Raw genomic sequence first — 67812 nt, forward strand, 5'->3', positions numbered from 1 at the left:
TTCACTAGTATATTGCACTAAGAAATATCTCCACTCATATGCGGGTATGACTTCAAGAATTTGACCCGACATAACCAGTCCGAAGATAAGACGAAACGAAGCAGTCTCCACTTTTGAGCTATGATAGGAATTTTCTCCTTCAACACAATGACATGAATTATTTCTTTGATGCGAGTGCGTTTGTTATGGAAATGTGCGGCCGTGCAATGCGTGCGGGATGAAAACACCTTCACCATGGCAAACGTCAACAGCAACCGCCGCCGCACCTTTCATTTCAAGCGCTTTCAATTTTTGCTCTTTGTTTTCATCTCCTCAAATATAAATAATTGCTGTAGAAACTCACAACCTTATCTGCAATTAAATAATTAAAAATGCAGATTTAGGTGGGAATAATGGATCCCAGGAGAGAAGAAGGGGGGAGTGTGTGAGAACGGTCCCGTGCTTAATTAAAGTTTACAAACGGCTGTGACGGGACGAGAGCGACTGTTTGGTGAAAATGTTTGCAGAGCGTCTTTCAAGCCCTTTGTAAACATTCAAGCATCTTAATCGACTCATTAATCAAGCAAATTGCAATCATAACGTCCAATTTGTTTGTGATGCGTACATAACACATAAACAGTTGCTTTTTAATTGAAGCAGTCTGCCGCCTGGCGGGGACCATCTTGAAACTTCCGCATCAGCCCTTCTGACTGAGTTGTTGCGTCAAACATCTTGGAGGTCTTGGATCTTGGAGGATGTAGCGTGATCTTTTGGAATTCAAAATTGAGTGGTATCATTGCATTGGCATCAGCAGTTTGACAGGTTTTTGAAATCTCACAACTACTACGTACGCCATCTTGAATTCATTTCAATTCATCATCATAAACAATATTTCTCAAAGTTGTCTCCAAGAATGGCAACGCAAGATGGCTGCCTTCTGCCAGTTGTTCGTGTCTCGTGGCCGACAACAATGAACCTCAGAAAATCACAATCCAATTGTATTTCATCGACAAAAAACAATATAAATAAATAAAATAAATCGCCCATGCATTTAACAAGCATCGTCACACTGTCAGAAAGCCGAGACCCATTGACCCAGAACGATTTAAATTCAAGTTACGTAACGTTCGCCGCCAGCTGACTGTATTTTTGGCACTGATATTTGAACCAATTAAACAGCAGCAATTGGACTTGAAGTGTGTCTGCTTTTCTTCAGCCTTATTGCTTCAAGTGAAAAACTGCAATCGTCATTAAAAATGAAATCCTTTTAGAAATTAACAGCATGAAATGACAAAGAAAAGAGCAAATTGAAATAAAATACACGACTGATGGTTCCTGCCATCACTGTAGCACCTTGCTGTTGTTCCCGCTTCAATTGCCCCCACCCCCCCTCACATTTTGGGCGTTCTACCGAGTGAAGTGCATCTCACCATCTTGTTTCATTGATGTGCGGGCTTCACCAGATGACGACAAGTCCGAGTTCTTGGAGAGCGCCACTCAAGTGATTGGCTGCTAAAATGCACACGGCCACGTTACGTCTCAGTCTGCACTCGTTCACACCCGACATAATTTCTAAACTGATTTCGGGCTCACCTCAAGTGCCGACACTTGTTGCGGTGCCGTTAATGCTAAACCGCGGCTGACAAAAAAAAAAAAAAAACGTACAAACCACAATTTCTGAGCCTTCATTTTCTTCTGACGAAAAAATAATGCCTCATCTTGGAGGTGTAAACATGACAATTCACACACTGAATGGCGAAGGTTAATTTTGCATAATATTTGACAAGATGCCATCAGGGCGGCGGCAGCCCCTTGATTGACAGTCTCTCGGGTGTATGCCATTTAACCACCGCGACCTTCCACACAGGTCGTCCCCGGGGTAGGAGACCCCGGGGACGACCCAGGACGCGCTGGAGAGACTATGTCTCTCAGCTGGCCTGGGAACGCCTTGGGATCCCCCGGGATGAGCTGGATGAAGTGGCTGGGGAGAGGGAAGTCTGGGAGTCCCTCCTGAAGCTGTTGCCCCCGCGACCCGACCCCGGATAAGCGGAAGAAGATGGATGGATGGATGGATGGACCTTCCACACATCGCTACCCTTGTGAAAAGGTCACCCTTGTTTTGCTAATGACTCATCTGATCTCAGGACTTGCGTCGTGTCGGACCACAAAGTATTTTTCATACCGGTGTTTGAAACCGGTACTGCTTCTGGACACATTTTAGGCCCGCCAACTGTGCTTTTGATGTCACCAAAAGAAAATGTGAATTGTGACCTTGAATAGCTGACAAATAAACGGGATAGCAGAACCTGGCCGCATCCTCCTAGAGGAGCAACTCCAGGAAATTGGCCTTATTCCCTACACACTAGGAGGGAGGCAAGTGGCAATTAGGACGCTGATTAAGGCAAGGCGCTCTCAAACACAAATTCATAGAAGAGGAGATGATTTTGAAATGTCCTGACCTTGTGCTTATTATCTGCGGCTAATCACTGCTGGCCTCCTGATAAATCTGCAACCTGGTCAACCTGTTTGATGAATTTTCTTTCCTTCTTGTTTGCATGCTTGTGTGGGGCTGGGGGCTATTAAAGGACTCCTTTGGGCTTTTAACCTCATTTGTTTGCTTCATTTTATTTTTTTATTTTTTTTTCCTAAATAGACTCACTTTTTCCCGCCGGCACCATTGAAAAAATGGCTATGACACATTCTGTTAGATTTTTTTTTTTGACATGGTTAGTCAGAGGGATGTCAAAAAAAAAGAAAATGTTGACCTGTGAAAATAGATGGCGGTGGCAAATCCAATCTTTCAAATAACGTCTTACAATGACATTCTCTTTCGATAATAAAAGTATTCCGCGACGCATCGTTCAGCTCGGTTAACTATCGCTATTGATCCATGATCGGATTGGATCTATTCCGGCTCTGTGCAGCTGTGGGCCTGTCACATTAAGCTCGCCATGACCCCGAGGTGAAATCCAGCCGGGTGCAGGAACTAGCGGCGGCCTCCGTGCCTCTGTTTCATCCCGAGCTGATTAATACGGCAAATAGGAGGCGACACACGTCACTAAAGATGCCAATGGTAATTAATTAGCATCTCATTTTGAACATGGCACAACAGGACGCAGAGCTTGCTTCTCCATGCCATCTCGCCCAAGGCTTTGTATTATCAGGGTCAAAATCACAACCACCGCTTAATAAATTGAGGAGCGCACGATGACAGTCGAATTTTCATGGCGTGTCCCCGTCTCGTCGTTTCCCAGCGCCCCTGGCTACACAAAACGGTCCCAGCGTCGTAGTGTAAGAGATCAAAAGGGAGGGGGAGATGGGGTGGGGGGGTTCTCGGATTGTGTTTCATTGGGGTCTTTAGATGGAAATGGCTTCACTGAAAGTTAGAAATGTGAAGTTTGAATGTTCATGTACCACACGAAAATACATTTCCAGATTGTTCATTTGGTTTGTAGCCGAAATCATGAAATCAACTAATAATAAATCCTCTCACCGTTCTTGAGTTTCAAACTGAAGGTAAAAAGTCAATGACAAGTAGTGAGGAACATCTCGAAAAATGAAAAGTATCCACAGCAAAAGTTGCAAAACTGACGTTTTTGAAGATTTTGTTCCACAAAATTTATCGAGTAAAGTTGGAAGCGATTTTGAAGCCGGTCAAAGTAGTGGCGCTTCATTCTACTCACTGTTTGAGATTTCCTCCGTGAAAAGCCTTAGTAGATCATGAGGACCTCGGAACGTGGTGGAATCTATGGTAAACCAAACCTGGTTCAAGTCAATGAGGAAACTCATCAGGACTTAAAAATCCGAACCCCACGGCAACCATCGTTTAGGGCAAACGGGGTGTAAACGTAGCCTAAAGTTAGCACGTCATTATCAAGAGGAGCAGACCTTGCATTTGAACTCTAATAGTCTTCGGTCGTAATTACTACCAGTGCTTCGGGGCTTCTGTTACTGGGATGTGTTTGAAGCAAGCAGAAGATGTGAAGAATCACAAAAAGGTCCTGTTACAGAATGTGAGGTCTTTTGTTCCCAGCCCTTAATGCATCCTTAAAATGACTTTAGACCAAATAAACGGAATCTGCAAGGAAGGTTTGACGTCAGGTATGCAGACAAAAACAGCCAAATTGCCCTTGTAGACATTTTCCATGACAGCAGAGAGCTAATATTATTTTTTTTTCTCCTTCTGTTGTTCGGACAGAAAGCCTCTGGAAACCGCAGTGATCCTGCTTCTCAGGCAAACTGTTTACCTGCCAGCTACGGACTAGCCTCGCCGCAACGACTGTGATATGTGTTGTGAATTAGCCACAAGCACCTGGGCTGCAGCTTAAAGAGCGATGAGGGAGCAATAGGTGGATGGAAGCGACCCGCCTCTGCCAACCGCATGGCCGCATTGAGATACTGAAGCTTGGATTATTGGTTCCAGCCTCGGTGGGGGTGTGGGGGGGGAGGCCGGCACGGCTGGCCCGCCCAGTCAAACCACAACAGAAGGCATGAAAAACAAACTTCTCAGAATAGCAGTTTGGCTGCTTGTTCAAAGATTTGCGGGGAGATGTTTGATCTGGGTTCAACAATCTGCAGCGACCGTACATTCCGGCGGTACGACATGGTGGCGAGCAAAATCCGCTTCTACTCAGAGGTGCGACGTATGTATCTTCTCAATTCTACGGCCAGGTAGCTACGCTATGCTAACTGACTTTGATCACTCTGACGGACTGTCAGCAAGCGCTTGTGACTTTGCATTTCTACGGCATTCCGTGTCGCTAGCCAAAAGTTCACCGAGGGTTTCCCCTCTGTTACCAGTTAAACCGTTTTTTTTTTTTCCATCCAAATACCAATGTTCTTTTCAAGAGCAATCAGGAAATAGACTGAGCCATTGTTTTTCATTTAAAGTTCAGTTCGGAAGGTTTATGTAGGCCCTTGGCGTTAGATGGCGAGGTATCAAGCAGCGTGAGACAACAATGCTAGCAGACAATGGAGGGGGGGGGGTTAAAAAAAAATGAGACAGAACGCTGATGCCCATGATGACAATGTGACTGCATAATAAGCACCGGCAATTAGCTCGGCCCAGCCATTGGCAGATTGTAATTAATGCGCTGCCGGTCCACGGAATCAGTCAAGCTAATTTGGTTGTGGGTGGGGCAGCGGTGCAGATCAGATCCGAGGATAATTGCGGGTGACTTGGGTCGCTTGCAAGTCCGCAACTCGGGTCTCCTGAGGACGTTACGCAATTGTAAATTCCCCCTTCATCATCTAAACATGTGCCCCGCAGAGCTTGCTGGAGCTACAGAGGATAGTACAACAACCAACATTGGGCTCACTGGCTGGGTTTGGGCGGGGCGGGAAGGGGAGGGGCTAAAACCGCAGATGATCCTAATTTGGTGTGGTATGGAGTGCAGTTTAGATCAAACACAGCCATGTAAATGAGTCGAGGTTTTCAGAATTAGGTATCAGGGTGGGGCCGTATTTGTCCTTCTGTCTGTCCACACCCAGACTCCTCCTACTTTTACCTGACCTACTGCCCAAAAACTGCTAGGATCGGTTGTCCCTGAGAACTTAATGCCGAAACACATTTGCTCTTCAAGCATTCAAACTATTTCAATCGAGGAGACTAAAATCATATGCTTTGGTTTTCTCAAATTGCTACGCCGAAGGTTAGGTGGTGCCACCCGCAAGTACGTTTGACATTGTGGTGAGAAGGTCTTAAGTCGATGGAGAGTCTTGCCATTGATGGCACCTTGCTTCTAATTAGCAAAGTTGACCGTTGACGGTAACGAGACGAGCTGAAGGATCTCCTCTGTGCAACGTAATGACGCGTCATCACCACAAGACCGACGCCCTCCCTCGGCATCTCTGCGTGAACCAGGTAGCCTTTTGAAATCTAATTAAAAAAAGTCCTCCTCCATCCTTCGAGTAAATTATTCATCTCGTCTCTCATTTCCAACAGCGGTTTCAATCATATGACACCTTTTCGAGTTAAATTCACTTGAGACTTTAAAAGACATTATTGGATAACTGAAGACGTCTGCTGCTAAATTAGTGAAGTTTTTGAGGACACGTTGGTTCGTTGAAAAAAAAAAAAAAGTTCAACTCTTCCCCCATTGCCCAGAATGGATGCATGACATTTTTTAATGAAACCCTTCAAGTGATTTTCTGAAAAGGAGCTGTCATTTCAACAAATGAGTTCTAAATGAAGCTAGCTGAGACCAGCCTGCTGTGCGCGCTTTCTAATTAAACGGGACTTCTCGGAGCCATTTCTTCACACTGTAAATTACGAGAAACTAAAAGTAGACCCTTTTTTTTGCCGTTTTATGACTGGACATTTAAAAGGTCACGGTGGACTACATGCAACCTGTGCAGGTGCGGTTTAAAATTAAATTAAATTTTAAAAGGTGCGGTCAATTTAAAATAAAATATAAAAATAATTTTAAAAAAATGTTGTATTGTGCTATCATGCATGGCATTTTTTTAATGACGTTTAAGTGGTATTTATTATTTTTAAAAAGTGGAGCAAAACTATTTTGTGTGAGAGCCAGAAAGAAATTCAATGTTGCCTCCATAGAGAAGAGCGAAAGCTCAAGAACGTCAACTCAACCAATTGTCACCAAATACCTTGGTTAATTTGAGTTCTCTTTATGCATTTATCCCTAAACATATTTTTACCGCAGGTGTAAAAAAAAAAACTCTTTTCTAGCACATCAGGTTGCTGAGATCTTTCCATGTCTTGTTTTTAGGCTGGTCCTCTAAAATCTTGCCTTTACCATACTTTGTAACTTTTAGCTATGGCGGCTCCGAAAAAAGTTCCACCTGTTGCCGAGCCTAACCCTTAATTCAAAAATATGACTAAATACATTACTAGATGACCTCTTATTGTTATTAGATCACTAGAATAAAAACCTGATGAGCTGGAGAAAACACAAGGGTAGATTTGGAATCAGTGCAAAAAATGACAAGTGTAATTGCACCTGTGATTCAAAAAAAGATGTAGTCAAGTGTTATTTAATCCTGTCATTTTATTGTATTTTTTGAAACCAAACAAGCATATTACAAATGGTAGCCGCGGACTAACCAATGTCACTGAACCTTTCCGAGCCAAAATGTACCGTGTCCACGACCTCCCCCTCCCTCGCAGAGAAACCTGAGGCTGGCACGAAATGGACGGGCTGCCAAGCTCAGCACATGGCTCCTGAGTTGGGGACAACACAAGTGAGGTCCCTGCAGGGCCCTTCCGCTCTTACAAATCCGCACCACCGCCACACACACACACACACACGCACACACACGCTCTCCTCCTCAGGCAGAGGGGGGAGCACACAGTAGCCACCCCGGGAGAAATGAGACAACGGGGACTATGATTCCTCGGAGCGACTCTCCTCTTTCCACCTCGTCCTCCTCTTTGCCGCTGCGGGCCACGTCCTGCACATGTGATCGGGCGCAGGGTCTCATGCTGCATTAGCCATACACCTCGATGTCCTTGTGCACGTCGCTCAAAGCTATGTGCACTCATGTGACATCAAAAGTGGGACACAAGCGTCACACTCGCAGGCCGGCAGGATGGCGAGCAGTGCAGAATGGTACTTTTTTTTTTTGTAAACACAATCACACATCAGTGGTATCATCAGATATTATGTTCTGGAGATCAGTTGAAGTCCGAGCCAAGTGGTTGAATGCGGGTGTAGTGTCATGTGGTGTGTAGGGTTCTGTAACTGCAACCCAAAAAGTTGGGACATGGTGTAAGGTGGAAATGGAAAAAGATTTTTTTTTTTTTTTCAAATCCTTTTCAACTTGTATTCAGTTGAATGCAGAGACAAGATGGTGACGTGTTTTTATTTTTGATTATTTTATTTTTTAATTTTTTGTTGATTTATGTATTGATTTACCTATTTATTTGTTTATTATATAAAATATTATAAATATTCATAATATGAATATTTGTATAAATAATAATAATGTATATAATAATATATAAATATGCAACAAAAGATAATTGAGGATTAATCTTTTTATATTGTACATCGACATCCAGAAATGCCCCGAGCTTCTCCAAGCTCCATCTTATCTGGTATCAAAGTGAAAACGTTTGCTGTGGTCTGACGAAGCCACTTTTCAAATCATTTGGTTATACATGCCCTCCCTTTAGATGGAAACCAATCCGACCTTAAATATGATCTTTGTTTATCAACACAGACCACGGTCTATAAACAATGAGACTGCCATCACTACTTGATAATCAGCAGCCTGTTTGAGAGCAATGTGGCCATCTTTCTTGGTGACATCACCACCATTTGTCTTCTTTCATCTAAAACTTTCTCTCCCAACTCTTCCATCAGCGCAGTTTATAATGGAGGAGCTACCTGCCGTTTATTTCCGCCGCCTCCCCCCCTTACTGACACCCCCACAAAGATCTGCTGCTATCAGGAGGCCACATCATTATGAATTATCGTTTGTGGTCCAAGTAGAAAATTGTACTTTGTGGCCGGCTTTCTACCGTGATAAATCAACCCGTCGCTTCTCACATCTCGGAACCTCAAAGCTGCTGAGCTAGGGACATTAGCTCCAGCGACATCAACAAACCATTTACCTCACCCGCCTCCTCCAAAACTTCCTGCAGGTTGTTTGTTGTTGCTTTTCTGCCATTTATCAGCTACGGTTCTTTGCTCTTCTCTGATTAGTAGCGGGAGTCAAGAAAGGAAGAAGGCATCAGTTGCTATCTGATCACTGCTTGACTAGAAGGTGAAGAGACTCCATCCAACAGCTAAAGCAATCCTGCATGGCGGCCGCAACAAGATAAGAACCTTCACCAAGCTGAGAAGTTGCTGACTATTGCTCACAAAGAGAAGTCCAGCATGCGGTGAGATCATCGGGCGAAGTTTGGATGAGGAAAAAACAAATGGATGTTGTGGCACAATCTGGCCAGATGGAGAGAAAATGAGAAAAGGGAAGTGATGAACAGAAGATGAGGAGGAGCTAAGCACGGGATAGAAAGATGGTGATCACGGAGGGAGGGGCAGGCCAGGCATCTTTGTCGACGGTAATTAATTGGAACAAAAAAGCCGCTTCCTCCTCACCTGCTTCAAAAAAGATGGCCGCGGGTTATTGCCAGGCATTACCTTGATACGCTCGCTCGCCCGGCGAGTCACTTAGCTCTCGCGTCAAGTGCGTTCTGATCACCGGGCCGCCCTCCAACTTGCTCCGACTGATGAATATTAATCAGTTGGCAGACGGGTGCGCTGATCTGAGCTGTCTGCTGACTGCTTCCCAGCGTGGAGCCGCACCTAGCTCTAGGTGACTGTCTGCTTTGATTAGTGGCATATTAAGAGCTCTTTTTCTTGCTGCTGTGGCTCACACGGCCGGCCTCGTTCAAATTTTACATGTGGAAAGACCACGGGAAACAAATGTTTCCGTTATATAAATCTCAGCTAGGTTTGATCATTAGTTTCAAAGGTGAAACTGATGGAAGGAAAATTACTGCAAAAAAAAAATCCCATTGATACTCAGGCTGCTGTGGATAGGAAGGGAGAAGATTTCCTATTTATCGTCATTTTTTTATACCTTTATTTATCCAGGTAAGGCTGCTAACAGATTATCATTTGCAATGCCGGTGTGACATAAAAAAAAAAAAATCTCCATCAACCACTTTATTATATTATATTATATTATATTATATTATATTATATTATATTATATTATATTATATTTTTTTAAACGTACACACTCAAACCGAAGATATGTGACTCAACTGTTTGAACTCAAGTGAGCATCAATATTGGGTTCTGGAGAAGCTTTTCACAAAATACTTTCAACCCAACAATTACAACACGGGCCTCTGTTACTCAGCTAAGATCCAATCAGGTGTCAGATTACTTTCTGGGATAAGGCTGAGCTAGCATGGCTAGCGGCCACTACCTCATTTGTCTTGCTCCGAGGCAGTGTGGCGGGTTGACTGACCCTTGACCCCGCAGAACGGCACGGCATCCATCACACGCCGTTAGGTAATGTGGTTAACTGTCTGCTTCCTGACACAATCGGCGCTGCTTCGGGGAGTTGTGAGTCAATTTGTCTCCAGGTGGATGGGCCAAAGGGAATGATCTTTCATCCGGTTGCTTCTGATGAAGTCCTTACGAGGTGGTTTCAGGTGACAAAGGAACACGGTCCATCATTCAGCACTTGCTGACTGTCTGAGATGTTTCTTGTCTGCTGAGGGTTGTCGCCGCTGTTGCCTAATGTTAAATGATCTCTTTGAGGAGAGAAACAAAGGATTCAAGTGTTGAAGCATTCGAGCGACGTAGTGGTTAGCGCACCCGTCGTGATTTCCTTGGCTGGTCCAATCCTGAAATCCTGAAGACTCAAAATCGCCCTTAGCTGTGATTGAAAGCACCATTGCTTGTTTGTCCATGTGTAACTTGTGATTGGCTGATGACCAGTTTATGGTGCACTTGGCCTTCCTTCTTAAGTCACTTGGGATACGCTTGAGTTTAGCCGTAAAGCTAATCAGGATAAGCTAGATTGAATGATGTGAGCAGTCAGATGGCCCAGAGTCATTTATCCTTCCTTTTGAGGAAGGAAGTGATCTTTCCCAGGCTAATAAAAAAACAAAGAAAAAACTGAAAGTTTTTTTATTTTTTTTATTATTTTTTTTTAATTAATGTTTGATGGTAATTATTCACATCCACTAATTTTATTGAATTATTCTTCACTCACTCTTCAGCACCATGACTAAGTATTACTGGCGAGAAGACATTGTTGACAACATCGGGCAGCAGTCCTGAAAATTTAATCCACATGAAGCTGTCATTATTCCATATTGTAAAATTAATCAGTCATCATTCGGGCCAGGTACACTGATGGCCACCAAACTCTCCACTTGTAAATGTCGACACACCCTAATGGTCCTCCACAGAGTTGGGCAGATGGAAGGCGGCTTTCCGTTCACCGACTCGGCCAACTCATGCGTGGATTCGACACGGCACCCAGAGACCCTCTTTGTGTTCCGGGTTGACGCAACGACACCCCATTATCTGAGTTCCCCGACCACGGCAGATGTCAACAGCCGTCTTTTATGTCGTGATCGCTCGGCCGCATGGCGCCAAGGTGGCCGCGTGGCGCCAAGGTGGTGGCATACCTCTCATTGAGAGTAAACAGCTGATTTACGTCTCTTCCCAAAACCCAAATAATGTGTCGTGAGCAGATGTTGGAGTGGCTCTTAGGGGTCCTTATTGTCCATGGAGGGATGGGGTGGGGGGGGGGCTTTCATCATTAGACGTGGCTGTGTTTTTAAAAGGTGTTATTTTAGCGCTGTTAATAGCCGCAGGCTGGACCAAGAGTGCTGTCAGCAACACACAAGGGGAGAGAGCCAGCACCGTGGACCGAAGCTAATGGAGTCAAAACAACCTGGAGCTCCAAATTACCAAAAAAAAAAAAAACAGATCAAGGTTTAGAGCAAAAAACAAGGACTGGCATTCAACACTTGCGCAACACATCAACGAGAGGCGCTTTAATCCGCTCATTTGAATATTTAGCCTCCGACAACCTGAGCAGATTTTACGACCGCAGGGGGAAGAAATTGTGGCACATTTTCCCGACAAACCGAGTTAAGCGGACCTCAAGGAGGGCTTTTAGAAAACAAATGACAGTCTTTAACACAGGTGGATGTGAAAATCACTGCCTGCAAGTTGATGGTTCAGAGGCTAACGGCATGACAGGATGCATTAAGGTGCTTGCAGGAACCCAGATATAGCCCTGTCCAATTTTGCATGTCCCTTAAATAACCCTCTCTGCAAACATACCCCCCCCCCCACACACACACACACACACACACACACATGCACTTGTGTGTACATGTGAGTGTGAGGAAGCAGATGTTTGTACGAGCACGGCAGCCTGGCAGAGGGAGGCCAGCAGCAGATGCCTGTACTGGTGCCAAGGTTCAAGATTGTACAGACGTTAAATGTTCCAAGTGTAAAAATTGCCCTCAGTGTGCCATAGGTGCATCCCCCCATCCCCCCCCCCCCCACACACACACACACATCAGCCCCGTCCACTTAACCCTACCCTTCTGTTTCACCATCGTTCTTACCATTTTTTACCCCCATCAATTTGTTGAATTATTTACTCATTCCTTTACTTGCTTGACTACTTAATGACCTTCCCGCAGGCTTGGTGCCGTTGTGTTGATATCGCATGATTGCAATTTATGTCTTGATACTAATTGGCGCCATGGCAACCATGGACCTTGTCAGTCGCTTTTATCACGTGATCCCCCAAATTGTGTGAGCCATCATTGTTTCGTCATCGTCATCGCATGTGGCCCAAATGATGAATAAATAAATAGATAAATAAATAAATAAATAAATAGGAAAAAATAGACTAATAAATAAAAATAAATAAATAAAATAAATAAATAGAATAATGCATAAAAATAAATAGATAAAAATAAAATAAATAAATAAATAAGAAGCATACACTTGACCAAATGACGAATGAATAAATAAATAAATACAATAATAAATCAAAATAAATAAAATAAATAAATAAAATAAATAAATAGAATAATGCATAAAAATAAATAGATAAAATAAAATAAATAAATAAATAAGAAGCATACACTTGACCAAATGATGAATGAATAAATAAATAAATAGAATAATAAATCAAAATAAATAAAATAAATAAATAGGAAAAAATAGAATAATGCATAAAAATAAATAGATAAAAATAAATTAAATAAATAAATAAATAAATAAATAAATAAATAAATAAATAAATAAATAAGTAAGAAGCATACACTTGCTATTGCTTTCTTTGTCATGTGTGGACTCTCTCACATTACAAAAATCAGTCGGTAGACTAGACAAAACGGAAGTCTGACAAACCTCAAATGAAATTATAATCCTAACTGGCATCATTTCCCAACGTGGAAGTACTAACTCTTCACATTCTCACACTCAGCATGTGACTTATTATTTCCTCCTCCCGTGGGTCTCCTGTTCAAGGTCACTGAAAGCTTCGTCTGTGTAAATCTTTTGTTATGAACATACAGTCAGTAAATCCACGGAGTATTAACGGCGCGCACCTTCATTAGGAGGCGTGAGGTGGAGGAGGTAGCCCCACGCTTGTGTGACAATGAAGATCCTTCACTTCCTGCTCTGCGCGTCTCCTGACGGCTACCCGCGTTCGCTACTTTGGCTCGGCTTTGGTACGGCTTACATTATGAACATCGTCATCATCATCACCCTCGGGAAATGGCAGTGATCAAATTCCACTCTAATTAAAATGAACCTGTGCTGTTTAATATGTGCAGAACGATGCTGATTGCACAAGCGGGCCCCTCCTTTTGTCGGCCACGGAACATTCAACATTTGTGTTTCGGAAGCCCTTCCGCTATTCTTCCTGAGCAGCTCAACATTCTGACACATAATTTAAGCAAGTTACGAGCCAGACCGCCTCATCTCTGTCAAACATAATAAAGCAGGAGGTTGACGAACGCCATCGGTGACTTACATCACAATTTGTCTGTTCCTCAAATGACTCTAATTAGGCTGCTTGTGTTTCAGAACCAGGTTTAAAAAACAGCCCAAAGTCAAATTCATCTCACCGTGAGATGTCGAGGCAGGTCGCGTGTGTTCTTCGTGTGTTTATGGTATCAACATTGTCGAGGTTCTCCAGAGCTGTCACCCTTCACGTTCACCTATAGATGCTCGAAGGAGCAGGTAGCTTGCACACCACTGCACAAACACGGCGCTCCGGCCCCGCCCCCCACCTTCCTCACTTTTATTTGACATTTTATTTGGCTGTGACAAATGAGCAGCAGTTGGATTATAACATAATTTGTCTCTTCTTTATTACCGGCACAAAGGAGGCCATTCATTAATTATTCTGCCGTTGCCGCTCACCGCTAACTGGAAAGGTCCCTCTTTGGACAGATGGCGAGGACAATGTTATTTGTATCAATCAGTCCCAAATTTTCAACGAGGATTACCATTCCTTGGACCTTGATTTATTTCTCTGCAACTCATCCCATTCACAGCCTCACTGGGGCACTTAGACTGAAGGATTGAAAGCTGAATTACACGAAAGAGAGAAGAGCGCAAACAGTTGCCTAAGGAGGCCTAAAGCTGAATTTACTCTGCAGCTCCAAGTGCCCCGTTGTGATTTAATGCCAATATTCAGTATTTTCAGATATTTTCAGATATTCAGTACGAGGCAGTAGCACACAAATAACACAAGCGTCATAACCAGACAGCGACAAAATATAGGTAATCAATAATGAATGCAAAATAGAAATGTTTCATAGTGTTTACATTGGAAGCAATTCGATTTGTATCTGATTTTGTATCTGATCCCAATCAAAGGTTAATTAATGGCTTTCAAGTGTTTTTTTTTTTTACTTTCGCATATTTCAACTGTGACACCTATGAGCAAAAAGTATAATTGTGTAAAGCCAGCCTAAATTGCCTATTAGATAACCTACCACTAAATAAATAAATAAAATAAAAATAAATAAAAAAGCATTTTGGGCAGATGTGTACTTTGGTTTTAGTTCTCTTCAGCAAACTTTTTGTTTTTTATGTTCTCAAGTGGTGTTGTCCAAATTCAAAAACTCAGATATCCGAGGCCATATGTCAACTTACTGCGCTCACCCCAGATCGCCCTTTTGAATGACCCTTGAGCCAGAGAATCGAGTTTAAGTTGCAGCTTCTTCCCCAAGAGAAGCATTTGTTGACGCTATTCGTGCGCCCGCCTTGTCTCGGCTGCACTTTGTAGCAGTTTGTAGGTTCACAAGCTGCTCAACAAGCTTCTTGCTTGTTGTCAGAAACAGTCAGCTCTGCCTCTGACTCCGCCTCTAACAAGCCATCATTACCCCCCCCCACACACACACACACACACACACAAACCAGTCCCAGAGCGCCACTCGGCAGCCCAGGCATCATAATTTAAGCGCCTACATTGAAAGAGAATATATTGTGATGAACGGCATTTATGGAGGAATTAGTTTTATGCAAAGGAGCGGAGATGAAAGCAGGTATCTTTATAAATTATGAATCATGTTCTTGCAACTTCCCAGATCTGATGAAGGGGAGTGCACCTCCCCTCTTCATTAAAAGAGGAGGAAGATGGCTCATCAGGTAGCAGTCAAGAGAGCCAAGCAGTGAGAGGTGTAAAGCGCCGGCGCAGACGCAAGGACAGGAGACATGAAAAAAAATCACCATTTCTCCTCCAAATGTTTGCCCGTCGACTAAAACAATCTCCCCGACGGCCCTGGGCTGGGCGCGAGAACGGCCAGGCGCTACAGAAGCGCGCATAAAAAGTCAATTCATCAAGACGAGCATAATTTGCTCAGAACAGAAAGCGCCACAAAAGGGGGCGAGCTTGTCAGCAAGACAGGTGGCGGGAGATCTCGCTCTGATACTGAGCGATATGAATAATAGATTCCGCTAAATGTACGCCAGGACCCAGGCTGTAAACACAGCTGCCTCCTTTCCCTTCCAACAGAACAGCTTGGCTGGATGAGAAGCCCGAGCTCTCTGCCTCCACCTGAGGACCAAGAGGGGGGAGGCTGTGAGGGGAGGGGGGGGTGCTGGCGAGGAGAGGCGGAGGGGGTGATTAACTAATCAAATGCACAGGCTAAACAGGAGACAGACAAAGGAGGAAGGTGCAAAGCGGCGACAGCATGTGTCGTTACTGCGGCAGGTAACAAGGAAGACACAAGCTCATATTTGCAGAGAAGGGCTTGTTGCTTCAAAACTCTTCTGCTGTTCAGGGGATTGTAATTAAGTATTTTTCCCCCGTCGTCTTTGTTGTTGTTGTTACTCAGTCAAACGCTCTAAATAATGCAAAAGCCACCAATGGCATTTGTTTTGGACGTGGCGGCGAGGGCGGTTACTTATGAATTCTCACATGATTCTCGCCGGTTACTCACGGAGGGCCGCGCTGCTGATGTCATCTTCCTCGCCAAACCGACGCCCACTTTACACCTCTATGAGTCCCCGGATGAAATTTGTCCTGCCCGAGGTAATTAATTCTTCAATTAAAATGTTGTTAAATATTTTTAATGAGTAATTGTCACTGGGGACTGGAGTAAAAAAAAATACAAATCTGGAACTTCTGCCGATGTCTTCTCTGACCCACTTTTTTTAATTTTTATGAATTAAGAAAAATCGAACGCAAAGCGTCCTGTGCTCCTCCTCTCGGGTGACTCCTCCCTAATTAGGACACAAGACGGCGCGTGGCATCCTGTGACATCACACAACCCAATCCACTTAACCTTATTTTTTGCAAAAATAAATCTTTCTCAACAAACGTACTGAAACATTCATTCTTTGGAATGATATGTCCAAAGATTTTGGTCCATTATAAATTTATTTTTAAATAAATGAATACAAATAAATACATTAATTTTTCCTATATTTATTTTCCCACACATCCACATATACAGTACGATAAAACTATTTTTACTGGTATAGAACTCGGGAGTTGGTATAGTGAAGTCGTTCTTAGTTCTCAGTCCGGTGATGTTTTTTTTGTGCATCCACTAAAGGCAATGGCTAATCATGACACTAGTTCAGGGAGCCTCAGTTCATTACAGCTCTGCACTCTTGTTCTCTCAATTAGTCTGTTGAACACACTGTTTGCTTAATTGCCCCAAAACCACCCCCCAGGTCCTCCCTCAACGGTGGCCCATTAAAGAAGGGCCATCAGAACAATGATACCTCACTGGTGTACGTTAAGTGAGCGATGATGGATGAGAATGGGCCTCGGTGTCAAAGAGCTCTTTTACTGCAGATTGATGCAGTGGGCACGCACGGCAATCGCCAAAGCCGAGTGTCCTACTTCTACCTCTATATCCGGGGAGGAGGGCTATCCAAATAAGCTCATTAGCACAATTAGCGCTCGATTCCTGCCGATGGACCTCTGAAGCTCAAGTATGACTGACAAAAAAGACAAGATGCAGTGGTTAAACAAAATGGGGGTGAAAAAATGATGTGACCTTTGACTTATTGTGCTGCCAACCACATACGAAATATTTTTTAAATGTAAATTGCTGCGCTTTTCTAAACAAAGAGCTTGCTTTCCCCCGCACGGCACACCGCCGCCACTGCAGCCATTAAGGTACAGCGCAAAGACACACAAAGCCTCTAACGTCGTCTTCTTAATTATATATAGACGCCATTATATTCCCCAGATGAGCTGGTATATTTAAAGAAAGCAAGGTCCTTCCAACACTTTGCCTCTTAGGAATCTCATACTTAACAGGAGATGTGCTCTTAAGGGAGCCTCCTCTGGGCACGGGCGAGCCAATCAGCCGGCGCGACGGCGTGGTGAACAAGCTCCAACTCATTACGTACGTTTGAGTTCTGCAGGCATGTGTCTCTGCAGAGAAGAATTTTAAAATTGGGGATTTTTATTTGAAATACAAAGTGGATTATCTTTGCGTAATTTCACATAGCATCATGGCTAGCCTGCTAAGCTAACAACCCCGGTAAAATTGGGGATTTTTATTTGACATACAAAGTGGATTATATTTCCGTGATTTCACATAGCATCATGGCTACCCTGCTAAGCTAACAACTCTGGTAAAATTGGGGATTTTTATTTGAAATACAAAGTGTTATCACATAGCATCATGGCTAGCCTGCCAAGCTAACAACTCTGCGAGGTTAATCTGTCGCAAATTCGAGCTTCTCTTGTCGGCTTTTGAGAGGTTCCAAAGTTCCGTCTACAAGCTCATTGACTGAAGTAAAAAACTAAATCAACAATTTGTCCTTAGCAATCCAGAAGGGCTCTCTCGGCTCCGACTGTAATTAGCCTCACTGTGCATCTTGGTGCTGCGTTAGCGGCCTCTTCCAGTGACAGGTAATAATGCACACGGCTTAATTGCAAATGAATGCGCACACCCCATTTCCATTAGGCATAAATAATTTGGCCACTTGGGTATGTGCCTTCCAAATTACTTATTCTTTTTGTGTCTCAAATTACCTATTCTTTCTGATGTTGAGTTTAGTTGATTAGCGAGCTGCGCGCCACTCGCCACTGGCTTACTTCAGGTTTCCACGCAACAGTCGTGTTTGCGTTTGTTTGTTCATGCGGGGTTACGCCGAAACGATTCCCATCTCACCTTCCTTGTGAAAGATGAATATTCAGTTGCGCACACACACATGCGAAACATGCATCTTATCACCTTCATGAAATATTGATTTTTTTTCCCACCAACTGTAAAGAAAATCATTTCTTGTCAGAATGGGATTATACTAGTAGGAAGTCAGTAGGTCAATTTTATTTTTATAGCGCTTTCCACAGTGAAGTGTTTTGCATTTTATATTCCAACTGCAAGAAACATTGTTCACATTTTGCACAGAAAAAATATAAACACGCTGCACCATGACGGAGATGCAAGATTCAAAGTGCCTAAACTGAGTGTCAGTGCTTGAATTCCCCAAATGAGATCGGACAGTGGCCGAAGCTCCACTTTAGCCTGGCGCCAAGTGGACGTCCGCTCGTCCTTCCCAGGTTGCAATGGGCCTAATTAAAATGTCCTTGCGGATTATCACCGCTTAGCTCGCGTATCTTGGAAAACAACTGCAGGACTTGGGCCGCCAGCAGCCAAATATAGGCAAGATGCGCCCGGTCGTTAGCCTGGTCAGATGGTCCCGGTCCGACATGAGAGCAAAAAAAAGTGGGGCAGCAGCAGAGCCTCCCTGGTGGACGCTGGACAGCAGCATGCGTGCACACAGGCGCAGATGGCCGGCGCCCTTTCCAGGGTTCGGTGAGCAAAGCCACACAATGATAGCATTTATTTAGTGGACATATTATTATTATTATTATTACACATTTTACATTACTCAGCTTAACCATTTTATTGTGTTCATTCAAAGACCTGATGAAGTGAATTGAGGAGCTTCACCACAGTCTAAAAGAAAAAAAACTTTGACAATTTCATGACCACCATTTTTCTCACAGTAACACACAGCGGTAGATGTCAAATCCAAGTCAAGTCGAGTCAAGTCAAGTCAAGTTTATTTGTATAGCCCTAAATCACAAACAGTCTCAAAGGGCTTCACATAGCCAAAAATGGACAATTATTCTCAAAGCATCCCCTGATCTTAAGCTCGCAAAAATCCATTTTAAATTTCCTAAATGTCAAAAGAGGTCAAATTCGACCTGCACTGCACGTAAGGGTTAAACCGTACACGGCCTGTAATTTGCAGGCATAACATTTCAGTAACGTTTGGGAGCATATGAAAGTCATGTAAACATATACGGTATGTGTGATGAAAACATGAGAAGCCTGTCATTAAAATGACGAAAGCTATATTTGAAATAAAAAGCAAGGGCTCTGTGCTGCAACATGCCGCCATCAATCATTCATCAGCCAATGTGGGCGATGAAACAGAGCTAAATTATTGATGAGAACATATTGCCTTCCATGAACCTTTTTTAACCTAATTTCAGCGATGATTTCTGGCCGCGTGCGGAAAATACTTTTCTTCCCGCCCCGTCACACGCGCGCTCAGCTGCAGTACGGACACGAGAAGCGGCAAGACGCGATGGCGACGGCGTGTCAGGGAAGGCTCGCCGGCGGCCAGCCGGCCACGTGGTGCGGTGGGAGCATCTGCCAATGGCTTGGAGGGGCAAATCAGGAGCTCCCATGGCACCGTAGCTATGCCAGAAATCGGTGGTTTGGTGCCAGCGGGTCAGGGGGACTTTGAACGTCATCAGATAAACGGGTCGGCGCTATACAAACCTTCCTGAGAAGGAACCACATGGAAACATTTTACCATGGTTTTGTTTTACACCAGGGGTTGCTAAGCTATATAAATCATTTGATATGGCCTAGCTAACAAAATATTAGTTGCTTGATGGATTAGTTTGAAGGAAAAGTGTGGGAAAACCCTGTTTTGGATTTCGAGGTCATTTCGAGTAAGCGGCAACACGAATGTGAACACGGAACAAAGTAAAGTTTCTTCGGTTGACCTCGCCACAAAGTCGTGGTCAATTTTCGGCAATAAAAAGTCCTCTTGAAGCCACTCGACAGAAAATCCATTTAAGGGCAGAGTGCGACACCACGGTCACACTTATCCAAATTCCAGAGCAGCGCCTCCTCCCAGCTGGTTATCTACAGTGGGCTCACAGAAACCGGGAAGGGGCGGAGGGCTCCATTTGACCACAGGGGAGGCCTGTCAATGGCCCAGATAGTTCTGCTTATTTCTGCTGTGCTTTTCCATATTCAGCAGCAACTGCAATATGGACCAGGGTTGGAGGGAGGGGGAGGGCATAGAGGCCTTCTTTGTTCTTCTTCACCGGGCCAGAGGTTCTCCCAGGGAGAGGCGCCTTGAAGTAGAGCGAGGCGTTAGGTATATTTGAAATGGGGCGTAAACAGGATTAGCCTTATCGGGCACACTTGAGAGGGAACACAGTGTACGCTTTTGAAGATGCGGGATGCGCACGAGGAATCGCAAAATGAAACACAAATAAGTCAAACAAATAGGGCGGCCGCGACGGCGGCCATATTGCAGCGCTCGGACTGCGCTGTTAATCAGCGGTTCTCTTCAAGGCGGTCGGAGGAGGGAGGTGATAAGGAGGGACGCGCTCCATGGCACTGAACACCGAGAGAGCGGGAGAGAGAGCGTGTGCTTCCCCCCGTGGCGCACTGAAGAATGACGGTGATTTTCTGAAAGTTGTTTCTCGCATGTTTCTGAATATCTGATATTGATTATTTTCAGAAGCCCAGCCCTCTTCAGCACCCCCACCCCACCCTCCTCGCACTACGGCGAATGGTGCTAATTTCAAAAAGCTCATCTCCTTCACATACAGTTCAGGAAGTTGATTTATAGACACCGCTCTCAGAGTTAATTGCAGTGCACGACTCAGTCGGGCAAGGGAGGGGAGGGGGTGAGGGGGGGAAGGCTTGCTGAATTGACACCCGGCACAAACAAACAAACAAAAATATTCATACTTCCTGCATTTATTTATCAATGTTTTAGATTGCGCTCTGCCTCCTAAATTCAATAAGAAACAACGTCACTTTATTCCTAGGCTGCCAACAAATCCTGTCTTGGAGGAAATGGAAACGTATATATGCTGTAAGCGCCCATTATGCACACATTCATCTTAATTATTTGGACATAAAACGCTTTAGTAATGATTTGCACAAGACGCTCGTCAAGTTTGTCAAAAAACACTCATACAGCCAGCGGCGGTGCTATCTGTGTGTGTGTGCGTGTGTGTCTGTGTGTGTGTGTGTTGATTGTCATGCATGCCACCATTTGCATTAGCAGCAGCTTAGCAACAATTTTTTTCTTTGTGTTGCTTACACTAAGACGAGTCCACAACACCTGTCGGTATTTGTGGAGTTTGGTCGGTGCATAAAACAGATCAGAAGAACCATGACAAAATAAAGAAATAAATAAATCGACCAGCGCTGCTATACTCTCGCTGGGAGATAAAAAGCTTTTTATTCGGGCATGAGATCATCAAAATCTTGTCTAACTGTGAGATTTTCTCAGCAGCGTGAAAACACAAGCGGTCAGATGTTTTAAAAGATTAAAACCATCAACAACAACGACAGCAATGACTTCAACCAGCCCTGCAGTCACAGGACACGTGGAGGTCATAAGTGGAGATTGATGACGACTTTGTCCATTTTTTTTTTTTTTTCTCTTAATTGTTGCAGTTAAGAAATACTGTGAATTCCATCTGCGGTGTTGAAATTTGATTACAATTATTGTCGGTAACGGATGATTTGCCTTTCAGCGGCCTTTTGTGGCATTTTAAAGGTTCAATTTCTGATAACATCGAAGACTAAAAAAAAAATAACGACTTAGTCGCACGTCATAGGGCGTCTGCGGCTAAGCCCGTCTCGCGCCGCAGCGGGCGCCGGTCGGCCCAGCTTGCAGACGAGCTTTGAACGGGCGCAAACATGCAAGGAGTCTTGCTTTTGGCTGCCGTCCAAACTTCATCTTGCGTCTTCGGGGAGAACAAGAGGAGAAATGGAACAACTGGTTTTAATGAAACAATTACAAGACACTAATTATTATGTTAATGTTTTGCCGCTATCATCAGGCGCCGCTAACAGCCTCGTGCACCTCCAGCTTCACTGCCAGCTGAGTGTGTGTGTATGTGTGTGTGTGTGCCGTCAGCAAGGTGGCGGCGATGGACGCCGCTACAGCAGGACTGCACATTGGGGGAAACGTGAAAAGAGCCACAAAGCGCTGAGTGTTGTCACAGAATGTCAGGTACATTAATTCCCATAATGCTCAGCACAAATAAATTAGCGGCGCATTGCCAGTGATTCAAAGCCGCCCGCGGCCTGTGTGTGCTCAAGCCTGCAGGCAAAAATAAACAAACCCAAATCTGGATTCAAACAAACAACAGGTTTCAGGTGTGAAAGATTGTTTTTGTTTATCGCAGTCGAATTATGAAGCGTATAAAACGTTTGTGGTGATAATTCAGCCATGCTAATGGTTCATTTGTGATGTTTGGCAACGACGTGACATCATCATGAGTAGATTTCCTCAAGAAATGATGAGCTCAAGGAGCGAGCTTCTCATTCCAAAGACGTTTCAACTTCCTCCTGCCTGGTTCCTCTGTCGATCTTCTCTTGTCTTCCGTGTAATTTCTGATGGAAGGTGTTAGCATGTAGCATGTTAGCAAGTAAACAAAAGAGCGAGAACCCAGGAAGTTGCAAATAAAGATTTATTTCAGAGAACACTAATGTTATAAAAACAAGACTTAGAGCTTTAGATTTTGTTTATTAGTTTCCAAACAACAACCTGGTCTAACAATTTGAGGAAAATGATGACTGGGGTAAACAACCGAGTCCACGCTAAAGTCACACTTGGCTCGGCACTCAGCCATCAGGTCTCAGCCGCCAGGTTCCGACCGGCTCTCGGTGGGACTACCTGCCTGAATGACGGCTCAATGGCGGTGGGAAAAAAGTGGCCGACTGGCGGCTCAAAGAGGTGATTCATAAACGCCGGTCACGAGGTCTTGGCTGGCACTCTTTGATTGAAACCTGTTTGGCGCTAACGGCTAATTTCATGACATGGTGTCGGTGCACACTGAGCCACTCCCAAAGAAGCGCTTTGAACTCTCGGGGGCCCCCAACAATGACACGAATCGGTCTCGGGGGTTGACGGGAGTATGAAGGCTTTGCAAGAGGCCAAAGGGGTTTTCATAACGCTGTCAAATATTTGGACGCATCCCACGGACGACGGGGCAGCTCCTTCCTGGGCCTTGTCGCCTTTCAACCAGGGAACAATTCACTTGAGCATCAAGTCGGCGGGCTCCCTGCAAAAGCTTTTATTAGGAGCCACAGCATGCTGTCACAGCTGTTCCGCTTGGGTTCTTCCCATGGACACCAGGGGATCACAGGAAGCTCTTCTGAGTTATGGGCCGTCACAGGTTCTTCCGTTCTCTCTCCTCCCAAACTTGGCTCTGACTGAGCTGAGAATTCATGATATGAAAATTTTGGGTTGATTCATTTTTTTGCAGCACACGGAACTTCGCGCAGTGTTTTCCAATGAGTTGTCTGCGGTATGAATATTCATGCTAAATTAGCCTAGCACTTAGCAGCTAATAGCGGGTATGTCTTCAGCGCGGTAATAAGCCTGAGAGGAGATGAAAGAATCCGCGAGCATTCCCTCGTCTGCGGCCTTCTCGGCAGACACAATAGACGACCAGCCGCTCAATTAGTCAGCCATCTTGGAGTGACTGTTGGACAGCTCGAGCTAATTGTTAATCCTGCTTATGAGCGCCGGTCGTGGCAATTCATCATGTAACAAAAGGGCTCTTGGTGAGGCAGCCACTGCCACCACCGATGTGTACCGGTAACAAATATTTAATCTTCATTTGCGGCACCTTAGCGGCTGCCGCGGCTCTCCCGGATGTTAACTCGGGTGTGTGTGTGAGATCTGGCTAATGTAAATGCGGCCCCGCTTGAGCGAGTTCCAGGGGTCAAGTGCCATTCATCACAAGACATGGTCATTTTCTCCTCGACATGCGCGGCAGCTGCCGAGGAGGACGGAGAAAAGGAGGTATTCTTTGAGGCGGCCAGTACAATACCGGCTTCATACGGGAGGCGGCGGGGGTGGAAGAGGAACACAAGGTGCCACTGTGTCGGCATTCAAATTTCCAGGCCGAGCGCCGATGCCGTTCACCTCCGCAACCCCACCTCGAGTCATAAGACGAGCAACATTCCTGGGAACGGGAAGTGACACAAAGACCCACCGTGTTCCAGCGTTTTGTCACACTGACTCATTAGGCTACGACCCATAAGTGCTATTTTTTTTTTCTTCCCCCTCGGTGTGTCCTAGCAATGATTAATATCTACGCTGGAGCTCCGTGGAGAATGACCGCGCTAGCAAACAAGCGCGTCTCTTGTTCACAGACAAGAGGAATTCAAAGCTCCCAGGCAATAGAAGCTCATAAAGGCCAAATTGGATAATTTGAGGAAAATGGACAAAGGTCACGTCTCATCTCCATCCATTTTTCGGCCTTAACGATGCTCGTGTAAGTCATTTGATTAGAAGAATGAAGAGTTGCTTCTGACTTGAGCTTCTGAAGTGGTCTCCTATGTTCAGGTGCGTGTCACGTCATCATGCAGTAACCCTGCAGGTAGTTGAGGCAGGTTAGCAAAGGTCAACTGAGGATGGTCAGCAACTCGTGTTTGAAACCAGGAGCTTGTTTCTTTGTGGATATTTGACTTTGCCTGGAGGTACTACGTGCCATTTGTGAGCAGCGGCAGACACTGGGGCCTTTTGTCTGGACAATGATGGCAACTATCGGAAATTTCCCCCCATCACATGATTGAACGAGGCCTGTGTTTCAGTCTCGGGCCGGCGTTGTTCCGTTCCGCTCTATTCACAGTCTACAACAACGAAGGGGGAAACCCAGAGATGCAGGCCTGCTTTTACTCATGCGGCACGACAACAAACTCCGAAGGATTCATTTAACTCGTCATTACATGGCTTTTACTCGGACACAGCGCCGATTCAGTCTGCTCTCATATTTAAAAATTGGCCATGGTGATCCACTTAAAGTGATTTTTACGACTGTACCTCGGCAGAAGATTTCTTCCTGACAAATCTTATTACGCTCAGAGCTGTCTGTGAGAGTCTTTTGTCTTTTAAACTGGCTTAAGGTCAAATTGGGGGAACTCAAGAAAGAAGACCCCGAAGATGAGGTCACAAGATTTTGGAAGAAACAACAATGCAATGTGGGAATAAAAAAATAAGATAAAATAGTGGAAGAAAAGAAACGTTGACGTCAGACGAGTCGTACAAATGAACAAATCTTTTGTCCTCCTTAATTCAGTCACTGCCAGCTCAGTTCAAATTTATCTTTGACGTCTATAGCCGTCACGACCAGGCCAGTTCAGATGGATTTTTGACGCCTATAGCCGTCAACGGCGGCGAATGAGTTAAAGACCTCGACTCGACTTGTGACTGGGAAAATCCCAAGTCTTGTTTACAAGCACTTCTATTATGTTTCCTGTTCCAGATCACATTTTCAAATGAGTCTGATCACTTTAGCACAATTTGCATCAAATCATCAAATCTCGATTTGGTCAAGTATGATAAAGTCCCTTTTATAAAATGATGAGTTTGCAAAGATTTCAATCTACCAGAAATTGCTTGCCATCTCAAGTATTGTTTTGTTTATAACTTTTCTCTCCGACAGAGTTCACATCGGGCCAAACAACAACAAAAACCCGATGTCAATTCAAACAGCAATTTCAGATTTAAAGTTTCTTTTCTGGTGTTATTTGCCCTGCTTGACTTCATGCAAATTTCCACAACTAATGTTTACAGCAAGGAGGCGCTGTCAGAGCGGATAAAGGAAGGTTACCTGGTGGCTGATAGCTTTCCACCAACAGATTTATCCACACTGATGTTTTGATGTCACCACCGCATCCTCCGGGCGCTAGCTCCGCTCTCGTAACCAATTGCACCCCAATCAAATCTTTGAAGTAGTCATGTACGCATAAGCGCCGTCTACCTTAATGCTAATAATTAGCGAGTGAAGACGCAGCTCACTGGGATCGCTTCCTCGGGGCTAAACTTGCTTTTCCTGCTTTGATCATCACATTAATTAAAGCTGGCTGCCTTGACAGGGCGTGGCTGAAAAGCAGGTAGGTGTCAGAAGCACCTCGCCCGTCGCAGACACCGGCACCTGGTGCGTGAGCATGCCGGCTGTCAGCGGCCATGCCTTAAGAGTCAGACCACGCTGCTGCTAATTCAAACTGATGTCCCACAAGGGGAGGGGAACGACTCAATCCCAAGATACCCCGATTCGCTCTTCTGGAGGCGGGCGAGGCTTCGGCTTTGCAGCATCTTTGGCCAGAGGAGCAGAGAAGTCATGTTGTCAGACCTCAGTGTCAGCTCGCGTCATCACTCGCGCCTGGGGCAAAAATTAGAAGTGTGTTCCAAGAGATGTGTCAAAAGTGTTCTCGGTCCACATCACAGCAGGGGAAGCATGTGAGGAGGACCCCAACCAAAGTCAAATGCCACAGGGAGTCAGGGGAGAAGCTCACCTATCATTTATTTACATCAAAATGGCTGCCAAGGATGAATAATTACACAAGCGCACATTCATGCGTCAGCCTGCCGTGTAATTATTCATGTCGGACTTGTTTCGGAGGTCAACACGAGATTTTCATGGCCTCAAAGGTAACCTTGGCCTTGGGTCAAGTCCTAGTAGAAATGGCGAACGTTAAACTCCATCTACCCCTTCGTCCGTCCGTCCATCCGTATGTCCTTCTATCCATCCATCTGTCCATCCATCCATCTTTTACTGCTAATCTTGTGTAGTCTTTATAACTGCCGAAGTCGAAGCAGTTGTGTCTTTCGCCGCTGGGCGGAGCGGTTGCAGTTCTAATAAAGGTTCAAATTTCACATGGTACGCAAATAATTTTTGAGTGAATTTATTTTTATTTCTTGTTATTTGTAAATAGTTTGTAGAAGTGTTTTGTTAATATTAAGTTACAATCGACACTGAAAGTAAATCCAACTTCGAGAGCACTTCCTGTTTCCGGGAAGGAAGTGGTAAAGTGACGTCATCCAACAGCGCAATAGTTAATGGCTGACCCAGGACGCGTCAACGTGAAGTTAAAAAGTTAAAACAGTTTAAGTACCCGGTTGTTCAGGCCAAAGTGGTATGTATGTTTTCCTTTGTATTTGATGTGTATGTTTTGTAAATCTAAGTTTATATGTGTGTTGTCTCACCAGTTCTACGGTGTGGCTGTGATGTTAAAGAATTAAGATCACAGTAAACATCTGTAACAAAGAACTCTTGTCTCTTTAGTAAACAATCCGGCACAGTCTTGAATCCTAGCTGCCTGAGAGAAATCAAATAACATTTTGTTTTATTTTGATTTATTTGCTTTTGTTTCGTTTCATTTCGTTTTGAGGAAGAAAATCAGACTACCCAGAAATTCAAATCTCAGAATTGTGACTGTGAGGTGCCACATGCTCCTGAATTCATCTTAACACTTACGAAATGACACCGTAATTATTCCAGCTCGGGGCGTCCGACAGATGTTGCGCAACTTCTTTGAATCCCCCACTGGGCCTTTGAATCCTCCCTGTGGAATTTGATTCGGAAAATAAAGCAAAGCATGTTCATTTCACATGAAACCTGGATTGTGTTTGTTGGACCCACTCGCATGGAAAAATGTGGCTCTGCTTCTATTTGATGAGCGTTTCCTCCACATCCTGGTCCAACACTTTGCACCGCACGGCATTCAGTAGCAATTAGCGTCTTCAATATGTTGAAATGAGCCTACATACCTGTTTAATCACACCCTCTCCGGGCATTCACTCACTCACTCACGCAATCGGAGTCTGAGAACACAAAAGTGTGCCGTCTCAGTAGCCGCTTTTGATCTACATCATTAACGTTTTGGAATCAGAAGTTGACACGCGGCCCGGTTTTGTTGCCGCGCTCCTGGATCCGTTTCTGTGTGGTGGAAGTTGAAGATGTTTGGAAAATTGCTCCGATTATAGCGTTCATGTGCCATTTGATAGCGAGTCCAAGAACAAGGCGCAGGCGCCAAAGCCGACTTGCATCGACAAGAGCTGGCGGAACGGGCGGTCCTTTCATGGACCACATGGTCTCTTTAGCAAGTGGACACATTTTATTGTCATGGTAATGGACTTTTTAATTTTACTCTAAACAGCCTTGCCCCACTAAGCACTTTCGGAAATACTTCAAGATTGTTTATTAGACGGAGCGCTAAGCTTGAGTCCGGTCTGGTTTTGTCTTTATCCGTCGGTTCAATAAATTCTTGGGGTAATGTGACTGGATGCGTTTTAAGCTACATCTAGCACAGCGATGCGTACATTGACGACGGCGAGGGCCGCAGACGTTTTATTAAGAGTTCTGATTTTCTTACATTGGATCTGAATCGTTTTCCACCTCTGATTCTGATTTTCCACCACTGACCCTGGCGGCTACCGTTCGAATCCCTTGTGTGCACTAGCGGGGTAGATTCCAGATAGCGTCCCAAATGGTCTACTTTTTCTTGTTTTTTATTTATTCTTTTTTTTGGGTCACACACATTCACACTGTCATATGCGGGAATCAAACTCACGGTGTCGGCACACAAGACAGGCAAGTGTACCCCTACACCATAGGTGTCAAAGTCAAGGCCCGGGGGCCAGATACGGGCCCGCCAAATCATTTTATGTGGCCCCTGAAGACAAATTGTGTATGAACTTCATCTGTCAATACTAAAGTTACAAATTGTCTTCACTTTTAAAAAATACACATTTTGCTAGCAATTCTTGTTACCATTGTTATTTTAAAAATATTTGAACAGTTTTTACTAGTCTCCTGTTTTAAACATAGTTATTCATCAGTTTGTTGACGGTCGTAATGGCCCTTCGAAGGAAACTATGACTACGATGCGGCCCGCGACAAAAATGAGTTTGACATCCCTGCCCTACACCATCAGCGATTGCCACCAAATGGTCCACCTACTTACTCTATCAAGTCCGCTCATCAAATGACACCGTACGTTTCCAAAACACGTCCTCCTTTTTAGCCCGTAGGCGCCACCAGCTGTGCCCACGGGCGGCATTTATGAAAAATCACAAGAAATCAATTTCCTCTCTGGATGGGAAGAACAAAGGCATTCCTTGTGGCAGGCCGCCCTTCCTGTCATCTGCACGCCACAAGTCTGCTAAGCTAATAATAGCAGCCTCTTCCGCCTTTTTACAACTTGATGCTCATCAGGTGACCTGCGAGCATGTCTGCGAGGACTTGAAAGAGAAAAGTCATTTTGATAAATGTCGTTCCTGACCGCTCTTTGTGGGTGACGCAGATATGGCTTTTGGTCTTTGAAAGTTTTGATTACAGATGTTTGGCTTGATTTTTGAGTCAAACACAAAGAGGTCATGCATGAGGTTGCGTTTTTATTTTAAAACAGCCAAAATACACAGTGTTTTTTTTTTTTTATGTGGGGACGACTCAACTGAGGCAGATCTAACCAACCTAAAATAGACTTTGTGCTAGCTTGCTGTTTTTTTTAACATAAATAAATCAATATAAAATGATTACTTTGCATATCGTTACATAGTTGCAATCACGTCACATTCTCCTATTTTTCTCTCTTCAGCCCTCAGAAGAAAAAAATTAGGAAGGCCCCGGAGATGTTTTTGACCGCATAGTCATTTGTGCGTCAAACGTTTCAAAAACAAAGTTTCCACTTGTTCATTCTTACAGTGATAGGCGGGGGAAAAAAAAGTTCATAGAGTACAGTGGCAATATTTCCGTGTAATGGCAAACACACTGAGCCTTCCCGTGTAAACACACAACGCAGCCGTCACCCATCAGCGAGCAGGCCGTGCCATCGCGCGCTAATATCTCGGGGCATCAGCAGCAGAACTAACAAGTTAAGCCCAAACATTGGGTTTGTGCGCTGCTGGCGGCGTGGGGAGGTGAATGCGGGGCTTTGCGATGAGTGGGGGTGGGGTGAGGTTGTGGGGGGGGGGTCATGCATACATCAAACAGAGACCGCTGGTCAATATTGGAGTATGGAGAATCAAACATGTTTTTTTTAAAGGGCGAGGCTTATGCACCAACATCACAGCGCCGGCCTCTGCGGTTCCTGGGGGCCGGATCGCCATTTCTTATTAGAGCCAAAGAAGGCACAAATGTAGATTTCCTGGTGTTGATGCACATGCACGACCTCAAGTGACAACTTTTGAAGCTTGTCGTAAAACCGTAAGACAGAAGGAAGCAGTGCACGATGGGAAGGATCCTCAGTCACTAGTCAGGTTGAGAGAGGAAAACGTTCTCGTCATCTGACGGGCACACAGCAAAACAAACCATCGACAGCCCGTTTGGATACATCGTACTTTATTGATTACGCAATACACACTGGTAAGGCGGGAGAATGTGTGTCTTATGGTCACCAAATTTCTGTTCATAAAGCCCAGAGAGATTGGAAAAAAATAAACAAGGATGAAATAATAATATATATAATTATTAATATTATTAATATTAATTATTAATTTGACTTTGATTTATAATCAAATAAAATAATAATATACATAAAATAATAATCAAATAATAATAAAAACAACAAAAAATAATTTTAAAAAAATTCTTACATATAAAAAAAATTGTAAATGTTAGCAGGATGACAGGATGATACAGTTTTTGCCTTTAGCATAGTCTGCTCTTGTTTTGGTTTTGATTTTAGTACTGTGACTCAGTTGCTAAAGAGTGGATCTGGAATTCCTGACAAATATTAGACTTTTGCTTCATCACCTAGCTATCTAATATAAGAAACAACAACACAATGTAAAAATAGATCTGGGTCATCGACGATGTCACCTGACATGGGTACAGGCAGCATTGTGTGACGACCACTCCCGGGTTTGGTCAGGCCTGATCCATCACGTTGGTCAGCTGTCAAATCTTAGCAATTGTGCTCATCAGCTACAGAAGGAGACCCACACATTGCTCCCACTCATGGCGCATATCCTGTTACAATGTCAGATGACAGGAAATAGTCCACCGAAGGAGTATTTTTGGCGTAAGGTGTGATTTGAACTGCCTCCTCTCAGTTTACCTTCTGGGAATCTCGTCCATGTCGGACATGTGAATCCCGAGCAACAAAGAACACGTCAAAGGTATCGGCTCATTTCTCCAACCCGGTTTTGAAGTCATACATAAATCATGAAGCCCATTCAGCAAAAAAAGTACTTGAGTTTCATGTTCAGTCCGTGTTAACATTCCCGCCCCGCCAGGTAAGCGAGACGAACTCTATCAAAGGCGGGTTGCTACGTTTGACACATCTGAAGCTCCTACTCTGACTTTTGGTTATTTCCCCGATTTCCCGCACTTTTGTTCCGGTTTGCGAGGCATCAATGGAAGCCTTCGCCGCCGCCGCCGCCTCTCCTGTCACGCCAAATGGTGTTTTACAGCATCTGTTCATTATAGATGGCCAACATGATGGATATGGTCATAATATTAATGTAAGACTGACACGGCGGGGACATGAATCATGGCCGACTTTATTTCCAAGCCGGCCCCGCACTAAAAAGTTATCTATAAATGTCAGCATTATAAAGCACATTTGACAGTGCATTGGCTCTGTTATCAGCCAGCACTTATTTAGCCGTGCGTCTTGTTCCGGTGGCAGCTGGCAGCGACGCGGCCACCGGCGCTCTTCTTCAGGTACGGCGGGGCCTGTGGCAACCCAACACTTGGAAATGGAAAACCTTCCATCATGTTGAATGTTCATTTCCCCCCCACACGCGCGTGATGTACGGCTTTGCGCCTTCCGCCAGGACATTTTGAAACGCATATTGGATTGCTGATCGTTTGACTTTGCGATCTGATACATTTGTTGGACGTAATAGGATGTAAACAGTCCGGGCTGTTGAATGTTTGTATTGTTCTGATTGTATCATGTAGTATTACTTTCTCATTTATTTATTTATTTATTTACTCTTGATTTTATTTTATTTTTATTACTTTTAGAATGTTTGTCTTGTCATGATTGTAGCATGTAGTATTACTTTTTGCATATGTGGGAAAATTTACATTACACACAAATGAGAAATTGAGTTTATTACAAAGACCAATAACTATTTAGACTATGGTTTTGAGCATTATTTTACTCCAATATAAAAAAAATTCTGACCTTATGAGGACAAACTCATGAAGTACCACAGTGAGGAAGACGTGCGCACCACTTGTGCATGGTGCTGTCATCGGTACCGATATTTTTGTTTTGCTTTAGTTTCCAGCGCTTTTGCTCAAGTTTCTTTTTCTGTCCTTTATTCCTCATTTCTTTTTTATACGTCTTTCCAATATTTTTTTATTTATTTGACGGATTTGAAGTGGCCAATCACTGGCCGAGCCTTCCTATGATGATCGAAAGCCACCTGTATGGTGTTTTTTTTTTAATTATTAATTCAGAATATTCAAATATAAAATATAAAACCAAAATGAAATTTAAAAAGAAAAATGTAATAAAAATAAAACCAAAATGAAATTGAGGAAGAAAAATAAACACATGGGGGGAAAAAAAAGTTTTTCTTTTTCTTTATTGTGAGACAGAGACTCCCCCCCACCCCAGGGAACATGGGGCATAGATGGACATTATGAACAAGTTATTATTTATGTATTTTAAGATTATGCTGCAACATAAAATTTGTGCATGTGATATTATTACATACCATTTGTACAGTATGCCTGGTTGCACGTATTTATGGATAATTTACAGTACTTAAGGTAATATTGAAGTCGTAGCATTTTCATTTCTTTGCTTTTATACTGTTCAAAATAAAATTCAATCTTTTTTTATTCTTTATGCAATCATTTTGTTGTGGCTTTTTGGTGTACGAATAGTCTGACTGGTAAGGAGCAAAACGTCTTGAGCTGAAACGCTTTTTGATTCATGCACTTATGAACCAATAATGTGTGTGTGTTTATGTGTGTGTGGTGTGTGTTTGTGTGCGTGTGTAAAAGAGAGAGAGAGCAACCACTGGCCTGCAGCCGTGCTAAAACAATCATCCGATACTTTTGCAAGTGATGTAAATGACGAGTGTTTGCTGGTATGTAGTCTATAATTACACGTCACGTACCCCCCCCCCCAACAAGCATCCCACCCTCCCTCCTCTCCCCTTCTCCCTCCCTCCTCTTCTTGACGGGGTGTTGCCATTCTGTTTCCAGCTCGGCCCGTTTGGAAGACGACTGCTGCTCCCTGCAGTTTGAACGCAGCCTCTCACTGCTGTGCTCACTTTTCAGCGAACAAACACAATTTATTTTTTATTTGCTCTAACAGTTTTTTTTATTTATTTTTTTAAATCTGTCAACAAATATGCCCTGTGACTATTCTGGCAAAATAGGAATACTGGAATCCAGCATTCATACAGTAGGTCACACTCGGCTGTAGATTTGCTTTTGTAAAATATGAAAAAGAAATAATTAGTGTGTGCGTTCACGATCGGTATTTTCCCTTATTTGCTATTTCTAAGTTTGAAAACAAACAAACATGGCTTCGCAATACTGATAATGCAGCGTGGAACAAAATAAATACTGAATTGATTAAAGCATGAGTTGAATTTAATCAAAAGTATTCCTCAGATTGGGAAGATGTTTCCTTCGAATTATTTTTGCTTCATACTAACATTATACATTTTTTAATTGAGGGTTTTATCATCCCTCCTCCACCTTTTAAAGGTGCTGTTGGCTTTTAGTGTATCAATCCAAGTTAGTATTTTTTATTTGTTGCTATTCTGTAAATGACTGGCCGTAGGCCGGTCCAGACCTGACCCCGCCTCTCACCTCAAGTCGGTTGGGATCGACTCCAATTATTGGCAACACAAATGAGAACGAGCAGTCTAGAAAATGGAAGGAAGCATTTGTTCGCATTATGTTAAAGCGGCAAAAAAAAAAAATCTCGTATTTGCTTTGTTTAGGGAGAGCACACATGAATATGAATGATTTCATCACAAGGCTGCGACATAAAAAGAAAGAGGTGGGATGATCAAAGTGAATTATTGCTAATTAAAGGCAGAAATTAGACAATATGGTTCTTTTGGGTCATGACCTATGACCTTTGCACAAACAAGCTGTATTCTTTTATTCGAGTTTATGGAATTCGACATTTATATTACTGTTTCATCGTAAATTATACCAACTGCAATAATGACGTTTGTTCTATTTCTGTATTTTAAAAAAAGACTTCATATTTTTGCATACCTTTAATATTATAAGTCTGCTTGACTTTGTGATGCCTGCTGAGTTAATTATTCTGAAAAATTTGAATCCCGAATCATGAAATGCACCAATCTCATCTCTCGATTACCTTTTCAAGACATTTTTTACAGAATTAATTAGCATTAGCGTGTGTCCTGAGTAAGCTAACGGCAGTGTGAGCCGGTTGACCTTTCTTCTCGTCGGGGCACGTTGCGGTCGAGCCAGCTCAACTTTGTTTGCGCGATGAAAGTGAGCCACAGATGAATGTAGTACGTTGAATTCGACTTCCTCTTGCAGATGATTAGTGTTGCTGCAGGGGAGATGAGATGCTTTGACTTATCTCTGGCAGCCTGAAGTGAAGCGGCGCTCTCTAATCTGATTGGGCGCGTTCCCCCGAATCGAGGGCAATGGCAAAACAAAAGATCACCAATCAGATAGCGGGGCTCCCGCTGAAGTGGCTGGCACGCCATGAATGCTTTGCCCTGTCATGTGCGCTAGTATCTCGCAGCGAGATTCCCCGTGTCGCTTTTATGTGTTAATCGCCGGCGCTCAGTGCGGCCATTGTGTCGTCGTCATCGCCGGGGGAGCCAAAGTGCAAAAAAAAAAAAAGAAGAGTTAAATGCAAGGAGTGCCGGCACAGTTTCACACAAACCCGCCCTTCCAAGAGTGTAATGTGGAGAAGTGTTTGGAAATTTTCATTGAGCACCTGTGTGACTTATGTAATAGACGAGGGATGTCCAAACTAGGGCCCGGAAGCTTTTTGCGGCCCTTTTGTTTGAAGCATCGTCCGATTTTTAAAATGCACAATTGACACTGCCTTTTGGTGTTACAACGGTGTGTATTTTACAATCGTCCTCCAAGCCTTTACTTAGACTGATAGATTTGTTTCATGTTTTTAATGGATTAAAGGGGAAGAATATCAAAATGGCCTTTAGCTCCTTTCATTCTTTTTGTACGCAGCCGTTGGATGAAAACGTTTGGAGTAAAAAGACCGTTACATAACGTTTGCAACAATAGGCGAGGAGAGGGCAAGGCAAGTTTATTTCTGTCGCGCATTTCATACACAAGACACCTAAATGTGTCTCACACATACAAAACGACAAAAGAACAGAAAAAAAATTGAAATGCGGAGAACAAAAGTAGCTTATTAAAATGTTTTTTTTACTCTGCTTTGAAATGTCTTGAATTCAGTCCTTTTTTGGTTGTAGTTTGTTTGCTTTTAATTGTCTTCAAATGTTGTGTTTAAATGTATATGTGGCAAAGCACAATTAAATTTGTCTGAAATATAAATAAGTAAAGAAAGTCCAAATTTAACAAGGGACAATTTTGTTTTTGTAATGTTAAACTTTTATTCTGGAATAGACTGCTTTATTCTAATCTACCATGAGATGGATCTTTTTTATCCCACCGTACTGGAGAAATAGATATGTAGATAACTCATTCCATGAGGGAAATTTAATTGTCCCAGCAGCAATATTCACACATACAGTATACACACGTATTACTAATATAGAAACAACCAACAAATTAAAAACAAATAGGAGACGCATTGCAAAGGACTTGGAATAAAAGATATTTAAACCTAATCAAAGAAAGAAAAAAGAAAAAAAAAAGAAGATTAAGCTGTTGCTTGTTGGAATGTGTTGAGTAATAAATGGAGTCTAATTATGCAAGGGTAATATTTGTACAATCAATGCAAAGTGGAAAGTATGCTACAAAGATGAATTAGAATTTTGTGCAGTATATGGATGTTGATACGCACAATTTTTTTATTGTACATAACATATAATAAGAATTACGAAGGATATAAACATGTACAGTAGCATACATGGTCCTTCCATCTTATATTTCAGAACCTGGACAGCAGGTTTTATTATCAAGGCTTCATTGCCTTTTATTTTTCCAGAACATGTGCACGTGAGCTTCCGTTTTGGCGGGAAAACAGAGACCTGGCGGAAGGACGGCGGCGTCCAGGCGTAAACAGCGGTGAGGAGAGAACATGTTGTCGCCCGTGTCTAACATCTGACCTGGCCGAAAACCCGCGGCGAGTAGCGCAGCTGAACAGGAGGCCGTCTGGGAGAGGGGGATGGCAGGCATGGCGGGCATGGCAGGCATGGCGGGCATGGCGGGCTTGGCTGCTCGCCGTGTCCCATTGGCCAGACGGCTGAACTATTGCAGTGGGAGGGAGGGGAAGGGGGGGTAGAGCAGTTTGTGTGTGTCATACATGACACAATCATCAGGGGTACAGTTGACCGTTACTTACAGTAGCCCCCTCTTTTGTCTCCTTGGCCCAGAAAGCAGTTGGCAAAAAAAAAAAAGAGAGATGGAACGTGGGACTTATTGCACTCCATATTAAGTAAATACAGTGACTCCTCATTTATTGCAAAGGATAAAAATGTTTTGATAATTTTATCCTCCCACCCGCTTTAAAAACAGTTTAACTCACTAAAACATAGTTTTAAATTATTCTTCAATCCTTCTTTACGAAGAAATGCAAATTCATATTCAATTTAAATAAATTAATATCATTTTGGGGAAACAAAAAAAAATCACGCTTGCTTCAATTTTTTATTTGTCACCTACTTTAAATTTGAGATACAGCATAAGACAAGCGATGTATGCATTGTGGCTAGCTTAATGCTAATATGTACTAATTCCAAACAAACAAGTTTGGCTAATAACTGCTATGTTGCATTGTGCAAAAAAAGCCTTGGAAATGATTGCCTAAATATCCATAATGTGGTGGGGCTGCAAAAAGATGAAAATACTTTAACCCCTACATGCTTTAACATGAAACTGTTATGCAGTAAAGCGCCAGGATTTGGTCTGAATTTCATGCTAGCTACAGATTTGCTGTGTTTGTGTGTCAGCAGTGGGCGGCCCCGCCCGTCCTGGTCCGGCTCCAGCCAATCGGGCACTGATGTGCGGGGGCTGCCCTGACAGATGGCAGCCTGACCTGGAAGACAAGCCCCCCTGGTCAAGCTTCAGCAGGCTGCAGATGACAGGTAGACGACCAAAACAAAGCCAAATGGGTTTGTTGTTTTTTTTTTTTTTTTTATGACTCTTCCCAGGTGTGAACACGCTCCAATTGAAAGAGCAAATAACTCAGACTGTCTCCAGATGGGTTTGACAATATTTTCTTTCTTTTGATAGCAACAATATGGAATATGACATTTGTTTTTACAGGATTTGGTGCACCCATTTCATAACATGCCACTTTGTCATATTCCAGCCATGTAATCCCGCCGAGCGGGCTGGCCAAGCGTACGCGGCGCGCCGTTCAGATGTGTCCCGCCGCTCGGAGCCCAGTTGTAATCCCGCATTAAACCAGCGTGAGACCTAATTGAAATAATCCCCGCCGACCGGCGCCGGCTTCAGCCGTTGCCAGTTTGCGTGATGGGTCCAGTTTAACCCGCCGTGTGACTCTGACCTTTCCCTCACTGCTCGCTGGGACCATCTGAACTCAACCCAGCAAGGACATCTGGTCCGATAGCGGGGAGGTGGTTTGTTTCGCCCGGCTGGTCCCGGAGGTCCGCGAAAGACTGTCATACTTGCTGGAAATGAGTAACGTTTATATAGATGTTTTTACATATTCCTGCAAACATGTCAAACAGAAGAACATCTCGGTGTTCTAGGGCAGAGGAGACAAAAACACTTCTTATAAAAAAAACAATCCAAAAAAAAAAGATGGGGACATTCCAGCCCGTTTACGGATGTAAATAATGGCCGCTCTTGTCTATTTCTCTATATAAACCAAACGAATTCTGCTCAAATACACAAAGTTGAGCTCGTAAACTTTCGGGCTAAAATGACTCCAATGTGTTATTTGGGCTTTTAAACACATTCAACATGTTTATACAGCCTCACCTGAGTTATTGTGTCTCTGCATCTGCAAAGCATGCTAGCTAACGGTGCACGTGCGCGCGTTCGTTCGTTCGTTCGTTCGTTCGTTCGTTGGACTCGAGCGGTGTCCAACACGTGAGAGGTGGCCGTTACGTCAAAGCAGAAAAAGAAAAAGTCTTCTCCTCTTCCTCTTCTCACCATTGCTTCGTGCAATTATTGATCTTATTCAAACACTTTTCAAGGTGTCTTAATTACTTGCAAAGAAGCGTCGCCTTGGCGTGCAGACAACACAAATAAGTTGATTTGCATTTCTGTGTTGTGAGTGTTTTGGCAGCGCGGCGCCGGTCCAGATTGTAACCCCCATTTCTGCCTCCAAGAAGCTGCCTTGGAGGAGCGTCCACGGAGGGATTTGGGATTTAGTGGGAAGGTAAGTGTGACTACAAGCTTTGGCTCGCCATCTGCTCCCCAGCAGAGTGGAGGCCAACCTGTGCAGCCTGCAGCAAAGACCTGAGCGCCACGCTCGCCAACCTGGCGCCTGTGGCCGCAGTGTCCGACAGTCTGCTGATTAGCTGTAAGAAGCGCTCCATATGTAGCAAAGTTCTGCTGCTCGGTCTGCCGCTCTTCCTCTCTCACCTCCTCGCCGCATTAAATAAATATGGACGTATGGAAGTTTATCTGGAGCCCGGAGGGCATCTGGCAGCATGGCGACCTGCCTGCAGCTCCTTCTCACCTCTGACTGGGTTCCCAGCCAGGCACGGAAGGCAAGATGAAGAAAGAACCCTGGCTCTTCCTCCTCTTCCTCCCTCCGATTGCCTGGCAGCGCGGCGAGACAGATGACGGGGGCTCGTGGCCGCCTGATCACCCCTGGGTGGCTCGCGTCTCATTCATCTGGTGGCAGCGGGAGGACAAGGAGGAGGAGGAGGAGGAAGGGGAGGCCCGTGTTCCCGAGGAGCGAGAGGAGTGTCAGAGGAGGGAAAACAAGAAACATGAAGCTTGTTATTAAAGCAGCAGCGACGTTTATTAATTATTCATGCTGAATGTGCAGCACTCAGGTGAGCGCTGACAGAGCGACTCATTTCACAGCTTAATGACGGCCGGGCGGCTTGAGCAGGCGATTAAAGCGCAGAATAAATCACTAATGGAGGCGGCGGCGGCTTAAATCCGTCTTCCTTTGTGTTTACTTGTTTGCGTGTGTTTTATTGCGCTGCCTTGCTCGGAGGCAAACACCTCACCGTAACCTCGCCGCCGACGCCAAACCATCAACAGAGACTTGATCGGTGGATTCATCCCGATAATTTTCTTCAAGCGGAATCACGTCATCGCTCGGCCGCCGTCCGATTATCCCGCTCGGGCGCCGCGCGTCTATTTGTCTGCTCGCGCACAAAAACACTTTGCCATAATAAGAATTGATGCACTCGCAGGAATTTGGAGAAGACCATAAACATGAAGTCAGCTCGGCGGGAAGCCCGAGGCCGCGCCGCGTTTATTTAATGCGCGCGCATAAATGTCTGTTCTCCCTTCGCCATCGCTCTCAGGCTGACAGAGCACGAGGAGCTTGTTCCTGCCCGCACATCCATATTCTCTCTGCGGGCGGCAAAAGCATGTTTGCTTGTTTCTCGTCACGCGTACGCAACCATCGATTACTTCCCGAATCGCGCACTCGACGTCCGGCCCGTTGTAACCAATCGAGAGTGATTGTTTGCCGCTAACGGCCTCTTTGAAGAAAATAATAGTAGCTGCTCCCCCAAAATTACAAACAATAAAAGGAACTCCTTTTCACCGCCTGTTTATCACGGCAGGAAAGTTTCCCTCTGTGGTCTTTTGTCGCCGAAGAAAGGTTTCGATGAGGTCGTCGAATATTCACACATTTGGCATGCTCTCTGGTCTCCCCGCAATTTGGGTTCTAACAAGTAAAGGTCAGCCACGTTAGCCGGCGTGCACTCCACCAATTCTAAAAAGGCTCGCCGGTCACGCCGAATGTATTCCCTGCAACATAATTAGGCCCATCAATTCCCTTTCCCACCAAGCTAGCGGGTGTCTCTAAAGCCCCACCCCTTCAACCCCCCCACCCTCCCCCTCCCCCCGCTGCCCTCTCCGCTAAACTTCCCGCAGATGCATAAATTAGTCATCAACATTAGCATTAGCCGGTGTATGGCACCCGGTGCCAACTGCTCTCTGAACGGCCATAAAAGGTCATGTTTTGATGACTGAATGCCACGCAGGCACCTGGCTCCCCCGAGGAGAGTTCCCCAGGTGCACGTGAAAGGTTAAAAATTACCTAGCCGCCGTCGCCGCCGCCGCTTGTCTCTGGTGAAGGAAATAATTAGGGGGTTTTAGGGAAGCGCCAGAATGGCTGCCTGTTAGATGACAGCGTTACCTAATGGTCGTATCTGGGGAAGAGTCAAGCGGCCTGTCATTCTCTTGACAGGACAAATGAGCATAATGGTGGCAGGGAAATGGGCGCCTGTTTGCAGCCAGGGGGGGAGGGGTGAAATGGCAACGCCTGAGCAGAATAACACTCGGATGTTAACCTTTTACATAAATCTCTGAACATGTGTAAGAGGGCTGTTTAAAGTGAGGCTCCACGCTCTCGAGTTCGTGATAGTCGGCGCTCGCTCGGTTTATTTACGATTTAAAGTCGATTTAAAGTCTCGTGCGAGTCGGACTTTAAGATGCACCTGAACAATATTGTGAACATGTTTGTTATAATTGGAAAAGTATAAAACAACTACGGTCATTCTTTGTTAGCGTCATGTTAGCTTGCCGTTAATTTGTATCATTCCTAGGTCAGCGTCCTGTCATATTAAAATAGGGTTGCCAACTCCAGAAAAAAAGATCTCATCAGCAAGGACGCCCGATTTGATTGCCTTCAACCTTCCTAAGTCTAAGTCAATATAAGACAAAAAGCACAGACATGGGAAATCTAGGTCCAAAAAGTCAAATCACAGTTTGACTTTAGCTACAGGTGGGTCACATGATCAAGCTCCTTTACCTGCTTGAATAGAAACACCTGTGGCCAAAGGTCAAAGTGTTAGTGTTTTTCTTTTCTGGACCTGGATTTCCTATCTCTGACATTCATCCTGTAACTTCACAACAGCTCAATGCCACATTCCCATTTTAACCATGATGAGAAAAAATAATTCTGCCGATCGCAATGCCGCTCAAAGTTAAGTCAGTTTCATCCATACCACTTTGTTGCAATCAACAGTACCTCGGCCAATCAGACGAGACGATTCTGTGTCTTATACTCGTGTACGAATATGCTGTTAGCTCATTGGTAACAGCAAGGGAGGATATTTTATTTTATGCAGTAAAACTTACATTTTAAAATACGGGACAATTCTGTTTTGCAAGGGACGGTTAGCAACCCCATATTAAAATCACATTAGCAACATATTAGCGTCACGTTAGCCCACTATAATTATTCCGGTTCGAAACACAACAGGGATGCTATAGTTCACAAAACTCTTCTGCTAACTTTGACTCGCTTGCCACGACTCACTTTTGTGTCCCCTAGACACAAATCTAGTAATGTAAATTGAATGTTCCTGGTATAAAGACTTGATGGGAGCTCAGGTGAATCCCAGCAGCTCTTCATAGCTCCGATTAGCCTCGGAGGGTTTCTCAATGGCTCCGAGGTGCCGTTTAACTCGACGAACCCCCCAACCCCGTCTTCTTCCTCCTCGCATCCTGTTAATGACAGAGGGGTCATTAACACAACAAACTGAGCTGCCCTGTATAAATAATCCGCTCGTGCAAATGCAACGCGGCTCAGCTGACACCGTGTCTGTGGCACCTCCAACATCTGTTTATGAGCATTTTGCCTAATGATATCATCCGATATCATTAACAGTGGCAGCGTGCGCCGCAGCAGCAGGTGCAGCTGTTTACGTCCCCCCCCCCATCGCAACGCACACACTCAAAAGACTTGCAATCTCTTGCTAGTTGTCCCCCCTCCCACCCCGCCACTCGCCAAACCACTAATTAGGACCGTTTTGCCTTACAAAAAAAGGGTCCCCTATGATTTCAATCCGTATATCACCTGTAATTGTAGTTTTTAACCAGTGCCTGATTTCATACATTTTGCGGCCGTGAAGCACACTAGCAGCTGCAGAGGTTTGTTTTCGGGGCCGGCCTTGGATGTGTGGCTTTGGCGGGTGGAGATTGGAGAACCACCGCTTTTCGTGTCTATTTGAATGCGGGAGAATGAGAGAAAATGATTGAAATGATGACTACTGCCAGCAATAATGGGTGCAGGTTCCACTTCTCGAACGCTAGACTGTGCTCGTGGTCCTCCCAGGTTCTCTGGAGGCTGATTGGATGGTACACTGCAGTAATTAGTCAGATGGTGGAATCCAGTGTTGTGCCACACAGACCGTCGTGTCGCATTAGCACCGTACCCAAAGCCCTTGCATTATTTATAGATTCAAAACAAACACCGCAAAGAAGGTGAAGCGGCCAAATCCTGACTTTTTGTTCACGATTGATTGAGAATCTGAGAAATAGAGGCATAAAGAATGAGTCACTTGTTGTTTACGTGGTTGTTTCACACAGCGAGAGTCATTGCTACTCATTAATTGTGTGTTTGCCAAAAATATCTTACTAAAATTATTTCTTTTATTATTTTACTATATATATATATATATATATATATATATATATATATATATATATATATATATATATATATATATATATATATATATTAATTAATTAATAATAAACACATTTGATTATTTTTTCTATTGATGACAGCAATGTGTCCAGGCCCTGAAGGAGCATAGCAACCCCAAGCCAACATACCTAGGATTTTGGATGAGTTTTTGATAGTTTGCTGTGCTTCCCCCCTCCACATATAACATGGAAATGCAGACGCACACGTACAAGCCTCCTCCTTGAAGCTGTTTTTGTAATGTTGATTACACAAGACACCAACGGGGCGGGGCGGCGTGGTCGGATGAAAGCATCCTGCCTCCTACGCTATCATAGGCTGACCCGAGGTGCTCGATGACCGGCGGATCAATGGTTCAGGGTCCGGGGAGGGCTCCGGCCCCCAGGCCCTCTTGGCTCTTCTTTTCTACACGCATCTCGGCAAGTGGCGCATCGCAGGACGGCAGGGAGACAGCAGCCCAGGGACAAGTGGCGTACTCGCCGAGCGCAAATCAAAAATTAAAAGCGCCGCATGCTTGAGATGCTCGAGAGCTGTCGAGCGAAGAAATGTAGACGGAAGCCCACTGGGCTGGGATGATCTTTATCTCATGCGATGTCTTGTTGAGAGGCGTTAAACTGCATCTCTCGTCCAGCAGCACAACAAAAGTATCCAAAAACTTGGAACTGAGTATTTCCCATGTGGACTCATCTGAGAAATCTGTCCCAGTTTTCAGATACAAGAGGAACTTATATAGTGAGGCAAAAAAAAAAATAAAAGGTTCTGCCATTTTTATTACAGTCCACTTCAACTGTGAGACGGAATGTAAACCAAACCAAATGAGAAGTCTGATGTGAAAGACTATTCTGACCTGATGTTTGAAGCAGATCTTGAATCCCTGGTATCGGTCTTCTTTTATTAGTTGGATCCTGTTTCCAAAGATAATTGAGGTTAATTTTTCTTTTATCTTTGCAAATTTTAAGCTTCAAAACTCAAAATCATAGGTGTCAAACTGAAGGTCCACCATGTCATTCTATATGGCCCATGAGATCAAATCATGTCAACTGCCATGATTTTTGCTAAAATCTGTACTATAATTTTTTTAATTTTATTATTTAATAATTATATATAATTTATATATTTTATCAATTAAAATTTGAATTTATACTTTTTTTAATTTATAATTTTTCATGTGTAATAAAAAATAATGTTGAGATTTTGTAAGAATTCTTTTGACCCTTTTTACAGTAAATTGAACCATAACTTTCAAAACTAGTAGTCCATCCATATGTATTAATACGAGACAGTTAAACATTTATTTATTTTATCTGAGGGAAGTCGTAACGTCAAAGTGGCCCTGCTCTAAATTAACTTTTGGTGACTGCGATTGTGAGATTATTGGTCTCGTCACCATCGATTGGTTGTGCGATGGGTGTTTCCTGCCACTTGCCCAAAATCAGTTGGGATAGGCTCCAGCCCACCCAATATTTGATGTATTGATGATCCATCTAAACATTTTAGGTGGGTCAAGTCATCCCAACCCAAGAAAGGCCTTTCAGCTATGTTGTTCTTCTTTCCCCGAGTAAATGACACGTTATGATTTGTATTAAAACACGCTGCACTTTTCCAATTGACTCACTCATTAGAGTGTAGCCTTGGGCCGCCTTTGCCATCCTAAGCCCGCTTTTTTTTTTTTTTTGCCCCCTCCTCTCGTTTTTTTTCTTCAGCGCAATTGTCGCTGTAATGTCAGAGCGCTTTGTTCAAAGCTGCAGCAATGATTCGGGCTCCCAGCAGGTGCCGCCCCGGCGTCTGTTCAATTATTAATGCGAGGGCCACATGGATGCATTACAGCCGCCGCAGCCATTAGATAAAAAGACGACGGCTTTTGACACGCTGCATATTTCCTCTCCGCCGTTCTCTTTTGTTTTATCCATTGCGGTACTCAGTTTTTTTTTTTTCTTTTGTTATGTATGAAGATATTAAAGAGCCATTTGCTCCCTCTCAATGTCACTGAGTAGTTTTGACTGGCTGTCATCAGACTTATAGGTCCGAGCCTTCCACCAGCGTCCATCCAGGGTTGAGAAATAAACTTTTGCGCCAAAAGTCACATAAAATAAAGATTGGTTCCAGTTCGACGAAAACATGTCCATCTTTAATGTTGCGCTTGTCAAACTCCGCCGCTTGACTCCTCCCCGAGTCATACATGTCATTCCTCTCATTACGAGTGTAGTTAGTTTCAATCTAACACTAAAAGGCCACATCGGAGTGAGATTTGACACGAACAGCCGAACCCAAACGCTCGTCTTCCTCCTTTGATTCTCATCCGCGGTGCATGCCAACAAAACCTAATTGCGGCCTGCACACTCTCCTCCCCACCGACGCTGCTCGCTTTTGTGCCACCAATTTTTTTTTTGTCTGCTAATTAGGCACGCAACCGCGGTGATTCGCTCCAGACAGGTGCTGCAGGGGTCACGCAAATGCACACGGTGAGAGACAAAGAGACGCTTGCGGCATTAAAAATAAATGGAGAGACGAGAGTAACGAGAAAGGGAAGGCACGTTAATTTTGCGCTTCCATCTGTTATTACATAAGCGCTGCCAACAACGACGTGGCACTGGAAGGCGGGCAGAAAAAAAAAAGTAAAGTGCACGGATGAGAAATACCACAGGGAGGCTGAGGAGGAGGAATCACACCGATGGAGTATATTACAAAAGGCATCAAAAGTTTTCTGAACATAACCTCTTTTATTTTCATCATTCACAAACTCTCAAAAAGTGCCTCTGAATCGTGACCGAGCTGGTCTGTTGCTTGGTGACTCTGCTATATGTGCAAAATATAATTTTTAAAAAATCATTGTGATGTCATAGTGATGCAAAATCCAGACCATCAATTTCACACAACGGTATTGAAGCATTGGAAAGGATTTCCCAAATGAGACCCTTTCAAGTAAATTGCGAAACTGGCTTTTTCCTGGCTGTCTAATAGCGGGGATATTTGCTAATTATTTATCTTGAATGTTGCACCCCTCCGCGAGTCGTCACCTTATCGTGGTGGAGGGGTTTGCGTGCCCCTATGATCCTAGGAGCCATGTTGTCGGGGGCTTCATGCCCCTGGTAGGGTCACCCATGGCAAACGGGTCCTAGGTGAGGGGCCAGACAAAGCACGGCTCACAAGCCCCTTATGATGAGTAATATAAATGGACTTAGTTTTCCCTCGCCCGGACGCGGGTCACCGGGGCCTCCCTCTGGAGCCAGGCCTGGAGGCGGGGCTCGAAGGCGAGCGTCTGGTGGCCGGGCCTTCGCCCATGGGGCCCGGCCGGGCATAGCCCGAAATGGAAACGTGGGTCCCCCTTCCCATGGGCTCACCACCTGTGGGAGGGGCCGAAGGGGTCGGGTGCAATGTGAGCTGGGCGGCAGCCAAAGGCGGGGACCTTGGCGGTCTGATCCCCGGCTGCAGAAGCTGGCTCTTGGGACATGGAATGTCACCTCTCTGGCTGGAAAGGAGCCCGAGCTGGTGTGCGAGGCAGAAAGATTCCGACTAGATATAGTCGGACTAGCCTCCACACACAGTTTGGGTTCCGGTACAAGCCCTCTCGAGAGGGGCTGGACTCTCTTCCACTCTGGAGTTGCCCACGGTGAGAGGCGTCGAGCAGGTGTGGGTATACTTATTGCCCCCCGGCTGGGCGCCTGCACATTGGGGTTCACCCCGGTGAACGAGAGGGTAGCCTCCCTCCGCCTTCGGGTGGGGGGACGGGTCCTGACTGTTGTTTGTGTCTATGCACCAAACAGCAGCTCAGAGTACCCACCCTTCTTGGGGTCCCTGGAGGAAGTGCTGGAGAGCGCTCCTTCTGGGGACTCTATCGTTCTACTGGGTGACTTCAATGCTCACGTGGGCAATGACAGTGAGACCTGGAAGGGCGTGATTGGGAGGAACGGCCCCCCTGATCTGAACCCGAGCGGTGTTCTATTGTTGGACTTCTGTGCTCGACACGGATTTTCAATAATGAACACCATGTTCAAACATAAGGGTGTCCATGTGTGCACTTGGCACCAGGACACCCTAGGCCGCAGTTCGATGATCGACTTTGTAGTCGTGTCATCGGATTTGCGGCCGCATGTTTTGGACACTCGGGTGAAGAGAGGGGCGGAGCTGTCAACTGATCACCACCTGGTGGTGGGTTGGCTCCGATGGTGGGGGAAGATGCCAGTCCGACCTGGCAGACCCAAACGCTCTGTGAGGGTCTGCTGGGAACGTCTGGCAGAATCTCCTGTCAGGAAGAGCTTCAACTCCCACCTCCGGCAGAGCTTTTCCCACGTCCCGGGGGAGGCAGGGGACATTGAGTCTGAGTGGACCATGTTCCGCGCCTCCATTGTTGAGGCGGCCGACCGGAGCTGTGGCCGTAAGGTCGTTGGTGCCTGTCGTGGCGGCAACCCCCGAACCCGCTGGTGGACACCGGCGGTAAGGGATGCCGTCAAGCTGAAGAAGGAGTCCTATCGGGCCGTTTTGGCCTGCGGGACTCCGGAGGCAGCTGACAGGTACCGGATGGCCAAGCGGAACGCGGCTTCGGCGGTTGCTGAGGCAAAAACCCGGGCGTGGGAGGAGTTCGGTGAGGCCATGGAGAATGACTTTCGGACGGCTTCGAGGAAATTCTGGTCCACCATCCGGCGTCTCAGGAGGGGGAAGCAGTGCAACGTCAACACTGTTTACAGTGGGGATGGCGTGCTGCTGACCTCGACTCGGGACGTCGTGAGTCGGTGGGGAGAATACTTCGAAGACCTCCTCAATTCCACCTACACGCCTTCCATTGAGGAAGCAGGGCCTAGAGACTCTGAGGCGGATTCTCCAATCTCTGGGGTCGAAGTCACTGAGGTAGTTAAAAAACTCCTCGGTGGCAAGGCCCCGGGGGTGGATGAGATCCGCCCAGAGTTCTTAAAGGCTCTGGATGTTGTGGGGCTGTCATGGCTGACACGCCTCTACAACGTTGCGTGGACATCGGGGACAGTGCCTCTGGATTGGCAGACTGGGGTGGTGGTTCCCCTCTTTAAGAAGGGGGACCGGAGGGTGTGTTCCAATTACAGGGGAATCACACTCCTCAGCCTCCCTGGTAAGGTCTATTCAGGGGTGCTGGAGAGGAGGGTCCGTCGGGAGGTCGAACCTCGGATTCAGGAGGAGCAGTGTGGCTTTCGTCCTGGCCGTGGAACAGTGGACCAGCTCTACACCCTCGGCAGGATCCTCGAGGGTGCATGGGAGTTTGCCCAACCAGTCCACATGTGTTTTGTGGACTTGGAGAAGGCGTTCGACCGTGTCCCTCGGGAGGTTCTGTGGAGGGTGCTTCGGGAGTACGGGGTGCCGAGCCAACTGATAAGGGCGGTTCGGTCCCTGTATCACCGATGCCAGAGTCTGGTCCGCATTTCCGGCAGTAAGTCGGATTCGTTCCCAGTGAGGGTTGGACTCCGCCAAGGCTGCCCTTTGTCACCGATTCTGTTCATAACTTTTATGGACAGAATTTCTAGGCGCAGCCGAGGCGTTGAGGGGGTCCGGTTTGGGGACCTCAGCATCGCGTCTCTGCTTTTTGCAGATGACGTGGTGCTGTTGGCTTCTTCAGGCCGTGATCTCCAGCTCTCGCTGGAACGGTTCGCAGCCGAGTGTGAAGCGGTCGGGATGAGGGTCAGCACCTCCAAATCCGAGTCCATGGTCCTCGATCGGAAAAGGGTGGAATGCCCTCTCCGGATCGGGGATGAGATCCTGCCCCAAGTGGAGGAGTTCAAGTATCTTGGAGTCTTGTTCACGAGTGAGGGGAGGATGGAGCGTGAGATTGACAGGCGGATCGGTGCAGCGTCGGCAGTAATGCGGACCCTGTACCGGTCCGTTGTGGTGAAGAGAGAGCTGAGCCAAAAGGCAAAGCTCTCAATTTACCGGTCGATTTACGCTCCTACCCTCACCTATGGTCACGAGCTATGGGTCGTGACCGAAAGAACGAGATCTCGGATACAAGCGGCCGAAATGAGTTTTCTCCGCAGGATGTCCGGGCTCTCCCTTAGAGATAGGGTGAGAAGCTCGGTCATCCGGGAGAGACTCGGAGTAGAGTCGCTACTCCTCCACGTTGAGAGGAGCCAGATGAGGTGGCTCGGGCATCTTATCAGGATGCCTCCTGGACGCCTCCCTGGGGAGGTGTTCCGGGCATGTCCCACCGGTAGGAGACCCCGGGGACGACCCAGGACGCGCTGGAGAGACTATGTCTCTCAGCTGGCCTGGGAACGCCTTGGGATCCCCTGGGATGAGCTGGATGAAGTGGCTGGGGAGAGGGAAGTCTGGGAGTCCCTCCTGAAGCTGTTGCCCCCGCGACCCGACCCCGGATAAGCGGAAGAAGATGGATGGATGGATGGATGGGTTGCACCTGCACACGAATGGGTGAACTCCTGAGACCGAATTGCAATTAAGCAGCTCTGCCAACGCTCCGAAAAGCAGGACGGGAGCTCGGGTAAACACCTTTTTAACGCTCAAGGTAACTAGCGGACGGTGACAGTGAGAAACCTCGCTGGGAGCAATTTCCTATTTATTTGTCTTCTGATCTGACCTCTCTTGACAAGGGCTCATTACCGAGCAGGTCCTGCTTTGACAATCACGGCCCATTAAGGCGGGTTGGAGGCGTCGGATGTAGGTGAGGCAAAACGCAGGCGTCGTTTTCGTGCCAGCGGTGAGATCCTTGTGGTTTCGGGCCTTCAAGACGGCATCCTCCTGGACTTCACCACCTCGTCAGCTCTTTGGCTACGCCGTGACTCTATCCGTTCTGTCAAAACCTTTTTAATTCCTCTGCGGTCTTCCTGTGATGTGATTGGCTAGATTTTTAAGACAGTAACGGAGGCCGAGCTAACTTGGCTATCAATTGCGGAAAGTGAGAAGCGGAAATCCTTCAGCGGATTTCTGCTTGATGTGTGGCACGAGCCATGTTTTGCAGCGTGTAGTGCTTTACGCTAGCTCACACACGACGTGACGCCGGCGGTACACGTTGTCACGCTGGCTGCCTTTCCCATGCATTATTCACAACTGCATTCAAATACAGCAAAAGGCACAGTGGTATGTGAAGGTGCCGTCACAACAGTCCAAAGTGTCTCTCGCGGTGCTTTCCTATGGTTCCGCAGCAGTGCAGCTGCCTAAATGAGATGGATTAAGCTCAGAGGCAGCCCGGATTAGGGCGGCGGGCATGGACACGGAGCGCATTCGAGCACGGCATCTTTTTAAGAAGAGCCACGCGGGCAGAGACAAGTTAGCGGAGCACGGAGAGTAGCTAGGAGAAACACCTCAAAGAGAGCAAACGACATTCACGATTGAGAGTAAAAATATTTGGGGAAAAAAAATCCCAAAAATGTCTTTCATGATGCTAATCATGCTAATGGCTTCTCAGATTATTTATTTTTTGTCTGCAAGTTATGATGTTTCCAAATGATCACTTCATTGTTTGGAAATCACAATGTCCCCATCATGAGCTATTTTTAGAATAGGCTCATGTGGCCGACTCAAGTGGTCTTTGGGGGCTGACATCACGTTGGTCATCTTTTGCTTGAGCTATTCAGATTTGGTTCTCTCGAGTCCTTCGATGACATCATCATCCTCTGATTGCTTGATCAGAGAAAAACTAGTGATTTATTTCAGTTTTTTTTTTTTTTTTTTTGCTGTTTTCTTACATAAATATTGATTGTGAAAGCTCCAGATGCTGTCCTGACACAGTTGTGAGCTCTTTGAATTGTACTGATGGTTTCTTTAATTGCGATGTGACAGTGCTGGTATTAAAAGATGGATTAAGTCAGCTAAGTCCTCACCCAAGTCCCACTTTCTTATAAACACGGTGGAGGGGAAAGATGTCAGCAGCTCAAGTGGACACAGTGAAAATGCGTCAATGTCAATGGATCAACCTGCGTGTTGCCGAAAATATGCCCCCCTCCCCTCCCTCGTGCCGCCAGAGGGCCCGCTCATGTCAGCTCGGCCACATGAGAGGAACCGTGACACGGCTAGCCACCACCGGTGACTGACGCCTTTTTGCCCTCCTGGAGACGGAGCAGCCGCTCAATGGGCCTAATTGGACCGACAGGTGACACGCATGTGGAAAGCAAAAGATGATGGGGGAGACAAGTTGAATCATGTGACCTGTGGCTCACATTCACACCGCCTGCAGATTTCACCTTCAACAGTATTTGAATCATCAACCCCGCAAACGTTTGCCGCTTGTTTACATTATCGGATGAAGGATGCTTATACCATTCATTCTTCTCATTAGCATGAAATAATTTATTTTATTCATTTGTATTTTTCAACCCTTCCTTCAAATTTATTTGCACAATGGACTATTGGTAAACAACCACAAATTTTATTATATTTTCAGTGCAGAATACTCTTTTTTTTAAATTTGTATTTTTTTTTTTTTTTTTTTTACTTCTCAAACGTTCATGCTCAGCAGAGGATATCTCTAGTTTTTAAAATCAGAATTGTGTCATTCATTCGCCTCGTGGGATTACAATAAGAGTGCCTGTTTTGGAAATCTAATATTATTTTGTGATACTCCTCCCTTGTCCAAAAATTTTAAAAAAATATGTGATCCAGTAGAAACATTATTTTAAAAAAAATACTATTCTTAAGTGTTAGGTTTTGCATGAAACTATGACTCAATCACGGAAATATTAAATTATTTAAATACCCTCCACGGGTTTGATTTGGTCAAATATGGCCACAATGCGATGATACAATTGGGGGGGAAAGAAAAATCTTGACCCTTGAGAAAGCTAATTTCATTTGCATAGATAATAAAAATAACAAATAAATAAATAAAAAATAAATAAATAAATAAAAATAAATAAATAAGAAAAAAAATAATTAAATGAAACTGTGACAGACACAAAGGGCCATTTATTTTTTATTTTTTGCAGCAGTAAAAGTTCACCAGCCAATATTTGGCATGACAAACTTTTTTTCAAGCATTTGTCATCCAATCTTTTGCTAGGTGGCTCATTAGTGTAGTACACGCGCCGTCTGTCGGATCCCCTCGTCGTTTATTAGCGAGGGTCTCCTCCGAACAGAGCCGAACGGACCGGAGCCCGTGGGAGACGGGATACAGTTCTATTTGTCTTGTGTCTGATGTACTCGAGTGTTGCTTGTTTGTCTGGCGAGAAAAGCCACATAAGTAGTCGCCATGCTTTTTTCCCCTCACTCCGCTTTTCTTTTCGCCTCGCTGCTGAATGTTGACAGGCCAGTCGACCTTGATGTCGGGCTGCCACGGCTTTCTAAGAGAGAAACCAAAGGGGTCTCTGGTGTAGCGGTTATCCGCGGAGGCCCGCTCTGCCGGCAGCTGATAGACCCCGTCGCCGCCCAACAACAAAATTGCGACTCTTCTCTTTGTAGCAGTAATGAGATGGTCGGCATCGTAGTTTTTTTCTAGACTATGTTTAGATGCTACACTTTGCTACATGCTAATGACGGCATAGGTTTGATTCCGGACTATTTTTTTTATTTTAATTTTTAAAAAGGGAAGGCAAGTGAAAGAAAGGCCCTGGGTCAACATATGTGTGACCTCTTCTGGCAATTCAGCGCTCACCTCTTTTGATCAGCTCTTTTTTTGCAAGACACTTCCTACAGGAAGTACAGGCGACCCCGAGCCACCAAGGCCGTGACTAACAATTGAGGTACACTCCTGACTCGTGACAGGATTTTGTCGTCAGGATGAACGTGTGGTCTTTCCGTGTCATGATCCTTCCGCGTCCTTCGGGTTATCGTCCTTCATCTACGACAAAGAATTTAGCTAAAAAACTGCGTGACAAATCCTCCCTGTTGTACGACACGAGTGAACATAAATGATAAAAAAAGAAGCCGCGTGAAAAACTGGAAGACAACGTGCTAATCTCAACATTGACTAAAATGCTTTGTATTTAGGAAAAAAAATTGCTATATTTGTAGATGACGTATGATGTTTGCTGATCCAACGAAGAAATTATAAAAGTCAATAAAATGACGGTTCGAAATTGCTTCGGTGAAAATAGACACACAGAAAAGAGCGTTTGTGAAAATTCTGGCAGGCTGCTAAATGTTTGTCCATTTGTTTAAAGTTAGATTCAGTTTTAACTTGACTGCACTTTCATTGTTTGACAGTCTTTTCCTGTTTTTCTGCCGTGGCTGCAAAAGGTGTTTTTTGTTTTGTTCAGGCATTAATACATTTTCACTCTCCTGCCTACCCAGGTCACAACCTCATTACAGCTTCAAGGCAGAAAGGAAAAAAAAATCCACCGACTGGCAGCTTTTCTCCGGCTCAAATGCTCATCCAGCTGTCGTCGGGCTGTGTGGCGTTTCCGCTGGTGAGCACAAGGGGGCAGCACTGTCTGTCTCAGTCTGGCCTTTCCATGTTGGTCTTTCTGTGCACGCACGCACAGTTTCTAGTATTTATCTATATTTGTAGCAGAAATGTCAATAAAAGTGTCAGATCCCTCGCATGCAGCCAACAAACAGCATTGATGAAATTCTGCAAAGATGATTTCGAGTGATGCTGAACATAAGCCTTCAAATATACACGCCGCATCTACTTGGCCAAAATATGAATTAATGGAGGAGCTAATGGACGGCGTGACAGCGTTTCAGTAAAGCTAATAAAAATTGATTTTTCCCCTCCTCAGACGTCGCCCGTGCTCCACATGTGTAATGAATCTGCCGAGCTCTCATCAAAAACAAAAATTGGAGGAGTAAATCTGCTTGTAGGTCTCGCCCTCATCTGCCTGGCTTTTGTCCTGCAGGCAGTGATCTGGCCACAGCTTGCTGCGAGATGTCTCTTCATCAACTGACCCCCACCCCCACCCCCCTCGGCTGCATTAATAAAAGTTTTGCCACAAATATTTAATCCTCAACGTGACTGACAATGTTGTCAGACCTCCGGACAGCTTTTACGCCATGATTACAAGCGCTCCTCCGTCCGTGCTACTTTGGATTATTCAAGATTATGTTGTAATCCTTTTAATCCTCACTGCATTAAGATTTCAGTCAAAATACGGAAACAGTAAAGAAGCACTCAAAAGCAATAAGGTCTTAAGCAAGCGGCGCCTTCATTTCCTCCCTGTTCCTTCTTATTTACGCGCCGCGCTGTCACTATGTCGAATAGCGGGCTCGCGCTGGGCCCGCTCACCTCTGGCACTTGCTAGAAATTAGCAACATTTTCATCTTTTGCATCTTTTGATGAAAGGTTGGCAAATGTGAAATAAATCTCCATAAATTTTTCACTACACATCTTTTGAGGGCTTTCTGCCTTCAGTCTCTAACTACAATGATAGCTAAAATGCTACACTGCTAAATTGCCCCCATCGTGTGTTTAAGTTTTGGTCGCTTGTTTCCATTAAAATATATTTTTTTTAAATTTAAAAATCTCCTTTGTTGTTTACGCCAAGTGGAAAATCTTAAATTGGCAAACTACTTGTGTAGGCTGTCGGGTTGCCATCGAGTGCAACAGCCAAGATTAGCGTGCGCGTCTTCGAAGAAATGAGACTAGCGCAAACAAACGATGACATTAGCGCCGCCGTGTTTCACAAACGAGCTTGTTTGGGCTGGTGAGGAATTTTTTTCTTTCTTTCTTTCTTTCTTTCTTTCTTTCTTTCTTTCTTTGATCGTCTGCTTTCCCGTCACTTGTTCAGTTTTGCCAGTTTTGTCCCCCCTCATCTTATTGTTCTCATTAAGGACTAGTTTGCGTCGTCCCTGACTTGTGTCGCTTCTGGACTTTGTTTTCAAATTGTCTTCCTCTCACTACCAGTCAGTCACTTTGCATCTTGCTCTCAAAATCTTTCTGTCATCAGACGATCTGTTCCACTAGCAGTGGTTGATTCCGACCAGAGGGCATTTTAAATGGTTGTGCCAACGTGCTGAATGGTTCTAATTATTTCAGGGTTAGGGTTAATTATATTTATAATTATTTTTTATTTATTTTAGCGTGTGCCCGTGTCTCACTGTTGTAATTTGATGTTGGTCAAGATGGCGGTTCTTTGAGGGCCAAGTCTCGTTTTGGGGTCGTACTTGTTACCGTTGTTTATCGGTCGTACTCGGTGTAAAGCGTTTAAGATCATGTCCGTGTTGACGGATCTCGCAGACTCTCAAGTTAACAGAGAGATTGTTATGCGGTCCTGCCTCCGTCTCCTCCTGTGATGGAGCTTTCGCAGCTTCTTAGCTGCTGAGGCAAATTTGCCTCTTTCATGTATTCTGACATGTTTTCACCGCTATGAAAGAGCTCGGAGGCTCGCGAGCACAAGAACCAGATCAGGTCTGAGAGAGATTTTAACAGCATCATCTTTGATTTGCTGGCCGGCGATGTTGGGCTCCAAAGCAGGCGGAGACACGAACCGGCCGTGCCTCCTGGTGCTGCTCTGTTTTTCTGCTTGATACTTACCCGCTTTCCTTTGGGCAGCTGAAAATGCTGCGAGGTAAAAGGAGATGCGGCCGCTCGCCGTGCGGCTCAACTTCAAACCCGATAAGATCTCCAACACGCCTCAGAGTCAGACTCGAAACCAGCGGAGGGGTGATCCTGAGCTGAGAAGATTCAAAGTGCTACGGGCCGACCAGCGAGGTTGCTGGCGCTGACTGGGCTTGCCTCCATTTTGAACGACATGGTCGACCAACCAGGAAGTTGCAGAATGAGCCATGGGGCACCAAGGCCCTCCAAGTTTGGATAAATTCCTCAGAAAAAAAAACACAAAAAATTCTAGACAAAACAGTTTCCCACAAAATTGACTTTTAGAGGCGTCAACTATATAGCATTGTGATCTTCTGCAAAACTGTATTTGATGTCTACTCAATTTGTCCTCTCCTCCCATTGGTTCTGGATTTGATTTGATATTTTCAGGAGACTTTAGGAGGCAGAACAAGTCCACACGGGCCGAGTCTTTGTCAGGATTCTCAATTCATGTTAGCATGTGTTTCACCACTCCGCTGTGCCACTTGAAGTAGCTCGGCGCCTGATTGGACTTCCGAAAGACATTTCGCGACACGCCGATCGGGCTCCTGACCTCTGGAACTTGCGACTTGTTACTTGACGTCTGGAGGTTTGTCTTCTCTTGTGACCTTTTTGCAGCATGGCAGGTTGTTTGCTTGTAAAAAGTAGGTCGCCGTTTGCTTTCAGGACATGGCGCTGGCCTCCCGACCCTGGCTCGGATCCCACCCGTGGACCCCTTTGGCGCCGACAAGCGCGTGTTCCTTCCTGCCGCCGGCGGGATGTCGCGGCCCCGCAGACACTTGCAAACAGTGACAAGTCAAAAGCTCCTCCGCTCGCCGCGGCCCGCCGTGGCGTCCCCGCCGCTGCCGCTTCGCGCACTTTGAGGCTGAGCAGGTCTGAGACGGTCACCGTCAAAAAAGTGACAACACTCAGGAAGAAACATGGGTGCCCCAGTGATGTCACTGCAATATTTATTTATGTGTTTTTCTGACATAAACGAGGCCTTTTTGGCTTCAGGCTATGACGTGTGTTTACTTGAAATGTGTGCTTTTATTTTTCAGTGTGTTTCAAACGTAGTTGGGTTTCATTTTTTTTCTTTTCTTTTAATACACGTTTGACCTGCTTTTTTTTTTTTGTCTTACGGCATCCAAGTTTGACGACTGTGTTGTGACCTACCTCGCCTTGCTCTTTATGAAGTGCAAAAGTAAAGTATTTTCATTATTTTTTGTGAATCAAGTTTAGACTGACAAAAAAGCATTTTCTTTTTCACCCCAAAACTAAAGACGCCACTTGTCCGTACACTGACCATTTGTGACGCCAAATATTTCAAACTATTATTATTTAAAGGGGCACATTGGATCGAGATTTGTATATCCGGGCCGCTCTGTGCGGCAGATAGAAGATGGCTGAGTTGCTTCATGACTGGTAATTATTTTTTCGTTTTTCTGCTTGTTTGGAAAAATGGAAAAATAAAAAACCGAGGCTCTTTTCTGCTAACGGAAGCGCGCGATGCTAGAATTAGATTCTCCAAGACACAAAGTCACCATGATTGCACTGAAGAACATTAAGACTCTCTGTCCAGTTTCAATTAAACAAATTGAAATGAGAGAGCAATTTGAGAGCAAAGAGTCAATCCTGATTAATCTCTCAGGGAAAGAAAATCACTGATTGCGGTCAATGAGGTTTTAAGGCCGCAGGATGCCATCTTGAGTCAGAGATGGTCAGTGAGGGATTCTTCGACCAAAACCAGATATTTCAAGCGAAAAGTAAAGCGACGCCCCGAAAAGTAACGGACATCTTCCTTTGGTTTAAAGTGCACAAATTGAAGTTGCATATGCGCGGCATCGGTATCATCATCGTCGGCATCATCGTGGCAGCCACCCGGGGACATTAACAACGGCACTGGCTTGCCGCTCGCCTGACAGCGCCGCAGATCCAAGCGTGATAATTGTAAATTGCCTCTTTTCATAGATCTTTAAGTCCAGACGAGGTTGTGGAGAGAGATCACGGTGGCGGCGGCAGCGGCGAGCCCTCGCGCTGAATTATTCTATCAATCAGCATCAACGCTCCCAAATAAGCAAAGATTCAAAAGCAAAGATTCATTTTTAAATTAGAATTTTCTTTATAAATGTCAGAAATATGACGCTTCTATATTTGCACACGTCGGAAAGCGAGGAGCTTGGAGTTACAGTAACAAGTCAGATTCATTCAAGACTTTTTCCTCTATACTGAAAACATTTTATGTTGAATTGACTCCAAAACTACTTGAACGCCAAATTTTATTTTGAGTACGCATTTGATAAAATAATATGGAGTAGATTCCAAACACTATTTGTTATGATTTGTTTTTCCACTAAGAAGTCACATGAAAAATGGAAAAATACACATATACGTTAAGAAATTTAGAAAAAAAAAATCCTGAACGTGGCTCTTACCTAGGTGTCTAAATTAAATATAATTTTTCTCTAGTTGTGTCGTCTTGGAGCATATGCATTAATTCCTGAAAATGTCCACTGTTAACTTTAAAAAAAAATAAAATAAAAAAAATAAAAAATAAAGACTACGGTTATATTTCAAAAGTTGATACAGTAGACAGAATTACCGTATTTTCCGGACTATAAGTCGCAGTTTTTTTCATAGTTTGGCTGGGGTTGCGATTTATACTCTGGAGCGACTTCTGTGTGAAATTATTACCATATTATGATATCATTTCACATGTTATTTTAACATTAAACCTCAAGAGGGCGCTCTAGGCCTGTGTTGATAATTTCAACATTGGCGGTAATTTATAAAAGACAGGCTGTCACGGAAAAGAAAATCATATTGTGCAGATTACAAACTGCAAGTAGTAAAATATGCAACCAAAAACGGTAATTGTGCAGCAGAAAAAAAGTTTGATAGATACTTCTTCAAGTTTGTTCTGCAAGTATGCGACAGGAATCGCGTGGAAATAAACTACTGTTATGCAAGTTCACTGACATGTGACATCTGGTAGCCTCAGCTGCTTACATGTGTCCAAAACAAAAAATAAAGTGTCCTTGATTACAAAGGAGCGCAGCTGGAGTCGCATTCTGAAATATTCGCCACGACAGCAAGAAATATTTCCGAGAGATTTCAGCCGTGTAAACACAACGATGTGTAAACAGAGCAGTGTTGCGTCATCGGCCCGGTGTAAATAGACGCAAGGTAACAAGGATGACAATGTGGGATAGATGCTTTCAAATATTTACATTTCTTCTCGCTGGAACCAAAACACATTTCAAAGCTGGAGCAGCAAGCACTCGATAACACTGAGGGCAAGAAGGGCAGCGTGGAATCGCGTGACCTCCGGGAGGGAAATGAAATTATTGTCGTGACAAAAGTATAATAAAAAAAAAAAAGCAAATGCAAACAGTGGCAATCAGGAAGAATAAAAAAATATATATATATTTAAGAGGGAAAAAAATGAAGGTTTGAGACGTTTGTAAAATGTGTTGATGAAGCAAACATCATGTTTGTTTTGATGAAGAGCACAAAATAAACACAGAACTGGTAAACAAAGCGAGCGAGAACGAGCTAGGCATCTCATTGATAAACCAAACCTCCGATCATGTGTGTGATGCTTCCCAGAATTGTTGTTTTTTATTTAGTTAGCAATATTAGGATTACATTAGCGACCACTTCATCCACTCAAGTTTGTTTTTCTTAAAAAAGCTAAATGAAAGTCAGCGTCCATAAGACATCCTTTTTTTTTCTTTTCTTAAGAAAGCTAAATAAAAGTCAGCGTCCGAAAGATGTCCTTTTTTTTTTAAAGCTAAATGAAAATCAATGTCCGGAAGACAGCCTTTTTTTTTTTTTTTTTTAAAACTAAATGAAAGTCAACGTCCAGAAGAAGTCCTTTTTATCTTTCTTTTTCTTAAAAAAACCTAAATGAAATTCAGCGTCCATAAGATGTCCTTTTTTTTTTCACCACTTCTTGCAGTCCCTTCATGAGCTGCACGTTTTCAACTGGAAACGAGGAGGGCGGGGGGCGGGCACACGTGTGACAAACATGACCTCCCCTCGCCGGCGTGGAGGATTAGAGCCAACAAAAGTTGGTCCAATCGCCGCACCAGGGTTTAAGAGTATTGCGGTGACAGATTAGAACATCTCTCACCCTGGGGAGGAGATAAGAGAGCATCAGAGGAGCCGCCATCAGCCAACTTAGCCCTCCTCCACTTTCATACGTGTAATACTCCTGCTATGGGTTATCAAAGGTTGCGAGAATCCTCGTGTTCTGGCCCAAATGTTCTACTCAGCTGTTTGCTTGCTTGCTTATCCTCATCATTGCAAATTGGTCCAACGTGTCACTCCATGGCGCCGGCCGGCTCTCGTGGGCGTCTTGCTGGCCCGTTGCTCGCCCGCCCCTCAATTAGCTCTCGGTGCTTCAGGTTAATAGAACTTTTGATTGGAGGGGCATTGCTTTGATGTTTTCACGCATGCGGGTGCCGACCTCAAGCAAGCATGTGTTTTATTTGGGACTGAAAATGAAGATGTTTGAGTGTGTGGCAGACCAGAGATCAGTGAGTAACGTTCTTTCCATCATGGATGACCTTTGACATGTTGTCCATGACGCTCGCCTGTCCTACCCCTTGCCCCTGAACCCTAACCCTTGATAGATGCTCACAGCTCGAGTGTGAAAATGTCTTTTGAAAACCCTAAACCTACTTTAAAAACTCAAATTGAAAACCATGCTGTAAAATTTTACTTTGAAACCCTAACAGTAGTTAAAATCCTAATTTGAAACCCTGAAATGAGTTTATTTGAAACCTGGTTGGAAATCCTAATCTGATACCTTAAAACCCCAATTTTAAAACCCTAATATATATATATATATATATATCTTTTTTTAATCCAAGCTCGAGAAGCACTGTGACCAGGTCATGAAGTAAATGTGACTCACTCTCATGGCCGGTGCAAAAGGGCGCAAATTTGCTAGGTGGCTTATAACACAGTACTGAGCTGCCCTCTACTGGCCAAATGCAAGACTTTCAGCAGCTAAGCACAAATACTGTCACGTGGGTCCGTGCCTGGTCGGTGCGTACGTGTGGTAGTAATGTGCATTCCAGTTCTTTTAAGTGAACTGAATCTTTAGAATCAGTTCACTCAAAAGATTTGTTAAAAAGAATCGTTCAACGAATCGTCCCCCCCCACACACACACAGTAACCTCTTTTTTTTTTAACTTCAATAACACTCACAATTAAGCAATACACCAGACAAAAAAAAAAACAATCAAGTAAACAACATATGGGAACAACATATACATCAAACAATACAACTACCCCCCCCTCCCAAAAAAATAATATATAATAATAATTGGCTCGGGTAATTCACACATTTCTTTCTATAATACACCTACACGAGTGTTGGCTCGTGAGTGAACGATTCGTACAAAGAAACGAATCATTTCACTTCCTAAAGTGATTCGTTCTTTATCCAGTTCATATGACTTCAACCAGTAGGTGTCGGTAATGCCCATTAAAGCTGGTGCCACCTCGTCGTAAAACAAAACGAAGAAGAAAATGACGTAACTTCCTGTTCACGAACGAGTTGTGAATTGCATTTCCCGTTCCCCAACCGAACAGATCTGTGAGTAAACGAGTCAGTGATTTGCATTTCCAGTTCATCGCAAGAACGGATGAGTGAGGGAACGAATCCTGACTTTCCCGTTCGCGAACGAGTCAATGGGTGAACTGCCTTCCTTCCCGTGCGCCAACGGATCAGTCAGTGAACGTGTTGCGTCTCCCTCCTCGCGTGAACTATGTAACCCAGAATGTAGATTTACGATTTGCCTAGGAAAGAAAGAACCATTCACTGAAACACCACTTTTATGTGCGTTTTCTCCAAGCTAACGGCTAACTTTATTGCACGAAGGGATGCGCCGTTATGCAACAACGGGGAGATTATGCTTCTCTTTGGGTAATCTTGATTTTATAACACTTATAGTAGTTTTTAACTATGTAACGTATAGTAGTTTTTAAATAACGTGTATGCAAGTATACGCCTAAATATTGTTATCCAATATATCTACCGCAATTTCACATTGTATTGCTGGTTTGAAATGTACTTTAAATGTTATTATTTTAATAAACATTTATGTTAAAACTTGTCTGGTGTTTTATTCCTTGTTTTTTAAAAAAAAAGGTAAGAAAAAAAAAAAGAATAAATATTCTAAAGATTCAGTTCACTTAACACTGGAATGCACATCATTAGTATAAAAGAGTGCAGACGGCAATGGGTTGCCAGGTTGAAGTAGCCGACTGGGTGCCAAAAGTCCCAATGATGGTGAGCAGCAGGGGGGGGGCCCCATTTCAACCCCTTACACTGAGTGCCAAGCAGGGAAGAAATGGGTACCATTGTTATAGTCACTGGTATGACTCGGCTGTGGGTTTGAACCCACAACCTCCCAATCTCAGGGCGGACACTCTCCTCTTCGGCCACTGAGCTGGTAAACACTCGTATCGTAGTATCACACTTATAGTCGTTTTTAAATAACGTGTGTACCGATATACGCCTAAATATTGTTATCCAATACATCTACTGCAATTTGCTTTTAATATTATTTTTAATAAACACTTTCTTATTTATTTTATTACTTTTTTTACCTCGTGTGGTGTATCAAAATATCCCATAATTCGAAATTGTCATAAATAAGGTGGCTAGGTGTTCGTGTACACGACGTGTTGTGATGACATCTGCTGTGGAGTCTTCAGATCTAGTCGCTTGTGAGCTGATCCATAAAACCATACATTTTCCATGGCCTGAGAGCAAGGCTTCCATAGGGTAGTGGTTAGTGCTCTGGGCTATCACTCCAGCGACCCGGGTTCGAGTCTCAGTAGGACCGATTCTAGTCGTTTTTAAATAACGTGTATACCTATATACGCCTAAATCCAATATATCTACTGCAATTTCACATGAGATTGCTGGTTTGGAATTTGCTTTTAAATGTTATTATTTTTAAGATACATTTATGTTAAAACTTGTCTTATTCCTTGTTTTTATATTCGCCAATTAAAACATAAAAATCAGACATTTGGTTAACTGCTTTATATGACAATATGTGTAGGTACACTACACGAGGTTAAAAAAAAAGAGAATAAAAAAATAAAGGGTTATTTGCACAACAAAAGCATTTCCTCGTACCTGGGATCGAACCAAGCTCTTGCTGAGCAAGAGCCCGAGTCACTAACCGGTAGTCTACAGTAGCTGACACTTTTTGCACGAGCGATGTGTATTCCAGTTCTTTCAGTGAACTGAATCTTTAGAATCGGTTCACTCAAAATATTTGTTCAAAAGAATCGTTCACCAAATCGTTCGCTACACTTTCTTATTTATTTATATTAGTTTTTAAATAACGTGTATACCTATGTCTGCCTAAATATTGTTATCCAATATATCTACTGCAATTTCACATTAGATTGCTGGTTTGAAATTTGCTTTTAAACATTTATGTTCAAACTTGTCTGGTGTTTTATTCCTTGTTTCTTTATTCGCCAATTAAAACATAAAAATCAGCTTAATCATGCTTTATATGACAATATGTGTAGGTACACCTTCAATAGGTACACTACACAAGGTTTAAAAAAAAAGAATAAATAAAGGGTTAATTGCACAACAAAAGCACATCAAGGTTAACTTTCTCGCACCTGGGATCGAACCAAGTTCTTACCGAGCAAGAGTTCGAGTCACTAACCAGTCTAACCACCTCCCAATCACGCCCTTCCAGGTCTCACTGTCATTGCCCACGTGAGCATTGAAGTCACCCAGTAGAACGATGGAGTCTGCTGTGGAGTCTCGTGATCTAGTTGCTTGTGAGCTGCTCCATAAAACCATACATGTTCCATGGCCTGAGAGCAAGGCTTCCATAGGGTAGTGGTTAGTGCTCTGGGCTGTCACCCAAGCGACCTGGGTTCGAATCTCACTGGGACACAAACATTTTTCACTGAGCTAGTCTTCTTGTGAGCTGCTCCATAAAACCATACACGTTCCGTGGCCTGAGAGCAAGGCTTCCATAGGGTAGTGGTTAGTGCTCTGGGCTGTCACCCAAGCGACCTGGGTTCGAATCTCAGTGGGACACAAACATTTTTCACTGATCTAGTCTTCTTGTGAGCTGCTCCATAAAACCATACAAGTTCCATGGCCTGAGAGCAAGGCTTCCATAGGGTAGTGGTTTGTGCTCTGGGCTGTCACCCCGGCGACCAGGGTTCGAATCTCAGTGGGACCAAAAAAATTTTATCATAGAAAAAATGCTCGTGTAACCATATAAGGATACACTTCCTTAGAGCTAGGCTTAGGTTTAAAGTTAGGGTTAGAGCTAGAATTAGGTTTAGAGCTAGTGTTAGAGCTAGGGTTAGGGGTTAGGGTTAGAGTTAGGGTTAGAGCTAGGGCTAGAGTTAGGGTTAGAGCTAGGGTTAGAGCTAGGGCTAGGGTTAGAGCTAGAGTTAGGGTTAGAGCTAGGGTTAGGGGTTAGGGTTAGAGCTAGGGCTTGGGTTAGAGCTAGGGTTAAGGTTAGAGCTAGGGTTGGGGTTAGGGTTAGAGCTAGGGTTAGAGCTAGGGTTGGGGTAAGGGCTTGGGTTAGAGCTAGGGTTGGGGTTAGGGCTAGGGTTAGAGCTAGGGTTAGGGCTAGGGTTAGAGCTAGGGTTAGAGCTAGGGCTAGGGTTAGAGCTAGAGTTAGGGTTAGAGCTAGGGTTAGAGCTAGGGCTAGGGTTAGGGTTAGAGCTAGAGCTAGGGTTAAGGTTAGAGCTAGGGTTGGGGTTAGGGTTAGGGCTAGAGCTAGGGTTAAGGTTACAGCTAGGGTTAGGGCTAGGGTTAGAGCTAGGGTTAGGGGTTAGGGCTAGGGTTAAAACTAGGGTTCGAGCTAGGGCTAGGGTTAGGGTTAGAGCTAGGGCTAGGGTTAGAGCTAGAGTTAGGGTTAGAGCTAGGGTCTAGGTTAGAGCTAGGGTTGGGGTTAGGGTTAGAGCTAGGGTTAGAGCTAGGGCTAGGGTTAGGGTTAGAGCTAGGGTTAGGGTTAAGGTTAGAGCTAGGGTTGGGGTTAGGGTTAGAGCTAGGGTTAAGGTTAGAGCTAGGGTTAGGGCTAGGGTTAGAGCTAGGGTTAGGGTTAGGGGTTAGGGTTAGAGTTAGGGTTAGAGCTAGGGCTAGGGTTAGGGTTAGAGCTAGTGTTAGGGTTAGAGTTAGGGTTAGAGCTAGGGCTAGGGTTAGAGCTAGAGTTAGGGTTAGAGCTAGGGTCTAGGTTAGAGCTAGGGTTGGGGTTAGGGTTAGAGCTAGGGTTAGAGCTAGGGCTAGGGTTAGGGTTGGAGCTAGGGTTAGGGTTAAGGTTAGAGCTAGGGTTGGGGTTAGGGTTAGAGCTAGGGTTAAGGTTACAGCTAGGGTTAGGGTTAGGGTTAGAGCTAGGGTTAGGGGTTAGGGTTAGAGTTAGGGTTAGAGCTAGGGTTAGGGTTAGAGCTAGTGTTAGGGTTAGAGTTAGGGTTAGAGCTAGGGCTAGGGTTAGAGCTAGAGTTAGAGCTAGGGTCTAGGTTAGAGCTAGGGTTGGGGTTAGGATTAGAGCTAGGGCTAGGGTTAGGGTTAGAGCTAGGGTTAGGGTTAAGGTTAGAGCTAGGGTTGGGGTTAGGGTTAGAGCTAGGGTTAAGGTTACAGCTAGGGTTAGGGCTAGGGTTAGAGCTAGGGTTAGAGCTAGGGTTAGGGGTTAGGGGTTAGGGGTTAGGGTTAGAGTTAGGGTTAGAGCTAGGGCTAGGGTTAGGGCTAGGGTTAGAGCTAGGGTTAAGGTTAGAGCTAGGGCTAGGGTTAGGGCTAGGGTTAGAGCTAGGGTTAGGGTTAGAGCTAGGGTTAAGGTTAGAGCTATGGTTAGGGCAAGGGTTAGAGCTAGGGTTAGGGCTAGGGTTAGGGTTAGAGCTAGGGTTCGGGTCAGAGCTAGGGTTTGGGTTAGAGCTAGGGTTAGGGTTAGAGGTAGTGTTAGAGATTGTGTTAGGGTCAGAGCTAGGGTTTGGGTTAGAGCTAGGGTTAGGGTTAGAGGTAGTGTTAGAGATTGTGTTAGGGTTAGAGATTGTGTTAGGGTTAGAGCTAGGGTTAAGGTTAGAGCTAGGGCTAGGGTTAGGGCTAGGGTTAGGGTTAGTGCGAGGGTTAGGGTTAGAGCTAGGGTTAGAGCTAGGCTTAGGGTTAGAGTTAGAGCTAGGCTTAGGGTTAGAGTTAGAGCTAGGGTTTGAGCTAGGGTTAGGGTTTGAGCTAGGGTTAGAGCTAGGGTTAGGGTTTGAGCTAGGGTTAGAGCTAGGGTTATGGTTTAAGCTAGGGTTAGAGCTAGGGTTAGGGTTAGAGCTAGTGTTCAGTTTAAAAAAAAAGCGTTCCCACTTTTTTTAAAAACTACCATACATGGTAGTTTAAAAAAAAAGAAACAAAGCGTTAACACCAGGGTTATGGTTAGAGCTAGGGTTAGGGTTCGTTTTTTTTTTTTTTTTTTTTTTTTTTAATTTTTTTTTCCAAAAAAAAAAACTACCATACACGGTAGTTTTTTTTTAAACTACCATGTATGGTAGTTTCTTTTTTTTTTTCAAAAATGAAGCGTTTTCATATAAAAAAAAAAAAAAAAAAAAAAAAAAAGCGTTACCATTTTTTTTTTAAAAAACTACCATACACGGTAGTTTTTTTTTTAAACTACCATGTATGGTAGTTTCTTTTTTCATTTTTGAAAAAAAAAAGAAACTACCATACATGGTAGTTTAAAAAAAAAACTACCGTGTATAAGCGTTTTCATTAAAAAAAAAAGCGTTACCATTTTTTTTAAAAAACTACCATACACGGTAGTTTTTTTTTTTAAACTACCATGTATGGTAGTTTCTTTTTTCATTTTTGAAAAAAAAAAGAAACTACCATACATGGTAGTTTAAAAAAAAAACTACCGTGTATAAGCGTTTTCATTAAAAAAAAAAAAAAAAAAAAAACCGTTACCATTTTAAAAAAAAACTACCATACACGGTAGTTTTAGCTCTAACCCAAGCCCTAACCCTAGCTCTAACCCTAACCCTAACCCTAGCTCTAACTCTAACCCTAACCCTAAGCCTAGCTCTAACCCTAACCCTCGCACTAACTCGAACCCGAGCTCTAACCCTAACCCTACCTCTTACCCTAACCCTAGCTCTAACCCTAACCCTAGCTCAAACCCTAACCCTAGCTCTAACCCTAGCCCTAACCCTAGCTCTAACCTTAACCCTAGCTCTAACCCTAACCCCAACCCTAGCTCTAACCTTAACCCTAACCCTAGCTCTAACCCTAACCCTAGCCCTAGCTCTAACCCTAGCTCTAACCCTAACCCCAACCCTAGCTCTAACCTAGACCCTAGCTCTAACCCTAACTCTAGCTCTAACCCTAGCCCTAGCTCTAACCCTAACTCTAACCCTAACACTAGCTCTAACCCTAACCCTAGCCCTAGCTCTAACCCTAACTCTAACCCTAACCCCTAACCCTAACCCTAGCCCTAACCCTAGCTCTAACCTTAACCCTAGCTCTAACCCTAACCCCAACCCTAGCTCTAACCTTAACCCTAACCCTAGCTCTAACCCTAGCTCAAACCCTAACCCTAGCTCAAACCCTAACTCTAACTCTAACCCTAAGCCTAGCTCTAACTCTAACCCTAAGCCTAGCTCTAACCCTAGCTCTAACCCTAACCCTCGCACTAACTCTAACCCTAGCTCTAACCCTAACCCTAGCCCTAACCCTAGCCCTAGCTCTAACCTTAACCCTAGCTCTAACCCTAACACAATCTCTAACCCTAACACAATCTCTAACACTACCTCTAACCCTAACCCTAGCTCTAACCCAAACCCTAGCTCTGACCCGAACCCTAGCTCTAACCCTAACCCTAGCCCTAACCCTAGCTCTAACCCTAACCCTAGCCCTTGCTCTAAACCTAACCCTAGCTCAAACCCTAACCCTAGCTCTAACCCTAGCTCTAACCCTAACCCAAGCCCTAACCCTAGCTCTAACCCTAGCTCTAACCCTAACCCTAGCTCTAACCCTAACCCTAGCTCTAACCCGAGCTCAAACCCTAAACCTAACTCCAACCCTAGCTCTAACCCTAGCTCTGACCCTAACCCTAGCTCTAACCCTAGCCCAAACTGTAGCTCTAACCCTAACCCTTACACTAGCTCTAACCCTAGCTCTAACCCTAACGCTAACCCCTAACCCTTGCTCTAACCCCAACCCTAGCTCTAACCCTAACTTTAACCCTAACTCTAACCCTAGCCCTAACCCTAGCTCTAACCTTAACCCTAGCTCTAACCCTAGCCCTAACCATAGCTCTAACCTTAACCCTAGCTCTAACCCTAACCCTAGCTCTAACCCTAGCCCTAACCCTAGCCCTAGCTCTAACCTTAACCCTAGCTCTAACCCTAGCCCTAACCCTAGCCCTAGCTCTAACCCTAACTCTAACCCTAACCCCTAACCCCTAACCCTAGCTCTAACCCTAGCTCTAACCCTAGCCCTAACCCTAGCTGTAACCTTAACCCTAGCTCTAACCCTAACCCCAACCCTAGCTCTAACCTTAACCCTAACCCTAGCTCTAACCCTAACCCTAGCCCTAGCTCTAACCCTAACCCCAACCCTAGCTCTAACCTAGACCCTAGCTCTAACTCTAGCTCTAACCCTAGCCCTAGCTCTAACCCTAACTCTAACCCT

General features: G+C 44.5%; 1 long non-coding RNA gene across 6 annotated transcripts; it reads left to right on the forward strand.

The window, feature by feature from the left end:
- The first annotated feature begins 16392 nt into the window (after nucleotides 1-16392).
- On the forward strand, nucleotides 16393-56366 carry LOC125988305 (uncharacterized). 6 transcript variants are annotated; one of them, XR_007488272.2, is made up of 6 exons: nucleotides 16393-27127; nucleotides 36098-36177; nucleotides 37065-37196; nucleotides 37263-38461; nucleotides 52907-55740; nucleotides 55818-56366. It is a non-coding gene; the product is annotated as an uncharacterized lncRNA (long non-coding RNA). The 6 variants fall into 6 exon arrangements; XR_007488274.2 differs by having other exon boundaries at nucleotides 16394-27127; nucleotides 37065-38461; nucleotides 52907-53022; nucleotides 53338-55740; XR_007488271.2 differs by having other exon boundaries at nucleotides 16400-27127; nucleotides 37065-38461; nucleotides 52907-53022; nucleotides 55542-55740.
- The last annotated feature ends 11446 nt before the right edge of the window (nucleotides 56367-67812 follow it).

Source organism: Syngnathus scovelli, chromosome 2 (genome assembly GCF_024217435.2).
Source record: "Syngnathus scovelli strain Florida chromosome 2, RoL_Ssco_1.2, whole genome shotgun sequence".
In the NCBI taxonomy this organism is placed as follows: domain Eukaryota; kingdom Metazoa; phylum Chordata; class Actinopteri; order Syngnathiformes; family Syngnathidae; genus Syngnathus; species Syngnathus scovelli.